The 71,824-nt window shown below is 48.1% G+C and overlaps 3 protein-coding genes, 1 long non-coding RNA gene and 1 pseudogene across 4 annotated transcripts; all 5 read left to right on the top strand.

Annotated features, from left to right (window-relative positions):
- The first annotated feature begins 16,379 nt into the window (after nt 1-16,379).
- On the top strand, nt 16,380-17,465 carry LOC136487978 (glycine-rich cell wall structural protein 2-like). Its single transcript, XM_066485054.1, has one exon. It carries the CDS (start codon nt 16,380-16,382, stop codon nt 17,151-17,153), a length of 774 nt encoding a protein of 257 aa, XP_066341151.1. The 3' UTR covers nt 17,154-17,465.
- A 26,817-nt stretch (nt 17,466-44,282) lies between these two features.
- LOC136487970 (glycine-rich cell wall structural protein 2-like) lies at nt 44,283-45,299 on the top strand. Its single transcript, XM_066485046.1, has one exon. It carries the CDS (start codon nt 44,283-44,285, stop codon nt 45,051-45,053), a length of 771 nt encoding a protein of 256 aa, XP_066341143.1. The 3' UTR covers nt 45,054-45,299.
- A 7,871-nt stretch (nt 45,300-53,170) lies between these two features.
- Nucleotides 53,171-53,735, top strand: LOC136487963 (uncharacterized). Its single transcript, XR_010767379.1, has 3 exons — nt 53,171-53,282; nt 53,369-53,582; nt 53,655-53,735. It is a non-coding gene; the product is annotated as an uncharacterized lncRNA (long non-coding RNA).
- A 3,193-nt stretch (nt 53,736-56,928) lies between these two features.
- Nucleotides 56,929-60,058, top strand: LOC136459316 (uncharacterized; annotated as a pseudogene).
- Nucleotides 60,059-64,358: 4,300 nt separating this feature from the next.
- Nucleotides 64,359-68,759, top strand: LOC136459304 (glycine-rich cell wall structural protein 2-like). The gene is made up of 2 exons (XM_066459180.1): nt 64,359-64,669; nt 68,435-68,759. Exons 1-2 carry the CDS (start codon nt 64,359-64,361, stop codon nt 68,757-68,759), a joined length of 636 nt encoding a protein of 211 aa, XP_066315277.1.
- The last annotated feature ends 3,065 nt before the right edge of the window (nt 68,760-71,824 follow it).

Genomic DNA, 71,824 nt, shown 5'->3' with positions numbered 1-71,824 from the left:
TTCCTTTAAATAATCTTCCCGCTCCCAAGTTGCATCCCGTTCACTATGATTACTCCAAACTACCTTGTATAACTTAACCACTCGTGTACGAGTCACTCTTTCTTGAGTATCCAGAACTTGCACGGGCTTTTCCTCATAAGAAAGATCAGATTTCAAGTTGACTTTTCTGGTTGCTATTCTTTCCTCAGGAATACGAAGACACTTCTTCAGCTGGGACACATGGAATACCGGAAATATAGCTCCCATCTCACGGGGTAGATCGAGTTTATAGGCTACTCTTCCACTTTTCTCGATAATGCGGTAGGGTCCAACATATCGAGGCTCAAGCTTCCTTTTAATTCCAAAACGCTTGACTCCTTTCATAGGGGATACCTTCAAATAAACATGATCACCTACTTCAAACTCAATAGGTTTCCTTCTCTTATCAGCGTAGCTCTTTTGTCTAGCCTGAGCGGCAGTCATATTCTTTTGTATAGTCCGGACTTGCTCTTCGGCTTCTTTTACAAAGTCAATACCATAGAATCTTCTTTCCCCGGGCTCCACCCAGTTCAAAGGAGTCCTACACTTTCGGCCATAAAGAGCTTCAAAAGGAGCCATTTTGATACTCTCTTGATAACTGTTGTTATAAGAGAATTCAGCGAGAGGTAACCAGTCTTCCCAAGAGCCTTTGCAAGAGATAAGACAAGCTCTAAGCATGTCTTCCAGAATTTGATTAACACGCTCAGTCTGTCCTGATGTTTGCGGATGATAGGCAGAACTGCGGATTAGATGAGTGCCAAGATTCTGATGTAAGCACTCCCAAAAGCGAGCCGTGAACTGAGGGCCTCTATCAGAAACAATGGATTTAGGTACACCATGGAGATGTACCACTTGTTGAAAATAAACCTCAGCATAGTTGTGCGGGTGATAGGTAGACTTGACCGGAATAAAGTGAGCAGATTTAGTTAGACGATCCACGATAACCCAAATGGAATCACAACCCTTTTTGGTAGTGGGTAGTCCAACAATAAAATCCATGCTAATTTCTTCCCACTTCCAGCCAGGAATAGATAGTGGCTGCAGTAGTCCGGGCCTGATGTGAATAGCCTTGACTCTGCAACAGTTATCACACCTTGCCACATAAGCTGCGATTTCTTTCTTCATCTTGGTCCACCAATAATACAGCTTGAGATCATGATACATTTTACTGCTACCAGGATGGATGGACAATTTAGAAGAATGGGCTTCAGCCATAATTTGATTTCTAAGTTCTTTGTCTTTAGGTACCACAAGCCTATCATTAAACCAAAGAATTCCCTTGTCATCGACCTTAAAGTGCTTGGCCTCTTTCTCTTTCATCTTCCGCTTAATGTGAAATACACCCACATCCGTCTTCTGGAGTTCAATAATTCGACTTCTAAGAGAGCAATCCACAGTGATATTGTGGAGTACTACAGGATGAAGGAGGTGTGCCAGATGAAAGTCTTCACTAACTAAGGAATTGCAATGGGCCTTTCTGCTTAAGGCATCAGCAACAACATTTGCCTTACTAGGATGGTAGTGCACTTGAAGGTTGTAGTCTTTGATCAATTCTAACCATCGTCGTTGACGCATATTCAACTCGGGTTGAGTAAAAATGTACTTGAGACTCTTATGGTCAGTATAGATGTTGCACACATTACCAAGCAGGTAATGTCTCCAGATCTTCAGGGCATGAACAACTGCGGCTAGCTCTAAGTCATGGGTAGGATAGTTGACTTCATGCTTTCGAAGCTGGCGCGAAGCATAAGCAATTACTCGGCCCTCCTGCATAAGAACACACCCCAAACCGGTGCCACATGCGTCACAGTAGACATCAAAAGGCTTCTCGATGTCAGGTTGTGCCAATACAGGAGCAGAGGTTAGTAAGGTCCGCAAAGTGTGGAAAGCCTCTTCACACTTTGGAGTCCACACAAACTTCTCATCCTTTTGCAGTAGTCGGGTCATGGGCTTGGCGATTTTCGAAAAATCCGGGATAAAGCGATGATAATAGCCAGCCAGACCCAGAAAGCTTCGGACTTCGGTGACCGTAGTAGGTGCCTTCCACTCAAGGACTTCTTGCACCTTAGTAGGGTCAACCGAAATTCCATCACCCGATAATACATGACCTAGAAAAGGTATCTTGTTCAACCAGAACTCGCACTTGCTGAACTTAGCATAAAGCTGGTTGTCACGTAACCGAGTTAAAACAATTCTCAGATGTTCAGCATGCTCTTCTTCATTCTGAGAATATACCAGGATATCATCAATGAACACGACGACAAACTTGTCCAATTCTGGCATGAATACAGAATTCATCAGGTACATAAAGTGTGCCGGAGCATTTGTCAACCCAAATGACATGACGAGGTATTCGAACAAGCCATAACGAGTAGAGAAAGCTGTCTTTGGTATATCTTCAGGACGAATTTTGATCTGATGGTAGCCAGACCTCAAATCGATCTTGGAGAATACCTTAGCTTTAGAGAGCTGATCAAACAGAATATCGATGCGAGGAAGAGGATATTTGTTCTTGATAGTCACAGCATTAAGGGGGCGATAATCCACACACATGCGTAGAGACTCGTCCTTCTTCTTCACAAATATAGCTGGACAACCCCAAGGAGAAGAACTAGGCCGAATCAATCCTTTCTTCAATAACTCATTCAACTGACTCTTCAGCTCAGCCAACTCATTGGGCGGCATTCGATAGGGCCTTCGAGAAATAGGAGCCGTACCCGGAATGAGTTCTATCTTGAATTCTACATCACGGTCCGGAGGTAATCCAGGCAAGTCATCAGGAAAGACATCTGGAAACTCACAGACAACCGGTAGATCCTTAATGGCTTTGGCTAGGGTAACATTGGCTGTATTGTGGATAGAGATATCACGAGGTAACTGCACTAGAAAACCTTTCTTATCCACAGGATCTCTCAACATTACCACACGGGTTGAGGTATCGATTAACACTCCATTCCCGCTCATCCACTTCATTCCTAGGATGACATCGATTCCTACCCCCGGTAGAACTACAAGATCCACAAGGAACTCTCGATCCCCGATCTCAATCTTTACATCTTTAACTACTTGGTTAGTCATGATATTATTCCCGGCAGCACTAATACAATAACCCCCCTTAACAATTGTAATCACATTCATCTGATGCTTAGATGCAAAAGTAGAACTCACAAAGGAATGCGAAGCACCAGAATCAAAGAGCACAACTGCAGGGTGATCATTAACAAGAAACTTACCAGCGGTGACCACTTCACCAGCAGGAATTTCCTCCACTGTAGTATAGTGAACACGCCCCTGACGGACGTTTCCTTGAGCATTCTTGGGAGGATGGGGACATCTGTTTGCCCAATGACCAGGTTGGTTACAGTTCCAGCACGGCCTGTTTGATGGTGGAACATTGGAGCTACTCTGCCTAGATGTATTCTTTGGCAAGGAAATGGTATACCCCTTGCGGAAACCGGTTTTAGCTTGGTTCTTCTTCTACGGTGGGCGGTACCGGACATTAGCATTGGGTGGACGGTACGGGGCCTTAGATACCATTGGAGCCTTGGACTGGGAAGCACCAGCCTCAAAGTTTCTTTTTCGGTTCTTGGAAGCAGCATAAATCTTGTCATTGTTCTCCTGGGTCAGAGTGTCACTGATAAATTCATTGAAGGTGACACACTTGCAGTTGCCCATTGACTTCATCAGTTTTGGGGAAAGTCCCCTCTTGAAGCTAGCTATTCTCTTGGCGTCAGTATCGACGAACTCAGGAGCATACCTTGCCAGGTTATTGAATGCCTGGAGGTACTCATTGAGACTCTTGTTGCCTTGGGTGAGCTTCATAAACTCAGTATGCTTGATGGCCATGAGACCAGGAGGGATAAAGTGTCCTCTAAAGGCTACCTGGAACTGGTTCCAGACGATCTCAACGTTAGCAGGGAAGGTGGTCCTGTGATGGGTCCACCAAATACCTGCAGGGCCTTGGAGTTGGTGTCCTGCATACGTAGCCTTCATGCCTTCAGTCAAATAGAGCAATCCAAATCTTTGCTCTATCGTGCTCAACCATTCATCCGCTTGTAAGGGTTCTTCTGCCTCACGAAAGATAGGAGGTTTTGTGTCCATGAAATCCTTAAAACTGCTATACTGGTTCGGCTCGGGTCCCTGGCGGACATGCCGATCCTCACGGTTAGCCATCTGGCGCATAGCCTCAGCTAGCATGCGCTGACTTTCCACAACAGTCTGCATTAGCTCAGCTGGTGTAGGCGGTGGTGGAGGAGGTGTTTGCTCCTCATCTCCAAGGTTACGACCGCGACGAAGATTGTAAGCCATCTGCAAAATGTATAGCCAATGAGCACTGACGATGTGGAAATTTTGTAGATGAAATGTATAATTATGCCAAACTGACTCCAATGGAGAAAATGAATTCGTACTATCAACAGAGGCACAATCATCCATCACAATCACACAACTCATCAAGTGCATCAATTGACACATTAATGCGATGAACTTAACCAACAACGAGATCCATAGACCGCAAAGGCGAAATTCATCAAAAGCTCACATACGTGGAGCATAATACGTTCGATAGGTTACATCCAAGCCATAGTGGTTTCAACTCACATCAAAGGTAACATAGGGTTCGATATTACATCCCAACGATTAATTTGCTACTCGTTCATGCATGAGGATCAACAAAAGACTAGATCTAGCGCATTAGCTAAGTAGTAAGCTAAACTACGCATCGTCCTCGGAGTCGGTGTCGAAGATTTCTCCTTCATCTTCATCACTAGGAGGCTCTAACTCCTCATCTTCCTCCTCATCAGGTGGAGCGTCCTCAGGTCCATTGACTTCCATGTCATCATCACCTTCAGCCATGATGACACCAGAACCCATCTCATTCTCATCATCAGGTGGTAGGATAGGGTGAAGTTGATTGTGTAGTAGGTGAACCTCCTCATGGAGATTGTCATTGTACTCTTCTGCAGCCGCCAACTGCTGCTCTAGCTCAACCTGCCTCGCTCTCAACACATTCTCCTCGTGCCAGGCTTCATTCCGTTGGTTCAGCATGTGAACCAACATACGCTCACAGTTGCGGTGAGCAACTGTCAACCTCTGAACCTCAAGGGTCTCTTGGTCCCTTTCTTGCGTGACTTGCTCCAAACGCCGCTGAACTGCAGTCCTTTCAGCAGTCACCTGAGCCAGCTCTGCCCTTAGCCTTTCCGCCTCAGTAGGCTCAGGACGGGGCTCACGAGGAGCTAAACGATGACAAGGCGCCCTACCTCCAGCGGACTTGCGAGCAGTGCGTTTCGTGCACGCCATCTATAGCAAAAAGTTACAACGTAAGGGGAGAATCATTTATGGGATACGAAAGTTTAATTAGCCGGGACAATCATATTTTAAAGGAGGGAGTAATGCAAGAAATGCCATGTATGCTTGAACATGATGCATGCACGATCCGTACGTCCTCACAAACCTAGAAAAATTTAAAGGCTAGCGAAATATACGGTGGCATACATACGTTCTCTCGTATACGGTAGCTAGTCGATCTACAACGATACGTTGTTAGTGTACCTGCAGAAAATTTCATTTCAGCCCAATAATTTCCCAAAATGCATAAAAGCAGGCAATAACTAAATACTTTCATACATACATCCCCTGATGCATATACTCTAGTATCACAGCTACCCGACAGAGATACCCACAATTAAGTACTCTCATAGATACATGATTGAACATGTAAATATGCGAGCAACCACAACTACTCTCCCCTAGACCGACGGTTGGACGGTCATGCTCTCACAACTCACACTTACCAGAGCGTAGAGGTATTTTGATCCATACATTACCACCCAAGCGGATGGCATCCATACAATAGCACGCCGTATGGACAACGAAACAGAAACAAGCAGGAACCCCCAAGTTAGTACTTTAATAAGCCACCTAAGAGTCCTTATTTGGGCATAAGGGATATGACCACTGGCAATACTTAGTATTTAATTTAGGATTTTTTTTTACAAATACTTTTGTTTTAAATACACAAATGACGTGTTTAGTGTCAAATCTTGCTCTGATGCCAGCTGTAACAGAACCGACCAAATCATAAGAACGTAAGTACAAAAACAATCACCGAAGCGATCAAATTCCTGTACTTAAGCTCCCATAATCCCGGTAGTCCGGAAATCACAAAGGATTTCAACCAACTCTCGACATACAAACCAAGATCGTAGTGATTCAACACAACACATCATCCGTTACAACATTTCATAAGTAGCATTCGGATTACATCCATCAGAGTTCAAATAAATATTACAAACTAAGTTTGAGTGTGCGGAAGCAACATAGTTTAGTACAAAACATCATAGTTTTCAAATACATTGCCAAGATCAGAGTCATGTCCCACAAAAGCATTATCAGGTACGAGAACTAGTAGAGACCGTGCCCAACGGTCTAGTCTTCATCCCCAGCAGGGAGAAGGTAGTACTTGCAGCAACCAAAGTAGAACTGGTCATCTGCAACAGGTGGGAAATAAACCCTGAGTACGAGAAGGTACTCAGCCAGACTTACCCGACAAAAAATCAGAAATAAAAGACACCAAGGATCATGCAAGGCTTTTCAGGTGGGCTAGCTTGACACAGTTGCATAAAAGAGCTTAAGATTATAGTAACCAATTTAAACTGATGATCAAGCTTATCATTAATTACCTGTCCACTAGATTAGCACCTGTACTAGAGCAATCACTTATTAGGAGCAAACAATATTAACCATAGCAGGTATAATAAGGCTGTCATCATCATATCATCATTTCCGAACCATTAAGTTATTAAGTGTATCTACATTGGAGATAAGCCCGTCAAGTTCTCACTAACCGGGAGAGACGGCAATTCGAATCGAATTACAACTCAGCTGAGGGGGTATTCCTAACCCTCACCCTAGCATACTTTGCAAGAGTAGCCGTGGGTCACCTTTGGGACATCTCAGGAACCAAATTCGCGGGTTCGATCAGCGCCAGCACTCTCAGGGATTACCCTTCTGCCAGGACGACCAGGACTTTTAAATCACCTGCCCTTGGACTCACGCCTACGGCTCCCTTCCGAGGCGCACTTTATACTTATCGACTCCCGGCCTGAGGTGAGCTACTCGGCTTCGTGGTCGGTCTCCAGACCCGGCCAACTAAGAGAGAGGCATGCGTTCAACATGAACAGGAAAGGCTCCAAGATCCAGTCCTTAATCGACATAGACGGAGTCACTGCAAACCGGCAAGCCTCTGCCCGGTCTTAATTTCAAATTAAGACTGGTTCTTTTCCACGATAGCAAATATAGCCAACCGTGCCACCGGTATCTTCCTATATCTCGCAGGTGACAGGAAATCACCTGACTTCTACCGTGTTTAAGCAGGGCTAAGCAATACACGAGCCTGAGCTACATAGGATTCAGGGTAACAATATCTGGACAAGGAATGGGTAACCAATGCAGCAAGTGTTTGCATCCAACACCTAAACTTAATGCAACAATATATGTAATAATAATACTGTAACTGCAGTTCGGAAAATAGGAGGCTTAATATGCTCCGGGGCTTGCCTTTCACAAAGTTGCAAGGACGGTGGTCAGGGCACTCAACGGCGACCTTGTCTGGCACTTCTCCTGAAGGCTGCTCCTCCTGAGTCTCCGGTGTCGGCTGCTGCTGCTCGTTCGGTTCCTCGAATTCCAGTAGGGTTACTCCTTCCGGTACACCTATTGCATGCCGATGCACAAGATAAATATCATGGATGCATAAGGAATAACATGATGCTCATGATGAATGAATCACAATGGGTGTTTATGAAAACATCACTGGACACTCGTTTACCGAGTAATTAGCTCTATTCAAATCACTTTAAGCATGTACCCAACTTAACTTAAATAACAAGAGCAACTTACCTAACTTGCATAACCTAAGATAAAGATGCTCATCTTCAGTTAAAGGCCTAACACCTAGGAACAGTACCATGAACTTAGAATAGTAAAGACATACTTAAAACAACCGTTAAAGCTTCATATGCAACAAGTAGTAACTTAATTCTATCATAACCGGAGTTCTATAACTCCAAATGACTTGCAAGAGGACATTCTGGAAAGCTTATGAAATTCTCTACAATTAGTTTGTAAACATCAAAGCATGATTCTGAAGTTGACCAATTCCAATTCCAGTAGACCTAGAATCTGTCCCGCAATGATAGGGTTGCTAACTTAATTATTTAACGATGGTGCAAAAGCCTAGTTTGACCAAACCAAGTGTACCAACTTGTTTTTCATACCTAAGAAACATCAGAAAGTATAGTGCCAACTTCTAAATAAATTATTTAATATCCTTTTCCAATTTATTTAGTTAATTAGGTGATTTAAGCAATATATAGTAAAACTATTCATAAAAATCTACAAAAATTACAGTAGCTATCTCATGCTGCACATAGACTACCATAAAAATTTCAAAGCCATTGGACCAACATAACTTGCTGTATCCAAAATAACAGATGACATGTCTATTTCTAGCATAATTAGGAAACCTTATTAAAAAGTGTCAAGCAACAGATTTCCCATTTTTCCTAGCATCCTTCTAGAATAAGAATAGCACCCATAAAATTTCACCTTCACTGGATCTATAGAAAAATTATGAAAATTCACACAAGATCCACCTATTAATAAAAGGAAATTCTATAACTTAAAAACTACACATGCACTAGCTCTGAAATTTTTACCAGAGCTTCTAATAAACCAAAATAGAGGACCCACAAAATTTCATAATTTTTGGACCACAGAAACTCAAGATAAAATTCAAACAAGTTTGCATGCTTCTAAAAACACATTTCAAACTCCTATTTAATTCATCCAAGTTTTCTAAAACATGTGCTCATATTATATTTTTATTAAATACTAGACATGACCAGGAACTTAACAAAATTAGAACCATAGCATTTGGATCTATATACTAGGAGCTACATATTTTTCAAGATGTACATAAATCTGTGAAACAAATAAACGAAATAAAATGGAAAACAACACTCAGCCCTACACGGGCCAGCCCAAGAACCGGCGGCCCGCGACTCACGCGCTGGCGCGGCCCAACGCGACGCGGCCCACGCTGGGCTCCCGCCTCAGCCGCGATGGCTGACAAGAAGGGCCCGCGCGTCAGCGAGGGAAACAGGGGAGGCGGCCTCGGCGACGGTGGAACTCAACGCCAGTGGCTTCTCCGGCGAAGGCAACAGTTTCTACGTGCTCGCCTCAACCTAGCGGACCTAGCTGCAGGCAGAGGAGAGGTGGAAAGGTCGCGCGGATAGCTGGCCGCGTGGAGCGCCAACTCCGGCGAGCTCCCGCCATGGCCGTGGTGGGGGAAAACGGCAATGCGCTCTTACCGAGGCTCAATCGACCCGGCGGAAAGGTGGAGGAGGTGGAGGAGGTCACGGCGAGGCTGCAGGCGGACGGGGCAACGCGTTTTCGCGGTGGTTTGCTTGTACGGCAGCGGCGATGCTTGGTCGGCAATGGCGGACGACAGAGCTCGCGCGTCGCTGCGTGCTGTGGGAGGAGAGGAAAAGCGAAATGGGGAGGCGAGTGCGTTCGGGCAGGCGCGAGTGGCTTCAAGGCACGGCTGCGACGCCAGGAGGCGCACGGCGCGTGGCTAACGCGACAGCAAGCCAGCGACGCGCGGCACACACGCGTCCGGCATTTTCTGAAAACGGTCGGTCACTGTAGCGCGCATTCAGTCGACTTGGATCGCCTGACAGCGTGAATTCAATGCCATACTACGGCTAATCCAGTGATGCTTTGCAGAAATGGTGTACATGAAAAATGTAGAGGTACCATCCAGCTACATTTTCCTTTCAAAGACCATTTCCTAATTCGCCAAGGATCAGCAGTTATATGAAGCCCAAGTTGGCCTGATCTCACTGAAATGCAACATGACTTAGGATATTTTTCTAAGTGTTGAAAACAGCATGTATTTCTGACTTGTGGGCCATGTTTGACCATGCTCTAGACCTTTTCATGAGTTGACCATAAAACAACTTTTGTTCCTTAATAAATTTACTACAACTTTGCTTTAGGTTGCTCCAACATGCATAGACTCTAAGTTACTCTTTTTAAACAGTCAAACAGTGAGACTCCTAGGGTCAATTCTAGTCAAACCTTCACTCAAGGGCAATTCTGTCATTTTGACCTACATGAACAATGTTCCAACAAGTAGACTAAATGTAGTTAAGGTGTATTAGACCATGATCAACCATTTTACAAAGTTGTTATTCCACTTCTACTGATCACATGTGATAAAGAAAGTAAAACAAGCAATTCATACATATGTTTCGATACAATGTTTCACATGTTGCATGACCTTGTTGTTATCCTATACTTGTCACATTACTACCATATTGCCATGTTCCCAAGTATGAGAGTTTCATGTAACATTCACATGTTGCACTACTACCATTCACAACAACCAAGCATGAAACATACATAGTTGAAAATGTTGCATATGCACGTTTCAATAACAATGACATGATGACATAGATAATGCACATGTTTATGAAATGACATGCAATTTAGTAGAAGCCAAACACCTAGGGTGTTACAGTTACCGACAAAGATCAACGTCAGAGGAACCAAGGGGGGTCGGCCGACCCCACCTGAAAGGTCGACCAATCTTATGGTCCCACAAATTGCCTCACCACGATACGATGATCCTCCACTGCCTCCCAGGATCAATCTCCACCATGCATGGAAGTTGGTTTGGAATGGAGAGTCAAGATGGAGCCATGCCATGGATTCATGGGCCCGCAGAGTGTCTGGAGACCCCTATAAAAGGACCTCCATACCTCCTCTAGAAGGACACCTACACACTAGAGCTCCATTCCTTCGTACACTTTGTAGTAGTGTCCATCTAGGTGGCTCTCACCTAGTTGTAGTAAAGAAAATAGGGAGAGAGGAGAGGAGAGAGCTGAGGAGGAACCGGGCTCTGTCGGATCCTCCTCGACTTTGTACCTCTACGGAGCTGACTCATCTTTGAGTAATATCTAGGTTCTTCTTCTGGTATTTCTAAGTTTTCTATTTAATTTAGTTCTTACTTTACTTTACTTAGGGATCTCTATTCGCATCAAGTGCTCTAGTCTTAAGATCTGGATTAGAGTCGTAATCGTTAGTGTAGACATGGTGTCTAGGCTAGTGTTTACCTGAGTTTGCGTCCAATTCCATGGATAGTTGTGGTAGACCCAGAGGTGACAACTCTGTCAAGCCTTTGTAATCCACCACGTTCGGATTTGTGTTTTCATAGAGCTTTTGGCAGCCTTCCCCTAACTACTCTTTCTCACCTCCTTCAAGGGTCTGAAAGGTACTGTTGCTCCAAAGTAAGTAAGTATAGTAAGCTTGATCTTTGGTTATCTAGTTTATCTTGGAAAAACCTTAGAAAACCTCTCTACCCACAAAAACATTTTATCTTCTCTATCCTTGGACATTCTTGATTCGTTGCTAGTTCACTTCACGTTCCCCATGGAAATCGATACCTTGGAATACTCTCAAGTGAAAGCTACAGCGGTATCCGTGTGCTTGTGGATTTCTCTATGTGCATTAATAAATACCAACACTCACTGGTTGATTTTCTGGGTGATTGTCTTCTTCACCATATCATGAGCGGTCTTTGTCTTCTATGGCGAACTTACTGGACCCAGTGAGCCTGATCAACTGATCTGATGAGAAATCTTCATTGTTTCTTCTTTGTTTGTACTCATATCTTGATCAAACTTTAACCTTGCATCCCTATGATCTATTATAACATGTCTAACACATCTTTAGCACATATGTTTGTCCTTGGCTTGTATTGTCATCTCAATGACTAAAATTAAAAGATATGATCATGGGCACATGATCCTTACATCGGTCATCTTTTTGCGCAAAAACAATCTAGAAACAATTCCAAATAAAAAATGGTGAGGCAAAGCTTAAAAAAATGTTTGGCTTGGTTTATGAAGAAAGAAGCTACTCAAAATCAAGGGCACCAGCCAAAAATGTTAAATGTTCAAAATCACCTCCACTCCAAGACATTGAGATCAACTGAATCTTCATCAATTAAAAGTTAACCATGCTGGTGTGCCATATTATTTTGTTAGGCTTGTTACTACATGGTCTTGGTCATATCCTTGCAACTATTCACATTCAGACTATAGTTGTATGTAACACAACCATATGCTATTCAGTATCATATTTTGTATTCAAATTGTCGAGCACCACAGTGATGATTGTTTTAAATAGTAATATAGTCAAAAGTGCCTTTTCTAGTGCTAAAGGAAGTGAGAAGGTCAACAAAGAAGGTTCTAAATATTTACATCCGAGGTGTCATCCCTTAGGTTTATCGCACATACAGACAAAGAAGACTACAACAAATACACTAGCAAGGATCAATGGAGCAACAACTGATTTTCATTCCAATGAATATTAAATATTATATCTCAAACAAGAAGGTACGAATTCTAAAACAAGTCATTTCTACATCACTTTTAATTTGATCAAGTATCATGCGTAATAAGAATTTTATCCCTAGAGATAATAATTATTACCCCTATAGAAAAAATGGCCGGTTTATTTTTCATCATAGCCCTAAGACAATGTTGGTCCCCATGAGTAATTTTTGCCACACAAGTTTTGCCGAAAAAATAGGGGAACAACCAAAATTGGTAGTGCTATGCAGTCTAGGAAAAACTAGGTAACTTGATTATCCTAAGCCAGAATATCTAGTTTTATGGAAGTGCCAAATGACATAATGGAATGCACCATTGTGTTGCCCTCATCGAGATGATAAAAAAAATATGGGGGAACACCTAAAATGAATTCCCGACGAGAGAGTTACGACCATCGGAAGATTCCTCACTAAGGACACCAATTAACCCAATTTCCCAAAAGCGAGTGGTCTAGTTCTTATTGGGTAGATTTTTTTTTGACTTGGCTTAATTGTAAATCTTGATGTATTTGGACTCTACCATAACAATATACCTCCCACCACATAATATAAAGGATCACAATTGATTGAGGTGTCCAATTGATCAAAAGGCACATATTGTTTTATCTTTTGCCTTTTGTTTTTGTATTTTCCCCTAATCTCTTTTAAATCCTAATTTGTTGTTCTTAATTTGTATCGATGATGTTTGAGGGTTCCTACCGAGCCCATTAATGCTTGGTCAACCCAAGCTGCACCTTGCCTCATTCATTGGTCTTTCATGGAATCCAACGAAACCGATCAAGACAATATGCTAAAACTGGATGGTCCTAGTGTTTTTATATAGGCACCGTGAAGTTTGCATTGGGAGTTGCATGTTGAGTGTTCGTGTAGCGGCGCTTTCCAGTGCTAGCGGTGATTATATCACAAAGACATGTTATTTTCTTTGGTTATTTGGTGGCGGTGAACAAGGATTGATATAGGGAGAGTCAAACAAGTTCAAACTTCAACAAATCAACACTCTGTTTGACCTTTGCTCTCAGCCGTCAAATGTTGGCCATTGCTTATGAGAAAGAAAATTTGACATTTTTGTTTTGTTCGAAGTTGGGATGAAACCAACACTATGAGAGAGAAAATAATAGATAGGGGATGAAACTTTGGGGCTGCTACTGAAGTTGGTTGCTAAAAGTAAGTACGATCTCCCATACTCAAGAAGTAGAGACCTTGATTTAGGGGCTATTGCTAAAGATGCATCTTAATGTATAATCCTATGTGACATGCTAGTGGGTTTTATTTGTTATATATGTCACAGAGGCTTGTGTGGTGGTGGGTCGTAGTAGGTCACTTACACATCAAGTCAATAAGCGAAGTGGCGCCCGCAGACACGTACTAGGAATGACAGAGGCGGTCAAAACCGGTCCCTAGTGGACGTTTTAGCCTTGCCTCTATCTCATGGTGCAACCACACGAGATTGATTTTTATAGGTGTGTTTAGCTTAGGTAGCCAACATCTACAAATCAATTTTCATAATAAAAAAAGCAAAAGAAAACTGAACCCTGGACCAACCCACTCCCTAAGCATTGCGGCCGTGTGTTGGAAGTCACGAGCTATGCTATTTTTTTGCTCATGTGTTTCATAGGATTCAAATCCGAAACTACCCTTTATAAACCTTTCTTACCATGCATCCCACCACTACATGCCTATGCTTATTGTTGATTGCAAGAAGAACATTTATTAACGTGAGCGAGAACCATTTCTAGAGGCGGAACCTTTTCCATCTACAGGCCCCGCCTTTAAAAAAAGAATCAAAATCAATTGAAAAATAGCTATGAGATCTTTGTAATGAATATTTAGATCCCTAAGTGATCTTAAATAAACAAGTTGTCAACTACAAGTTATAGATCATATCAGTAAATACAGTTTTGAAATTGGCCATGTCAATATCTAGGACTTTCAAAAAATTCAAAAAATTAAACTTCGAAAGCTAAGAACTTAAAACTATTATTTCAGTCTCCAAACTATCTAAAATTTAAAAGTTGCAGATGGCATCGAAACTTGCAACTTTGGCATAGACCATGTCTCTATGCATGGTCATTTTGAAAAATTATAAAAAGTGAATTGCAACATCAGAAGTTCAGAACATAAAACTAATATTTGGGCACTTAAACCTTTTGAAATAAATGGTTGTCAACTATAGAGTTACACATCGTGTAGAGTTCTGTAATTTTGATTTAAAGTTTATCTTTATTCGACTTTATATAAAAAAGCTATGAATTTATTTACCCATCAATTATTTATAAAGGCGGACTTCTTTCTTATAAAAATAATTCTATTTCTAGGGCTGCCTCTAAAAATCAGTGGCTATTGACTATTGAGCCTCTAATTATTTTGAGAAACGGATGCTTTTGTAAATAGCAGCGGAAATAAAAATATGGTGTCTCGTAAAATGTTTTTTTGTAGGAGTAGTGCTGGACTGCAGTGACTCCGTTCCGGCCGGCCCATCTCGGCCTTCGCCTCCGTCTCGGGCTGTGTCCAACGAGTATTCCAGCGTCGTGCCGCATCGATCTTAGGAAATATATATACAAGCACGATTAACGGAACCTGGGCAGGGACAACTGGATCCATGATTACACTCATTACTCCATCAGTTCACATCGAGCCAAATTATCTACGCAGCTTCCACACCTTCATGGGTCGCCTCGCCCGATCAATTGCATGCACCATTGAATAGATGCCCTATTATTCTAGTCCTCGAGCCAGAAACTTGCATGGTAGGAGTTTACTAGCATATATATGCATCGACGATCGATGGATCCCTTGGATCGAGATGTGTACTTGTTGGTAGGATCTGTCGCTTGCATCCTGTTCATGTTGACACTGTATAGGATGGGCAATCTTTTCGGGCCTTGTACGTCGGAGAATCGACTACGCAATCCTAGGTCAACTATATACTTTATGATGCTGCTCTAGTTTTGCCAGTTCATCTCTCGTTGTTTGTACGTCGGAGAATCGACTACGAAATCGCTTAAGTTTACTGCATCGCTGAAAGAAACTGCCTACAGTGCATGGTGTCAGATTCAGGCGCTGCAGGCGTTGAATCCGATGTCGCCGTAGGGTGGTGGCATCGCGACCATCGAAGCCGTGGAGCAAGTACGAGTCAAACACGCCGAGCCGCTTAACGGTTTTAAAATGAACTCTACTCGCTAGGTCACAGCACGATCAGTGAAGAAGTGTAAGGGGCTCGAGCTGTCATGCTGTGCTTGATCAAACTGCACCGACGAGAAGCAAGTAAGCAACTCATAATTAATCCAAGCAGTAAATGCCATCTTCTATTGTAGAATATCTGAATATGTCGCGTGATGTGATTCGTTTTTTTTCAGGTCCAAAATTGATGAAGAATTGTGAGTAGTGACTTGCAGCAAACGATTGAAGTTTCACAGGGTTCAGCTGGGTCCTGTCCTGTTAATTGCAGTTTCCGTTTCGTGAATCTGAAGTCCAACAGAGATAGATGGCGTAATGTCCCCTGGAGTGTGACTGTATCACTGTAGTCGATGGGAATCTCCAGCTCTCGTTATTAGGCTCTTAATTTTAACAGAAACCAAAGCAACTGCAAGCTAATTAATTCCAAAGACATCTACAGTGCCACATCACTCAACTGGCATCAGAATTAAATTAGTTTTTCAAGAAATCGCATCTCAGAGAACAAGATGCTAATGGTTTCTTTATCGTTGTGGTCAACAGTGCCATCCAGATTACAGAATTCTCTCCTGATCGGATCTCATCGCACATGCAGTAGACGGCTATCTCCCAGCCCAACGCGGAAACTCTGAAAGATCGCGTCCATGCACGACCCCCCACAGCTATAAATACCCATGCAACGCAGCGGGTCATCATCCACCTCGGCTCACTCACTGCACCGAGCTCACTGGCAATGGCTACCAGCACCAAGCTCGTGGCCCTTGGCTTTGCCGTCCTCCTGAGCATCGGGTTCTCCAATGCAGCGAGGGTAGTTAGGCTTGGTAGTCATGCAGAGGCCGGAGGTGGAGGTGGCGGTGGGGGAGGCGGCTCCGGGTCGACTGGGGGTGGCTATGGCGGTGGGTCTGGCGGCGGCGGAGGTTTTGGCATAGGCAAGGGTGCCGGGAACTGGTGGAATAATTTCGGCTCCAGTATAGCAGGCGGTGGAGGAGGAGGACAGGGCGGAGGTGGTGGCACCAATGGTGGATCCGGGTCCGGCGGTGGGTCCGGCTATGGTTCTGGCAGCAGTTCGACTGCAGCCTCTGGCCCCAGCAGTGGTAACTACGCCAACGCTGAGGGCAAGGGCGCCGGTGGAGGCATGGGCGGTGGTGCCAATGGCGGCTATGGTACTGGAGCCGGTGGAGGCGTTGGCAAGGGCCAGGGTGTGAGTGGCGTGGCATTGGCACCAGGGTCCGATGGCTACTACAATGGCGGTGCCGCTGATGCTACTGGTGGTGGCTCCGGTGCTGGCGGTGGACATGGCGGTGGCGCAGCAGGAGCTCCAAGCTACGGAACTGGAGGTGGCCTCGGCGGTGGCAAGGGTGAGGCAGGCAGCGACGGTTCCTGGGGTTCAGGTTATGCGGAGGGAATCGGTGCCGGCACGGGCGGCGGTGGCGGCGGCGGATCCCAAGGCGGCTCTGGTGGCGGTGGCGGCTCTGGGTCTGGATCCGGCAGCGGTGGAATCCACTGAGTTTTCCTTCTCGGAGCAAGCTACAGCAGCTGGAGCTATAGCCCAGCAATAGTGTCAGTCCATTTTGGTGTTGTTCGTGTAACTGAGTTTTCCTTGAGAGTTGGTGGTTTTCGCTTTCTTTGTTACAAGAATTTGTCAGGAATAATGGATTTCGTGAATGTAGTTTGAGTAGGTAGATCAGCATGCAACTGACTGACATGTAATGGCTATCTACGAGTATGCATGCATCGTCATCTTTTGCTGTGCCCCTTGTTGTAATCTGTTTCTCATCGATCGTTAGAGGTCGTTGCTGCCGTTTTTATCTTCCAAAACAAAAATATATTGGAACTCTTGCAGTCTCTTGCTACTGTTGAATGTTACATGAGTATTGACTAGCTATCATAGCATTTGTACAGTGTTGCCATCGGGTTTTATTTTCTAAATGAACGCCAGCATCTAAATAGTCCTAAGAGCATAGAATCTTTAATCAAATAGACTCAACTAATAATTAAGAATAACTTACAAAATAACTTGACAAGAGGGCTTTTGGAAATGAGAAATGATGTAACATGCATGTATGAGAAATTACTTATCAATAAATATAAAGAAGCAACAATTAAAGTATTGATCTCTCATGCTATTTCTTAGCTTGTTCTTCACAAATTCATGGCCGAAAATGTTGTTCCAACACTTGATGCGGTTGCAACTGGTAGCTTTAACGCTAATTGAAGCTTGTAGACCATGAATGTTTGACCAATTTGTTTCAACAAAGCAAGACTACACACATTAATTGTGAAGTTATCAAAGTTGATAAGATCAACACTTTTTGTCAGTGATTGAGAAGTCTTTGAAATAACAATCAGCAAGTTTTACCAAGTTCTACTTGTGGAAATAAGCAAGTATGAATCATTGGGATTGAATGAGGACATTTAAAGAAAAGCAAATAAGCGTTCACTTCATGAAACCTATTATTGCACTCTTTATTATGCCTATCCTTGAAACTAAAAAACATGTGAACTATCTCTTCAAAAAAACATGTGAACTATGAAATGATGATGATTTGTGACTTTGACATAGCACCTCTTTGATCTCCCAACTGACTTGGATATACCATATATAGAGAAACATTTACTATGTGCTTCAAACAAAGAGAAGTGGCATCAGCAAGAAATCTCTCGTATCCACCATCCTTGCGCTATAGTTCAAGTTGAGTCTTTGTCAAAGATATGAGTGAAACAACATTAAGAATATCTTGATCCCTCTTTTGCCAAGCACAATTGAAGTCATCCGTATTACCGAAATATGGTGACAAAGGTCAATATAATCTCCAATTTGATGGCGCAATTGTTGGATTGAACGATTCATATATAATATTAACATGTTGTATCATTTTGTAGTGATATTCTCGAGAGCTTTATTAAATCACGCCCTGATTGCCAACTACCTAAGCCATTCTGGAGCTTGGTCAAACCAAGAATGAAAAAGGTTCAGAACTGGACGCCATCTTTGCCACTAGATGGTCTAACTCATTGCATATGCATTTAGATCTAGCGGAGAGGTAACACCCTTGAAAATGTTTATGAAAATATGCTAACACACGTGCACAAGGTGAAATACTTGGTGGTTAGCACATTTGATTAAGGGTGGCGAAGTTGGTGAAGTGAAGGCACTGATTTTTAGCAGCTTTCGAAGTGACCAGACTCGGTGTTTGAGCGTCCGGTCAATTATAGAGGAGTTGGCGCGCTTGGGCTCGGTCTGGCCAACGCTGAATAGTGTTTGTGAACGGACGCGCAGGGCCTGCGACCGGTCATAGGTGACATACGCTGACGTCGGGCGTGAAACTTGGTGCGCAGAGGAGAAGGAAGGATTGGACGTTGCTATGCGTCCGGTCGATGTTGATCTGACGTGTCCGATCAAGAAAATTCGGCTCTGGATGCTTAATGGAAATGATCTGACGCTGGGAAGCCATAGGGAGCGGCGCGTTTGGCCAGTGCTTGGTGGCGCGGGCGCGCACGCGGGCTAGCACAGCATCGACGCGTCTGGTCGTCGTACCGGCGCGTCCGATCATCACTTAAGTGTTGCGCGCGTGGCTAACTAGCCATTGCGGATAAACGACACCGGTTGAATCTCATGGACGCGTGGCAGTAGATCAGCGACCGGACGCTAAAGGTGGTGCGTCCGGTCGTGTCGATCTCTGCCCAAACAGAGAGCCAACGGCTCTATTTCGAGGGGACGCCTATATAAGGTGTTTAGCCGGCTCTAGCTCACTCTCTTGGCCATTTGCATTGACATAACAACCTTGTGAGCTTAGCCAAAGCCCTCCCACTCATCTCCATCATAGATTCATCATCTTTGTGACATCAGGAGTGAATCTAAGTGCATTGCTTGAGTGATTACATCTAGAGGTACTTGGTGATTGTGTTTCGTTGTAGATTTCACTTGTTTCTCTTGGTGGTTGCCGCCACCTAGATGGCTTGGTGCAGCGAGGATCATCGAGCAGAGGAAGGTGATTGTCTCTGACTCCGATCGTTGTGATTGTGAGGGGTTCTTGACCTTTCCCCGATGGAGAGCCAAAAGGTACTCTAGTGGATTGCTCGTAGCTTGTGGATCCCCATCTTGTGTTGGTTGTGTGGCACCCGATTGCGGGTTAGGCGTATGATGCCTATTAGCGCGTGAACCTCCAAGTGGGTGAATCGCTACAATGAGGACGTAGCTTGCCGGCAAGCAAGTGAACCTCGGGGATAAATCATTGTGTCATCTTGTCCCGAGGATTTCATTGGTTCTCTTGTGATTGATTGATTGATCATTGCTTGTCATGTCGGTATGACCTCACTACCTCACCCTTGCATTTACTTTCCTAGTGTTGCTAAGCTCTTTAGTGTAATTAGTTTTGAGAGCTAGCTTGCATCGGGTCTAGTGGTTAGTGAGGCTCTTTAGTTAGTCTTTGAGAGTTCACTAACTTAGTGGTAGTGACCTAGCATTGTGTGCTTAGAGACTATAGTAACTAGAATTGTGGTAGGTTGCTTGCATTTTTAGTAGGCTAGCGCAAGAATTGCTTCGCCTCATATTTATCTAACCACTTTGCTTAGTGTTGTTGTAGAATTTTTTATAGGCTATTCACCCTCCTCTAGCCATTAGGACCTTTCACACGGTCACCCTTGAAAGGATCTATGGATGACTAGAAGGGGGTGAATAGCCTAATAAAATTTTCTACAAACTCAAAACACTAGGTGTCGGTGTTTCGGACTGGGGGTCCTCAACCAACTAGTAAATTTGTACTGCGTGTACCTAATCCCGGATGGTGATGCAAAGAGACACAAGGTTTATACTGGTTCGGGCAATCAGTGCCCTACATCCAGTCTGAGAGATCGATCTTGTATTCCTTGCACCGATGTGCTTGTAGTAGGGGGTTACAAGCTGGGTGAGAGAGGGAGCTAGTCCCAGGTCTCGGCGTGGAGCGGTACGGGTTGCTTGAGATGTTGCTCTCAGGGCGCGGGAGAGTGTGCGTGAATTGAGTGAGTGTGTTTGCGCGAGTCTAGGTCTAATCGCATGTGTCCCCCCTTGAAATAGCCCTGGTCCCTCCTTTTTATAGTTGAAGGGGGATGAGGGTAATACATTCGCTAGCTACACGGCGTCGTGCGGACGGAGGCGGCGTGTCCGAGCCCTGTAGCCTATTCCTATGGTGGTGTGGCCGACGGTGTGGTCCGTCCTTGAAGTACTGGGGCGATGCGCCGGTCACATCCGATCCTGTGCGTCATGGAAGCTCCAGTGCTATCTCGAAGCGGGCACGGTAGTCGGCGTGTTGGTCATCGTGTGTTAACTGCGCGGGAAGCCGAGGCTCAGTTGGTGCCAAGGCCGAGCCATCGTGGGAGGCTCAGCAGATGTGAATCCCGGAGTTGCCGAGACCCTAAAGTGGATTGCCGAGGCTTGGGGGGAGTAGTTGGTGACATACACTGATTCCGAGGCTATGGTGTCTCGGACTTGACCCCCCATGCTGCGTTGTCTCTAGGGCGGGGGTTAGGTGACATAGTGTAGTGCAGGCGCTGATCGTGGGCACAGCACCAGAGCACAGTGGCTGGTAATCCCCGCCGTGCCTGGTCCAGGATGGTATGGCATAGACGTGACTTCCCGTCTTGTCGACCGCTCTGCAGTGTTGAGCCATCGTCCGGCTGATATTGCGGGAGTGGTTGGCACATTAATGGGACACGACGCGCTGTCGGGGAGATTGGCTGAGGCGGAAGCGACGGGTCATTGCCGAGCCGGCTTCGAGCGAGACGAGGGATCGACATCTTGTCCAAGGCTCCTCGCGCGGGGCCTCGCGCGAGGCAGAGATTTGTCCGGCCACCGAGGCCTCCCGTACGAGGCCAGGAGCGAGGTGGAGAGCCGGTGGGTTCAGACAAGGCCGGGGTTTAACAAACGGCTTATCCTTTGGCTTTGTTTTTGATGGTGTTTAAGTGATTTCTTTCGTTATACGCTCGGGGTACCCCGTTCTATTGTACCCGACAGTAGCCCCCGAGCCTCAGGGAGAGTGTGAGTGCTCTTCTTGAGGTTTTGACGAGGCTTGACTTGCGGTAGCTTCTGGCGGAATAGCATTTCATACTTCGAGGTTTCGGTGGGTGCGCGCGAGCGCACCCGCCGGGTGTAGCCCCCGAGGCCCTAGAGGAGTGAGTTCATTCCTCCAGGGTCTTTTTCTCACTTTGACCGAGGGATGTTATCGTATTTGCCGAGCCCACAAGTGTGAGTTCGGGTCGCGGGGTCTCGGCAAGATCGCAGGAAGGACCCCCATGCCTCTTCACAGAGCGAGAGGGCGATCAGGAGTCCTCCTGACTTTCTATGCGACCCTCGCGCCTCCTTTTCGCTCGGAAGGAGGGGTGGAATATGCCAAGCTACCCTCAATGGGCGTGAGCGGTGGCATTTCCGGTGAGCTGTTATCGGGTGGGTTCGAGTGGAGGCCCGTGCCCTGTTCGCTAGGGGTCGGCTAGTGGTCTAGAGACGCACTCCAAGAGTACCAGAGGGTTTCTCTAGTGGGTGCCGAGGCTGTTCGCTAGGCCCTAGTGGCTCGGTGCCTCCCTACGGTGGGATCCCATTCGAAGACCTCCCTGCCGGTCTCGGACACGACTTAGGGCGTCCCAAGCATTTTGCTCGCTCGGGCCTTGGCCCCGTATGGGCTCGCCCATAGTCGTCCCTGACTCTGTTGCCCTAGGGCGGCTGTCAAAACCCTTAGGGGCCCAGCCTTTGAACCCCTAGACCGTAACGGGCTCGATGCCCTTAGTCGCGTTTTCTTGAATTTTCAAGTGCGGGCTTGGGTCGCTTGTCTTTGTCTTGGGTGCAGGAGGAGCCCCCGAGCCTCCACACGGAGCGAGAGGGCAGTCAGGGGTCCCCCCGACTTTTTTCGTTCGACCCTCGCACATCCTTTTCGTTCGGACGGAGGGGTTTTTTGCCGAGCCCACTCATGTGCGAGCCGGGGTCGCTTGGTCTCGGCAAAATTGTAGGGAGAGCCCCCGAGCCTCTGCAAGGAGCAAGAGGGCGATCAGGAGTTCCTCTGGCTTTTTGTACGCCCCTCGCACGTGAGGGTTTGTTTGCCGAGCCCCCCTCGGGTGCGAGCCTAGGTCGTGGGGTCTCGTCATATCTGCAGGAAGAGCTCCCTAGCCTCTGCACAGAGCGAGAGGGCCGTCAGGAGTTCTCCTGACTTTTTGAATCGACCCTCGCACGTCCTTTTCATTCGGAAGGAGGGGGTGTTTTGCCGAGCCCCCTCGAACACGAGCCTGGGTCGCTGGGTCTCGGCAAGGTTGCAGGAGGAGCCCCCTAGCCTCTACACGGAGCAAGAGGGCCGTCAGGGGTTCCCCTGGCTTTTCGTACGACCCTCGTGCTTCCTTTTCGTTCAGAAGGAGGGGTGGAATATGCCAAGCTACCCTCGATGGGCGCGAGCGGTGGCATTTCTGGTGAGCTGTTATCGGGTGAGTCCGAGTGGAGGCCTGTGCCCCGTTCGCTAGGGGTCGGCTAGTGGTCTAGAGACGCACTCCAAGAGTACCAGAGGGTTTCTCTAGTGGGTGCCGAGGCCATTCGCTGGGCCCCGGTGGCTCGGTGCCTCCCTACGGTGGGATCCCATTCGGAGACCTCCCTACCGGTCTCAGACACGACTTAGGGCGTCCCAAGCGTTTCGCTTGCTTGGGCCTCGGCATCATGTGGGCTCGCTCACGGTCGTCCCTGACTCTGTTGCCCTGGGGCGGCTATCGAAACCCTTAGGTGCCTAGCCTCCAAACCCCTGGACCGTAATGGGCTCGGTGCCTAGTTCCTTCATCTGAAAGGAATAGGGTGGGGGAATGTCTCCCCCATCGGCTCGACAATGGCTGGCGCGCCTTTTGAGGTGAATTTCTTAGGAGACGGAACGACGCCTGCTGCTGCAGCGGTCGGGCACGACGTGGTGTCAGCGGATGGGACATAACTGTTCCCACGATTAATGAGGAAAAAGTGGGCACGTGGGCGGTAAAATCGGATCGGGATTAACCACGCCGGATCTGAGGGAAACTTCCCCGATTTCGTCGCCCGTCCGTTTCAGCTTCATCCTACATAAATACGCAACGAGCCTCGCCCCTCCCCTCCTTACCTTGCCCGCAATAGCTTTGCCGTCTTTTAGCCATCGCTAGAGCAGAGAGCCCTAGGAGGAAGAAGGGAGAGAGGCGAGGCGGAGAGAGAGAGAGAGAGACTCACCGCCGTAGTCGAACCCTCCATCGCACTCATGGCCAGCGACATTGTTGTCATCGAGGCAGATCCTTGGGGCCAACCGACATCACCATGGAGATGCTTCAGTCGCTCGTCGATGGTGGGCTCCTTCATCCGGTTACCGACCCCAACAGGCCAGAGTGGATCGCTCCACCGGGTGAGCCGGAGCCGAGGCCTCGCGATGGTTACATCGTGAGCTTCGTGTCTTTTCACGAGCGTAGCCTCGGCCTTTCGGCGGACTGGTTCATGCGGGCGCTCCTGCACTACTACGGCGTGGAGCTCCACAACTTCAACCCCAATTCCATCGCGCAGGCGGCCATCTTCATCACTGTTTGCGAGGGGTATCTGGGGATTGCTCTCCATTGGGAGTTGTGGCTCCACCTCTTCCGGGCGGGGCATACCACCAAGCCGATGGGTACGTCGGGCACGAGGAAGGCGGTGAGGGCTAGCGGCTGCACTCTCCAAGTGTGCCAGGACTGTCAGCACCTCTACATCCCGGCCCAGCTTTCGTCATCCAATCGCCGATGGTACACGAGCTAGTTTTATCTTCGCAACGACGACGGTGGACTTCCCCCTACACCAGGCGGATCGTGGGGAGCTGCCCAGAGAGGTGGAAGTATGGCGTCCCGAGGGAGGTTCAACCCAAGCTACAGCCGCTCCTGGAGGGGCAGGAGAGGCTGCGGGGCCGTGGCCTTACTACAGTCATGGTCGTGGCCGCCTTCCACCACCGGAGGGTGCTGCCGCTGATGGCTCGGCGGCGGCGCCTGTTCGAGATGAGGCTGGATGAGCCAAACGAGGGCATCCGGATGTCTTCCTCTGCCCTTTCCGACGAGGAAATTCTTCACTGGGTGGGGGAGACAGTGGAGGCGAAGCTGAGGGGCAGTAACCTGACCCCCTTCGCGATGCGCCCGTCGTGGGGTTCCTCTCGCTGGTTAGTCGCGTGCCATTGCAACCCCCGAGGCGTCCCCGTTTCTCATTGTTTCTTGTTCCCTTATCCATGTTCGCCATTCCTGTAGGGGATGTGGGACGTGTGAGCCTCCCCGCCGCCCGTTCCTGAGGACACAAGGCAGCGGGCGGCTAACCGGGCGCACGCCGAGGCGCAAAAAAGGCAGAAGGACGCCAAGGTGGCAAAGCACACGAAGAAGATCCTTGCGCGCAAGGAACTGGATAAGCGCCGTCGGCAGCAAAGGAAGGACAGTCTCCCATTGGAGGAGTCCCCGTCGCCGTCGCTATCGACGGATGCCTCAGATGGAGGTGATGAGGGCGAGATAGGGCGGGGTCCCTTGGACGATCTCCTTGACGTTGAGGAGACAGTGCCCGAGGCATCGACAAGCAGCCCGGCGCTCCCAGGAGGAGGAGGAGCCGTCCCGGGGTCGGTGATTGCCCGCCTCGGGGCCGAGGCCGACACGCCCGAGGAGCGGGCGTTGGGCAAGCATGCCGTCAGCCCAATGGGCTCGGCGGCAGCGGTGGAGCGGGTGGCGGCGGGTGTGACGCAACTGCCCCCGTAGAGAACCGAGGGGGCAACGGGGCCTGTCGAGGACCAACCGGCGCCGATGAACACGGAGGCCGTGCCTCTACCGCCACCACCGCCTTTGCAGATGAGGGTCGCCGTGCCGAAGCGGTTGCAGCCCCGCTCGAGGTAGGCATATTTTTGGTGGAGCCGCAGCGCTTTCCGTTCGTTCTTTTGTCTCGTGCTGACCCTGTAAATGTTTTGTCCCTAGCCGGAAGCGACCTGCGGAGGTGCCTACCTTGGCGCCCCTCAAAGCGCTCAAGGTGAACCCCGGCTCCACCGCCCACTGGGTGGTGGAGGCGCAAGCTGCCCTACAACGTGGTGCGGCATCGGCGAGGGCCGACCCGAAGGAGCCGGCCACCCAAGGAGGGGCTACCGAGGTGGCCCTGACATAGGCGGGGAAGGGAGCGCCTCCGCCCCACGATGGCGAGGCCCATGGGTTCGATGGGGCTGAGGTTCCCTTGGCTGCCGAGGCCACCGAGATCGAGGTCCTTGGGGTTTCACAGGCCGAGGCAACGGAGGCCAGGGCGCCTAGGACCACCAAGGCCACAGCGGTGGTGGCCGGAGCTCCTGCGACCACCGAGGCCACGATAGCGGAGGCCGGAGCCCCTGGGATTATCGAGGCCACGATGGCAGAGGCCGGAGCTCCCGGGACTACCGAGGCCACGATGGCGGAGGCCGGAGCCCCTAGGACTACCAAGGTTGACGTGATTGCAGCGAGGCTATCGGCCCAAGAAGTGGAGATGAAGGCGGTGGAGGCTTCGGTGGCACCCTTGGGCCAAGGCCCGTCGTCATCATGGGAGGGCACCCGGAAGGCAGAGGTCCATCCGATCTCCTTCGATGATACCTCCCGGGCGTAGGAGGTGGTTGACGTCGAGGTGGCTAGCGCCGTGGAGCAGCCGGTTCCGACCCTAGGCGAGGGAAGCTCGGCCCTCGTGCGGGTACGACCCGAGTCCCATGGGTGGGATCACCTAGGTGTCCTGTGGCAGAGCCGGGATGACCCTAAGGGGGAGCCTCTGTTCGCCCTTGAGGACGTGGCCGAGGGCGGGCGCTGGGACACCTTTGAGCAATACTGCTAGCTGGCGGAGCGGTCACTATGGACGGCGCTGTCCGTGGTGGCCGATGATCTACCCGGAGTCGCCCAGGTTCGCGCTTTCTTTCCTCATGCGGTGTTGTCTTTTTCCGAGTTTTCTTGTAGTGAATGACCCCTGTTCTGCTTACCCAAGAGCTCGAGACCCGGTCCCTCAGGAAGTCGGTCTTTGTTCGGCGGGAGAGGGACGTCTGGGACCAGCTCCAGCTACAGAAGGGCCTGCTTGCCGGTGCCAATGAACTTCTGATGGCGTGGAGCGCAGAGGTAGAGGACCTCCGCCTTTGTTGTGCCGATGCAAAGGTCGAGGCGGCCACAACCTAGGAGCAGGTCACCCCTCTAGCGGCGTGGGTTAAGGAGTTGGAGGAGGAGCTGACCCGCGTGGCCGGTGAGCGGGACGCCTTTAGGTCTCAGGATGGAGAGGCCATGGCCTCGGGCAAGGTCCTTGCTAGGCAGCTAGGGGCGGAGCAGAGTGCGCACCAGCTGACAAAAGGTGCCTTGGATGAGGCCTTTACGGTGGCCGAGGCCTCGCGAACCGAGGCTATGGTCTGGAGGGGAAAGGCCGAGGGTGAGTCCTATTCCCCTCATTTTATTCGCTTTTTCTTATGTTCACTCCCTAACTCCCTAGTGTAACGCAGAGCTGGGGAGAGAAGCTTCCAGCGTGACCGAGGCTTCTCGGGTCGAGGCCCAGCGCCTGAAGGAGAAGGCCGAGGCATCTCATGTCGAGGCCCAGCGTTGGAAGGAGAAAGCTAAGGCTTCTCAGGTCGAGGCCTGACGCTGGGGGCAGAAGGCCGAGGGTGAGTCCCGTAGACTTCCACCTCTATTCTGGCTTGTATTCCTTTGCGCTCATCCTCATTCCATTGCGTTTGGCGTAGAGATGGAGAAGGAGGTTACCTAGGCAGCTGAGGCCTCCGCCGCAGTGTAGGCGGTGCTTGAAACCGAGATCGGGGAGCACAATGCGCTGAAGAGCGCCGCCCGTACCGCCTGCGAGGCCCTGAAAGTCGAGGGGGTCCAGTCAGGAAGCTCTCTCGGGAGCCGCCTAATTGCGTTGAGTGGTCAAGTGGGCGAGCGACTCCGAGGGGCGCTACATACGGGCGTCAAGCGCGTGCTGGCCGTTATCGCTTCGCACTACATTAGCGTTGACCTCCAGGCCATTAGCGATGGCTATGTCCTGCCCGATGATGATGAGGAGGCCGACGAGGCGGTCGCGAAGCTGATAGAAGCGGCGGAGGGCCCCGGCACGGCGCTGGCCAAGCTGTTCGAAGAGGAGGTGGTCCCTCCCCCGCCGTCTACCGATGCTGGAGGCCCTGAGCCCTGACCTGGGCCCAAGAGGCCATGTAAATAGAATAGGGATTAACTTTGTATCATAACGCTTGTGGCCGTCGAGGCCTCTTTTTAACGTACTCGTGTTTCTTAATCGTTTTTCTTGTATTTCCGAGCCTCTGCCCTCTGTTGTGTCTGATCAGATTTCTTTTGCAAAAAACCTCCTTGGAGCCTAAGCCACCCCTTGGGCGAAAGGTGGTGAGGGAGTGCCGTAGCCTGGGGGCGTAGGCCGTCTCGCGACTCTACCGGCCTTCTGTCCTTGGAACAGACTTTTCAGTCCTTGGGTTTTTACAACCGATTCGTCAGAGCGTGCTAGAGAGTTTAGCGTAGGAATTTTTTCAAAAAATGACTTAAAAAAATGGTGCGTGGGACTTAGGGGGGAGTCCCCCATCTAGCCCCCGAGGGAGGCTCGGTTCCGCAGAGGCAGAGCTGAGTCTCCCTTATAGTATTATCGTATTGCCGAGGCTCGCGATGGGCTCAGGGGGGTTTCTCAAAAAATTAGAACAACTAAAGAACGCTTCTCATTTGTATTCCGAGAAACAATATATACAATGCTTGGAAATTTAAGGGTAAAAGCGACGTAGCTGTTCTATGTTCCAAGCGTTGGTGAAGATTTCACCCCTCTTGTTGGCTAGCTTGTAGGTCCCAGGCTTCAGCACTTGGGCAACGATGTACGGTCCCTCCCATGGTGGGGTCAGCTTGTGGTGGCCCTTGTTGTTCTGTGTCAGCCTCAACACCAGGTCGCCTACCTTCAAGTCTCGGCTTTGAATGCGCCAGGCTTGATAGCGCCGTAGGGCTTGCTGGTATTTGGCCGAGTGCAGCAGCACGACATCTCAGGCTTCCTCCAGTTGGTCAAGGGCATCCTCGCGGGTGGTGCGGTTGCTTTGCTCGTTGTAGGCCTATAGCCTCGGGGAACCACATTCCAAGTCGGTGGGGAGGATGGCCTCGACTCCATAGACCAGGAAGAAAGGTGTGAACCCCATGGCTTGGCTTGGAGTGTTCCTCAGGCTCCAGATGACCGATGGGAGTTCGACAACCATTTCTTGCCAAACTTCTTCAACCGGTTGTAAATTCTTGGCTTGAGGCCTTGTAGGATCATGCCATTGGCACGTTCTACTTGGCCATTGGTCCTTGGGTGTCCTACGGCTGACCAGGCCACACGGATGTGGTGGTCATCGCAAAACGTCAAGAATTTTTTGTCGATGAACTGTGTCCTGTTGTCGGTGATGATGGTGTTAGGGACCCTGAACCTGTAGATAATGTTAGTGAAGAATAGCACTGCTTGCTCGGATTTGATTTGATTGATCAGACGAGCCTCGATCCATTTGGAGAATTTATCGATTGCTACCAGTAGATGGGTGTAGCCCCTGAGGGCCCTATGTAGAGGCCCGACCATGTCCAGCCCCCACACGGCAAACAGCCACGTAATGGGGATGGTTTGGAGGGCCAGGGCCGGGAGGTGCGTCTGCCGCGCATAGTACTGGCATCCCTCGCAGGAGCGTACTAACTTGGTGGCGTCGGCAACCGCCGTCGGCCAGTAGAACCCTTGGCGGAAGGCGTTTTCGATGAGCGTCCGAGGCGCCGCATGGTGCCCGCAGGCCCCTGCGTGCAAGTCCCAAAGTAGGGCTTGGCCTGCCTCGGTGGTGATGCATCATTGGAGGACACCAGAGAGACTTCGCCTGTACAATTCGCCATTGCAGAGGACGTAAGTTTTGGCTTGCCACGCAAGCCGTTGGGCTTTGGTCCTGTCACTAGGAAGCTCTCCCTGAGCGAGTCAATCAAGGAACGGGACTCGCCAGTCCATGTCCTGGTCGGTCTGGGGAGGCTCTGCGTCAACTTCCATGACCATGGGCTCGGCCGAAGGAGTCTCGGCGGCAAAGGGGGCGTCGAGCCCTGCCGTGGGTTCGACCGGTGGGCCTTCCTCTGCTGCCGAGATGTAGCTAATGGAAGGTTTGTGGAGGTCCCTGGCAAAGACGTTTGGGGGGACCGGAGCCCGTGCCGAGGTCATCTTTGCCAGTTCGTCGGTAGCCTCGTTGTACTTCCGCGCGATGTGGTTGAGTTCGAGACCATTGAACTTGTCTTCTAGGCGACGTACCAACTTGCAGTATGCCTCCATTTTGGGGTCGAGGCAGTTCAACTCCTTCATGACTTGATCGACGATGAGCTACGAGTCGCCCCGGACGTCGAGACGCCGTACCCCAAGTTCGATGGCGACTTGCAAGCCATTGACGAGGGCCTCGTACTCGGCCGCGTTGTTGGAGGCGGCGAAGTGGAGCCGCACCATGTAGCGCATGTGTACTCCGAGGGGCAAGATGAAGAGCAGACCCGCGCCTGCCCCGGTCTTCGTCAGAGACCCATCGAAGTACATGGTCCAGCACTCTGTCTGAATTTGAGCAGGTGGCAGTTGGGTGTTGGTCCACTCAGCCACAAAATCGACCAAGACCTAAGACTTAATTGCTTTCCGAGGCGCAAAAGTCAAGGCTTCCCCCATAAGCTCGATGGCCCACTTGGCTATCCTGCCTGAGGCCTCCCGGTTATGGACTATCTCTCCCAAGGGGAAAGACGATACCACGGTCACTGGGTGGGACTCGAAGTAGTGACGCAGCTTGCGCCGGGCCAGGACTATGGCGTAGACCAGCTTCTGGATGTGGGGGTAGCGCGTTTTGGTCTCGGAGAGCACTTCACTGATGAAGTAAATAGGTCGTTGGATGGGTAGAGCGTGCCCTTCTTCCTGCCTCTCTACTACTACGGCAGCATTGACCACTTGGGTCGTTGCGGCGACATAGAGTAAGAGGGCCTCGTCCCTGGCCGGTGGTATCAGGATGAGAGGATTGGTGAGCAGTGCTTTGAGCCTATCGAGGGCTTCTTCGGCCTTGGGGGTCCAAGAAAAGCGTTCGGATTTTCTCAAGAGGCGGTACAGAGGCAAGCCTTTTTCACCGAGGCACGGGATGAAGCGGCTCAGGGCCGCAAGGCATCCCATGACCCTCTACACTCCCTTGAGGTCTCAGATTGGTCCCATGCTGGTTACGGCCGATACTTTCTCCGGGTTGGCCTCGATGCCACGTTCTGAGACTATGAACCCTAAGAGCATGCCTCAGGGAACCCCGAACACACACTTCTCGGGGTTGAGCTTGATGCCCTTCTCTCTAAGGCATTTGAAGGCTATCTCTAGGTCATCGACGTGATCCCTGGCCTTTCTGGACTTGACCACGATGTTGTCCACGTAGGCCTCGACGGTTCGCCCAATGTGCTCACCAAAGACCTGGGTCATGCACCGCTGGTATGTGGCTCCTGCGTTTCTGAGGCCGAAAGGCATAGTCACGTAGCAGTACATGCCGAACGGTGTGATAAAAGAAGTCGCGAGCTGGTCGGACTCTTTTATCTTGATTTGATGGTAACCGGAGTACGCATCAAGGAAAGACAGAGTCTCGCATCCCGCAGTGGAGTCAATGATTTGATTGATTCGGGGTAATGGGAAGGGGACTTTTGGACAGGCTTTATTCAAACCGGTGTAATCTACACACATCCTCCACTTCTCATTTTTCTTCTTGACCAACACAGGGTTAGCTAACCACTCTGGATGGGATACCTCCTTGATGAATCCGGCCGCCAAGAGCTTCTGCAACTCCTCACCAATGGTCCTGCATTTTTCCTCATCGAATCGGCGTAGGCGCTGCTTCACCGGCCTAGAGCCGGCCCGGATGTCCAAGGCGTGCTCGGCGACCTCCCTCGGTATGCCCGGCATGTCTGAGGGACTCCACGCGAACATATCGGCATTAGCGCAGAGAAAGTCGATGAGCACGGCTTCCTATTTGATGTCGAGAGTGGCGCTGATCCTCAGCGCCCGGTCGTCGGGGCATGCAGGGTCGACTGGGACGAGTTTGACGGCCTCCGCGGGCTGAAAAGTCCCAGCTCGACGCTTGGGCTCGGGTAGGTGGCTGCCGAGTCGGTCAAGGTCGACGATGAGGGTCTCGGCCTCCACGAGAGCCTCGGTGTACTCGATGCACTCGACATCACAGTCGTATGCATGTTCGTATGTCGACTCAATCGTGATGATGCCATTGGGACCCAGCATCTTGAGCTTGAGGTAGGTGTAGTTGGGGACCGCCATGAACTTGGCGTAGCACGGCCGCCCCAGGACGGCATGGTAGGTTCCTTTGAACCCAACCACCTCGAAGGTAAGGACCTCCTTGCGGTAGTTGGAGGGGGTGCCGAAGCAAACAGGAAGGTCGATGCGCTCGAGGGGTCGCGTGCGCTTCCCCGGCACGATGCCATGGAAAGGCGCGGCGTCACCTCAGAGCCGTGACCGGTCGATCTCCAGGAGCTCTAGAGTGTTGGCGTAGAGGATGTTGAGGCCGCTGCCTCCGTCCATCAACACCTTGGTGAGTCAGGTGTTGCCGATGATCAGGTCGACAACAAGTGGGTACTGCCCGGGATTTGGGACATGGTCGGGGTGGTCATCCCGATCAAAGGTGATTGCTTCTTGAGACCAGTCGAGGTATCGGGGAGTGGCCACCTTAACCGAGAAGACCTCTCGGTGTTCCCTCTTTCGCTGGCGCACCATAAGGCACGCCGAGGGTCCACCAAAGATCATGAAGGCGTTGTGCACCTTGGGTAACCCTTCGTCCTTGTTGTCGTCCCGGTCGCCGGCGCCCTTCTTCTTAGCATCGTCGTCGGGGAGCCCGAGCTTGGCGTAATAATGCTGGAGCATGGTGCAATCCTCGAGGGCGTGCCTCACTGGGCCCTGGTGATAAGGGCAGGGCTTCTTTAGCATGTCGTCAAAGAGCCCGGAGCCCCTGGGGCCTCGGGGATTCTTGCGCTCCACGGCCACGACTAGATCAGCCTCGAGCATCTCCTGCTTCCCCTGGCAACCCTTTTTCTTTTTCCTGGGGAGGCGGGGAGCCGAGGCCTCGGTGGCCTCATCCCTCCGCTTCCCCTTGGCATCGTTGTCGAGGAAGATGGCTCCAACAGCCTCTTTGCCTGAGGCGAAGTTGGTGGCGATGTCGAGGAGTGCGGTAGCTGAGCGCGGCATGTTTCGGCCTAACTCTCGGACCAAGTCTCGGCAGGTGGTGCCAGAGAGGAAAGCCTAGACGATTTCTGAGTCACCGACGCTGGGCAACTCGGTGGAGAAGCGCCGGATGAAGTCTCAGAGAGACCCGTCCAGTTTCTGGCGATAGCTCTTAAGGTCCCAGGAGTTTCCAGGGCGCACGTATGTGCCCTGGAAGTTCCCGATGAAGACCCTAACCAAGTCACGCCAGTCGTGTATCTGTGAGGGAGGAAGGTGTTCGAGCCAGGCTCGTGCTGAGTCTGACAAGAGCAAGGGGAGGTTGCGGATGATGAGCAGGTCATCATCCGCGCTGCCTAGCTGACAAGCCAGGCAGTAATCGGCAAGCTAGAGCTTGGGGTTGGTCTCGCCGCTATACTTCGTGAGGTTGGCTGGTTGGCGAAATCGGGCTAGAAACTGAGCGCTGCGGATGGCCCTGCTAAAGACTCGGGGGCCGGGTGGTTCAGGAGAGGGACTATGGTCCTCCTCACTATCGTAGCGGCCGCCCCGATGCGGATGGTAGCCCCGGGCAGGCCCCTCACTGTCGTGGCGCCATCGTCGGCCGACCACCTTGTGGTCGCCCTGCGCCTCACGTCGGTTGTCGAGGCGGTCGTGGACCGAGGGGACCCTATTGATTGTCGGCGCCCGAGCGGGCTCGGGATGAACCGAGGCCTCCCTATCCTACCGATGCGGTGCTGAGGGGAGGTCCGAGGCGGCTCCACGCTGCTGGGAGGCAGAACTTTCGGCCTGCTGCACCACGGCAGTCTCGAGGAGATCCCGAAGCTCACCGCGAACCCGTCGCCCTTCCGTGGTAGAGGGCTCGGGCATCATGCACACTAGCATCGCCGTAGCCGCGACATTCTGGCTAGCGTGATTGAAGATTGGGGGACGATCGTCCCCTTCGTCGTCGTTGATGCGGTGGTGCACGTCGCGAGCCCACCGCCGGGCTCCTCCGCCGTCACCACGACCCTGCTGCTCCTGCTCGAGAGTGTTTCGGAGCTGTTGCAGAAGGAGTCGATCTTGCTCGACCTTGGCCTGAAGCTCATGGAGCTGCTCTAGGTCCGGGCATCGAAGTTGTCCGAGGGCAAGGTTCTCGTTCTGTGCTATCGGTGGGACAATGCGTGAGGGCGTGGCATCGCCCGTTCCCTGATGAAGCGGAGTACGATTGCCTGCCCCCTCATCCTCATCGCCCGTGCTTGGCATCCCAAGTCCGACGTGGAAGCACTCACGAGTGGGATCGTAATTACCTTCATCGTCAGAGTCGGAGTAGCCAAAGCAATAGTCACTCGCAGCCAGGAAGCGGTGCATGGCTTCAGGGTCGCAAAGCCAAGAGAAATCCGCTCCGGCCCACGCCTTGTCCTCCTCTGAGGAGTCGGCGTGGGAGTGAGTCGAAGTCGCGGTACCGAAGTCGAGGGCGAAGCGTTGGTGGTGTCCTGAGGGCTCCGCGTGAATGGAAGCATAGGCATAAGCATAGGAGGCGGCAACATGTCTCAACCCGAAGGGGTACGGAGATGGTGCCATCGCCGGATTCTGCTTTGCCGGAGCCGACTCCTCAGGAGGTGGCGGAGCAGAGTTCGGTGATGGGGCGTTGCCGCACGCCACCGGCGTCTCTCCCTTGTCCAGGCTCAGGCCAGACAGGTCCCCATCCAGGGACCTTGTGCCAACAGCTGGGCATGGGATACCGGTGGAGAGCGGCATGTTGTCCTAGGTTCGCGTGGTGTCGGCGTGGCCCCGCTCGCGTCGTGCATGGCGAGCACGACGAGAGCGGCCACCCGGGCATCGCCTGCGCCTGGGCTATGAGTGCGTGACGTCGTCGTCGGCAGGCGGGGCTCGGGGTGTGAGGAGTACCATGTCATACTCGTGCCCTAGAGACATGAACTCTAGGCTCCCAAACCAGACCGCCGTGCCGAGACGCAGTGGTCGTACGGGGTCTGCCATCCGGAACTTGTTGGGATGACGAAGCTGACACGCAGAGGCCCCTACCTGGCACGCCAACTATCGGTGTTTTGGACCGGGGGGTCATCAACCAACTAGTAAATTTGTACTGCGTGTACCCAATCCCGGATGGTGATGCAAAGAGACACAAGATTTATACTGGTTCGGGCAATCGGTGCCCTACGTCGAGTCTGAGAGATCGATCGTGTATTCCTTGCACCGAAGTGCTTGTAGTAGGGGGTTACAAGCTGGGTGAGAGAGGGAGCTAGTCCCAGGTCTCGGCGTGGAGCGGTGCGGGTTGCTTGAGACGTTGCTCTCAGGCCGCGGGAGAGTGTGCGTGAATTGAGTGAGTGTGTTTGTGTGAGTCTAGGTCTAATCGCCCGTGTCCCCCCTCAAAACAGCCCTGGTCCCTCCCTTTTATAGTTGAAGGGGGGATGAGGGTAATACATTCGCTAGCTACACGGCGTCGTGCGGACGGAGGTGGCGTGTCCGAACCCTGTAGCCTGTTCCTGTGGCGGCGTGGCCGACGGTGTGGTCCATCCTTGAAGTACTGGGGCGACATGCCGGTCACATCCGATCCTGTGCGTCATGGAAGCTCCAGTGCTATCTCGAAGCGGGCACGGCAGTCGGCGTGTTGGTCATCGTGTGTTGACTGTGTGGGAAGCCGAGGCTCAGTTGGTGCCAAGGCTGAGCCATCGTGGGAGGCTCGGCAGACGTGAATCCCAGAGTTGCCGAGACCCTGAAGTGGATTGCCGAGGCTTGGGGGGAGTAGTTGGTGACATACACTGATTCCGAGGCTATGGTGTCCCGGACTTGACCCCCCATGCCGCGTTGTCTCTGGGGCGGGGGTTAGGTGGCATAGTGTAGTGCAGGCGCTGATCGTGGGCACAACACCAGAGCATAGTGGCCGGTAATCCCCGCCGTGACTTCCTGTCTTGTCGACCGCTCCGCAGTGTTGAGCCGTCATCCGGCTGATATTGCGGGAGTGGTTGGCGCATTAATGGGACACGACGCGCTGTCGGGGAGACTGGCCGAGGCGGAAGCGACGGGTCGTTGCCGAGCCGGCTTCGAGCGAGACGGGGGATCGACATCTCGTCCGAGGCTCCTCGCGTGGGGCCTCGGGTGAGACGGAGAATCAGTTCCCTATCAAGGCTCCCACGCGAGGCCTCGCACGAGGCGGAGATTTGTCTGGCCGCCGAGGCCTCCCGTACGAGGCCAGGAGCGAGGCGGAGAGCCGGTGGGTTCGGATGAGGCCGGGGTTTAACAAACGGCTTATCCTTTGGCTTTGTTTTTGATGGTGTTTAAGTGATTTCTTTCGTTATACGCTCGGGGTACCCCGTTCTATGGTACCCGACACTAGGCAAAGATTGTTAGTGAAGGAGGCAACGCTAATAGACACTACTTGCCTAGCCTAGTCCATACAAAGCAAGCCCACTACACAAGTCTAGTTGCAAGTTATTAAGCACTCAAACAAGCAAGTAACTAGAACTACCACCTAACAACTAGAGAGCTAACAAAGAGAACAACTAAACTACAATGCTCACTAGAGTAAACTACAACAACACAAGCACAAGATATAAAAAGCAAATGCAAGTGTTGATAGAGCGAACAAATGAGTCGGGCAAGTGACACAAAGATTTTTCCTGAGGCAACCTACGTCCCCATTGAGGTGGATCCTTAATCCACCTACTAAAGAAGATGATAGCTAACCATGATGTATCTACTAACTAGTATACCGACTAAACCAAAGTAGGTGTAAGTGGTATCTAATAAGATAGGGTGGCACATAGAAGTTCCACTCTAGGATGATAAAGTGAAAGTGTAACTAAGTGGATGGACAACAAGTGCAGGAGCACAAGAATCCTAAGTTACTTCTACTCAAGCACAACTCTAGCTAGGGACTATAGTGATACAAATATACCAAGAACAGGGATTCACATGCATTTCGGAGTGCATCTGGTTAACCAATCTAGATCATTTATAATAACAAAATGCCACAAAGCCCTATGATTTAATAACTAGCCTACTATGGTGGAATACAGAGGATGGACAGGGCTATCACCACCTGCCACCTACCACTAACTATTCGGAGGCCTAGCCATAAACACAAGCAAAGCTATAGCCTAAGCACCATGCTTAATCTATAGACTCACTACTCTGATTTGGATCTCGATGAAATAAGATCAGAGCACTATAACCAAGCGGTGAAACCCGTGTAGGATGTGACCACACTAAACAAGGTAGTTATTAGTAATACTAAAGTATAACTAGACAACAAGACGGTGTGGGTGGGGGGGGGGGTTGGAGCTGCTGCTGTTCATGCCGGAGCACGTGCCGGATCCGCCACCACAAGCTGGAGCCGCGGCCATGCGCCATCGTCAAAGCAACCGAGCCCCTACATGCCCCACGCGTGTGCCACCGCCAGAGTGGGCGAGCCCCTACACGTGCACCGCCGCCAGAGGGGCGAGCACCCGCCAGCGTGCCGCCGAGAAGGGGCCTAGACGCCCATGCGTCGCCCGAAGGGGACCTGGCCCCAAAGCGTTGCAAGGAGGGGGCCCTGGCCTGAGCGCACACAACGGGGTGCTTGCCGCCCATGCATGCTGCGAGAAGGGAGGAGAAATAGAGAGAAGTTGCCGTAGCTGAGTGTGTGATTGGGGAGGTAGAGAGTTGAGACCTGTTCGCTCAGCTTATATACTTGATTGATATCGGGCTGAGATGGGCCACAAAGATGGATAATGAGATCGGCCCATTAAAGAGGCAGACCTCTTAATCAATTTACAAAGACATGCACTTTTCTACTATCTCCTTATAAAGAAAACGACCGCCTCTGCCAATCAAATTTAGGAGATAGACAATTTTCTACCGTCTTTGTAAACAAAACGGCTGTCTCTAAAAACCCTTAGGTATTTCAGGAAACAGGCATATTGTGTTATCGTCTCCATTAATAAAATTAGCCTGTCTAAAATCCTTTTTGTGGTAGTGATATAAATAAGGGGGATGCCTCCCCTAATGTGACATCCCGTGTACACCAAAATCCACAACTTATATGCAGGGTTGGGTGATGGAGGATTTTTTTTTTTTTTTTTTTTTTTTTTTTGCGAGCTGGAGGGGTTTAGAAGGCTGCTTCCCCATCCCGCCCAAAGCCTGTTTACAACCTAGCTAGTGATCAGAAGAGCATCGCTACATAGCAAAATCAGTCCTTGGTCGAGCGAGACAAATTTGTAATTAAGTTGGTGACACTACTAAAAATGATTTTAGGAGATAAGGGACGTGGGTGGAATAGGGTGCCGCGTTCGTTAATCTTGGCACACGCTCGGGGAGGAACACCCGCCTCTGTTAATCTTTAAAGGAAGCCGTCGTTTTAAGGACACCACCTCTGTTAATGCTCCATTAACGGCGCGCGGAAGCAAAAGATCATAGACTCAGCGCATCTGGTGCGGGTCTTTCCCTGGTAACAGCGAAGTATGCAGTGCATGCTTTCTCGATACGTATCCCAATTGTTACTCAAAGGGTGCACTATACGATGGTTGACCCGTTGACCGGATCGCAGCGTTTTGGTGAAACCATGAAAAGGGGCCGGGGTTTCTCGGTATACGGAGTCAATTACATCCAGCCGCGGCACCGCACAGCTCGTAAGCTTTAAGCATGCAAGGTGGCTTGCACGAGCGTCTTCGGAAATTCCAGTAAGTATGCATTTCATCGCCTGCAGATCACTGCGAACCCAAGCAATTGACTGACTTCAATACCAAACTTGGTTAACTTGACAGACAGACATGTGTGTGAGAATTCTACGAGCGCTCCAGCTTGTAGAATTCAAAGGTCCATTTCAGGAAAACAAAACCATAAGAAAAAAGGAAAATGTTGAACGTTAAAGCGCAAGCAAGCAAGAGTCTCTAGGCAAGTTTAGCCTGTAGCTCAAAACGAATATAGTCCAAAGATCCTGAGGAATCAAGTGAACACAAAGTGATAGGTGGGCATTAAGGTGCTTGGAAGATACTACTGTTGATGCCAGCAGGGGTCTGGATCACACACAGCAAGGGCTAGCACGCCCGCGGTCGATACACACGACCTTCAGTGCAGCAAGGAACCGGTCTATAGAGACCGCAAGAAATGTGCCATCTTTTGACATTTGATATTGGTCATAATAACTAGAAAATAAGTCATAGATTGTCATTTGTGACACTAAGTTGACGAAAAATGAAATGTCAAAAGAGCACGTGGAGGTTGTCCTAGGACCAGCAAGGCCATCTAGAACGCCGCCAAATCTCGCCGGGAGACATGATGGACAACAAGGTAGAGACAAAAGGGGGTACAATGTTGTAGTAGATGTGTTTTTTACGATTGGAAGATGGGATCCACAATCGGCCGTGGTCCTCTCATATATAGAGAGAGGGATGGTCTTATTCCAATAGGAAATAAGTCCAAAAGGCGTTCTCTAAGTTTCCCATGTCCAAAATAGGTCCAAAACCGATTTGAAAACCAAACCAACTCGGAACAACCGTCAAAGTTAGCTTAGCTGACTCCCAAGTCAGCTAAGCCAATTTCCACAGGCCTGAGCGCTGTGGCTCAGCCCGCAACAGGGGGTAGTCGGCTACGCCGACTTGGGCTAGGCAAGACGGCTAGGCCAACTTGGCGAGTCGGTCAAGCCGACTCTGGCTGGCCAGGCACGGTTTCCTTCTTTTTTGCTCAATCCTTTCGTTGTTTGTCGCGCCAATCAATTTCCAATACTTCCATGTCCCCGTTCGCTTCGCTGAAAAAACAAGCCAAAACATTGTTCCGGCTAGAAAAACAAGCTAAAAAGTACGGATTATAAGACAAGCGAACAGGGCCCATGAGGCTAGGAACTTATTGGAGATGCCCATACTTATATGAGATACAGTTTGGTCTAGATCATGTCAATATCCGAGGTGGTCCGAAAATTCGATTTGAATTTCAAAACATGGGAAATTAGAGTAAAATTATGATACTCTAAATAATTTCAAATAGAAAACTTATCCATTATAAAGTTATAGAGCTTGTTGAGATCTACAACTTTGATTCAAAGTTTGAATTTATCCAACTTCAAATGTAAAAGTTATGTTTTTTTAGTGACAACTAATTTTAGTGGGGGCATCTTAAACCTCTTTATCTTTTAATCAATTTATAGAAGCGGCAAATTTAAGAAGTCCAACTTTGTTAATAGCCATTTGAAGAAGTGTACACTTTAAAAGTCTGGCCTCTAAAATTGATTAACAAAGCCATCATTTTTAAGAGGCGGCTTTGGAGATTCCAACATGCATTATATTTGAATAACAGTCCGGTCTGTGAGAACATTAATTAGAGGAATCACACCACACTTTGTGTATGATGGATTGTCCATCTTGCAATATGTTGATGATACAATCCTTTTATTGACCTTGATTTGGAGCATGCTAAGAGTATGAAATTGTTCTCAATGTTTCTAAAAATTATTTTCCACAAAAGTGAGATATTCTGCTATGGTGACGCAAATCATTATGATCGGGAATATACTCAACTTTTTTTGTTGTGAAATGGGATCATATCTGTTCTGGTACTTAGGCCAGTGTCAGTGGATAGTTTCACGGTGTTGTTTCTAAGAGTGCCATGTCATATAGAATGAAATGAAACTTGGATGAAATACCCTTCCTCAATGCAAAGTTTCATTCTAGAGTTTCATAGACATTTAATTCTATGACTCATAAAGAGTTGGTAATCGTGTCAAGAGAGTTTTATCTAGATGAAACTCATGTCTTCTCTCTCTTCTTAAATACACTGCCATGTCATCAAAAATACCTATGCGACAACCTATTTAATGCAAATGAAACTCTCACTGAGACTGGCCTTAGGCATCCCAATGCACCACCACAAACTCTGCAATGCAGATTGGATGTAATTGAGGAAACATTTAGACATAAACTAAGTACTTGGAAGGCAAACATATGTCCTACGGGGGCTGACTTTTTTTTTACTAAAGTTAGTCCAAAGTAGCCTACCTATGTTTATGATGATGTACTTTTTTGAAATCCGAAAAGGTGTTCTAAAGAAATTTGATTTCTATCGATCAAGCTTCTTTTGGCAAGGCAATATAATAATGAGAAACAGAAATACTTCCATGCCAAGTGGGATATTCTTTGTCACCGCAGAGATCAACGTGGTCTAGGTATAACAGATATCTTGATTAAAAATAAACATCTTCTCAGTAAATGGTTATTTGAACTACTTAATTAAGAAGGAACCTGATAGATCTTATAGAGAAATAAATATTTGAGTTCAAAATATTTATCATAGGTTCATATTAAACCTGGTAATTCTCATTTTTGGAAAGGTCTTTTAAAGGTTAGGGAAGACTCTCTGGGCGTGGAACCTTCAAAATAGGAGATGTTTAACAAACTAGATTCTGGGAGGATAATGGGTGGGCTCTAAGGCCCTGTTTGGTTGAGCTGTGGCTGTGGGAAAAAGCTGCTGTGGGCTGTGAGCTGTGGAAAAGCTGCTGTGGGCTGTGAGCTGTAGAAAAGCTGAAAGCTGTTTGGTTAAACAAGTATAAAATATACCTTTTATCTTTATCTCTCTTGAAACAACTATGGAAGAGCTTTTTATTCCACCAATTTCGAAAAGCAGAAAGCCAAAAGCTAAAAGCAGGGTCAAACCAGCTTTCAAAAATGAACTACGGAAAAGCAGCTGCTTCTGAAAAAGCACCCTCCAAAAGCAGCCCCTTTGATTGACTTTTTGGCTTTTGGGGCCAAAAGCCAAAGCCAAAAGCCCAACCAAACAGGGCCTAAGTCCCTTGATGAACAATTTACTTGCATGTATAACATAGTCAATGGCCCCATGTTATAGTAGCACATGTTATGGACCAGGTGTCACTGAATATATCTTTTTGAAGAGCTTTACTTAGTGGGGATAAATTGACCGTTCGGCCGATAAATTTTTTTTTTGACCATTTGGCATAATCTAGTAGCTAAAATTGCTAATATTTAGCTTCGCAATATGAAGGACTTCTTTTCCAAGGATCTATTTAGACATGGTATTTTTTTAGTACGATCTATGTACCATTATCTGGTTCCCCTTTCATGAATACAATAATTTGGAAGCTGAAACTCCCCTTGAAGATAAAGATCTTCCTCTGGTATCTTTAAAGGTGGGTGACTTTTAGTAAAGGATAACTTAGATAAAAGAAATTAGCATGGGAGTCAAAAATGTTGTTTCTATGATTGCAATGAAACAATAAAACATGCTAAGACTATCTGGCCTATAATCCGCATAGCTATTGGATTAACCCCTCCTAGGTCCATATCTCATATGTTTGGGAATTGGTTGACTGGTTTCAGGAATAGAGAACGAAAACTGATCGTTGTGGGTGTCCCTGCTTTTTTGGGGCTATTTGGTGTACACGGAATGTTTTTTTGGTTTTTAAAAGGAAACGATTTATTTATTTTATTCCATGCTACCTTCATGGGAATATACTGGTTGCGGTTTAGGACCCTTTTGCAGTGTGAGGATGCAAAGGTGACCATCCAATTTGAGCAATAAAAGACTTTGCTTATAAACTCATTTTTGCATATGGTCATTTAATGGTCTCTAGAAAACCTCAAAAATAAAAAAATTTATGATTTCAAGGAACTGAAACCACGACCTAGCTATCATTCAACAATAGTATACCTCTCAGCCACTACACCACACACTCATTTATCACTATATATAATATGCTATCTTTTTATATCAATATTTTATAATCTTATATTGAATATTTTTGCTAATAAATGAACTGAAATGAAAATATTTTTAACTAGAAAGTTTTAAATCTTATCACGCACTACAAGTTTGGCATATGATGTATCTCCATCCGAGATTGTTTAAAAAATAAAAAATTTGAATATCGAAATATGTGAATTTGAAATAAATATTTGAGACTCTAAATGACTTCAAATGAAAAACTTATCAACATCAAACATGTAGCCCAGGTCGTCCACTACAACTTTGGTATTAACTATGTGAACATTCAAAGTCATTTAGGAATTCTAAATTTTAAATTTGAAAATGTAAACTTAACATATATTTGGGACTCTAAACAACTTCAAATAAAAAAAATTGAACTACAAAGTTGTAGACTGAATTGGGAACTGTAACTTTCACATAGACCATGTTAACATCCGAGATTGTTTGATAATTGTAAATTTCAAATTTCAAAATATATGAATTTACAACAATATTCTGGGACCTAAACAGTTTCAGTTCAAAAACTTTTCAACTACAAAGATATAGATCGTGTTGAGAGCTGCAATTTTGATATAGAGTTTGTCTTCACCCGATTTCTTATGAAAAAGTTATAAATTATTTTTTGATGCAATTATTTATGGAGACGGATATCTAAGACGCTCGCCTACATAAATCGAATTGAGGAGATGGACGCTTAGAACAACCACCTTCGAAAATCATCGATTAATGGAGCTTGTTCATCTTAAGATATCACCCTCCGAAAATCAATTTACAGAGACGAACATCCTAAGACAACTGCCTTCCTTAATCGCCTTATTAGGACATTCGCCTCTGTAGATGATTTTTGGAGATGGGGATCTTCCTAGAGCCCTTTTGACAATTTACGGAGGTGATCGCCAGGTTTGCCCATCTCCAAATTAATTTGACCCTGTCTTCTAAAATCAGTTTTCTAGTAGTGAACTTGGTTGTGTGCATCACAGAAGCCAGAAACATTTTCTATTTTCTATAAAAATGAATGCTATGAATATTTGATAATTTGTATTGAGTTTATATAGAGTGCGTGATGGTTTGAATCTCAAATAATCCTAGAGATAGAGATTGGAACTAATCCCATCCTACAGAACAACCCGATTCTTTCAGATCCATGCCATATACCAAGAATGAAGCCGGCCAGCCGCAACTGCAAACATCTTCTTGCCAATATAATTCGGTCAAATACTATTATTCGTTGGGATTATTCTGACAGGGTTTTATTGACACGTTCATTTTATTTGGAAATTTTAGACGTAAAACTAGTTGCCAGGTTTATAAGTAACACAGAGTTCCGCGAGTCATCAGTTGATCACTGCGAACCCAAGCCATTGACTTGCTTTAATCTCTGCGAACCCAAGCAGTTGATCACTGCGAGTCATCAGTTGCCAGGTTTATTGACTTGCTTTAACCTTCAGTACCATCTTGGACATATATGTGTGTGAGACATCGTAGAAAAGTTCTACGAGCTTCGCAACTTGTATGATTCAAAGCTCCATTTCAGAAAAAAAACTTGAAACTATAAGCAATAAGGAAAAGGTTGAAGGTTAAAGCGCAAGCAAGCAGCAAGTCGCTAGGCAAGTTAAGCCTGTGGCAAAAAACAAATTAGTCCAAGAGATCACTAGGAATCAAGTTAACACATGGTGGGCATGCATCAAGGTGACAGTAAGATATTGCAACCATGCACTACCGCAGGGACTATAAATAACCATGGAACCTCCTATTAGCTTTCATCATCTCATATTTCCTCTCCTCCGTAGCTACTAGCTAGCCTCGCTAGCCATGGCTACTTGTAAGCTCTTAGCTGTTAGCATCACTGTCCTGCTAAGCATTGGATTAACCAATGCTATTAGGGTGGTAAACCATGCCACAGCTGATGCCCAAGGCAGCGGCGGGGGTGGGGGTGGGGGAACCGGAAATGCTTATGGCTCTGGCTATGGGTCTGGGTCTGGCTATGCCTCCAGTGGTTCCTATGACAGCAATACATATGATAGCGGAGCTGGTGAGGGCTCTGGCTATGGCTCTCCAGGTCCAGCCCCACCAATCAGTTCTGGCTATGGCTCTCCAGGTCCAGCCCCAATCAGTGGCGATGGCCCCACCGGCGTTGCTGATGGGGGCCCATTCGGTAGCTTCACATCTGCTAGCGCAGCTGGTGAGGGCACTGGCAGTGGTGGATGGGAAGGTTATGACCCATCCGCGTCGGGGTATGGAGCAGGAGGTGCGTCTGGCTCAGGCCATGGCGACTCTGGTGGCCTTTATGGTAATGGGGCTTCCAATGCAAATGGAAGTGGTGGTGGCGGTGGTTCTGGAGGAAGTTTCGGCAATGGTGTGGGGAGTGGTCATGGATCAGGAAGTGGGGAAGGCTCCGGTTATAACGACGGACCATATGGTAACAGCAATGCAAACAGCCGTGGCAGCGGAGGTGGAAGCGGTGGTGGCCGCGACGGTGGGTTTGGCCATGGTTCTGGTGGTGGTTCAGGTAGCAGTAATGGCTCTCCATATGGTCCATGGCAGTGGGACAACAGCTATGGTGGTAACAACGGACATCCTTAAAATGTCATTTATTTAGAACAATGTCAGCCTCCAAGGAGACACACATATATATATAGTCGCTCCATCATGATTGAGCTAATGTTTTCTTCAAATAAACCGTGTCTTTTTTGTTAGTTATACAACTTTAGTTATGGGTTGTACTAATTAACAATCTGGCCACGTTATGATGCATGCTTGCGGCTGATGTGTCAAAGCGTGCATGTTTTGGTTGTAATTTATTAATCGTACAATATGAATTCTTTGCTTTCATCAAGAAGTAATGGATTTGGTTTCTTGATAAATGCGCATCATTTCTTCTTATGTTCATGGTTTGCCTGATACGTGGAAAGCTCGTTGTTAGCACCTAAATGTCCAGGATTTTTTTTTTGTATTTTAATTGGAAATTACGTGCAGTCTAATGGAGAATATATTGAGGTTTTTAATGTCTCTCCTAACATTCCATCTACGGTGATTTTTGTCTCAGCCAAAACTAGTGCAAACAACATAACTATCCAGTTTGTCTCTTATCCATTTCTTTCATTGTTGTATTTACATTTGCTGACGTCGAATTGGGTCACACACCAGTAAGAGCTAGCATGCATGAGGTCACACAAGACATTGATTGCAGTAAGAACGCAGCGAATTGACAAAACTGACCGACGAGCCGGTTAGCCCGATATTGAGCCCGATATTGAGCCCGTTCTTTGCTTGGTAGACTCTGAAGTCCTGAACACCTACTGAAAAGACCCGTCGGGGAGGAGTACGTGGAGATTGTCCCAGAGTTGACAAGGCCACCTAGAACACCACAAAATCTCGTGGGGAGACGTGACGAACAACAAGGCAAAGAGAGAGTTAGGGCAAAGGGGGTTGTGTTTTTTATGATTAAAAGTTGGAATACTCAATCTATCATTGATCCTTTCGTTTATATCACTACCGGAGACTGTGTAGTTACCGAGTGCCCCGACAATTACCGAGTGTCAAAAGTCGGGGCACTCGGAAAACAGTACTTACCGAGTGCCAACACTCGGAAAACATAAACACCCGGTAGTCGACCGCTTTACCGAGTCAGCACACTCGGTAACTTCAGACACTCGGTAAAACTACAAGTTTACCGAAGGGGCGCACTCGGTAAAAACAGCCACTCGGTATTGAGGTGCCACGTCACCTTGGATAGCAACCGTGCGCCAAACGGCGTCACGGCATGACATGTTTACCGAGTGTTATGAGCATACACTCGGCAAACATCACGGTAACAACAGCTCCGCCCATCAAGCGCTCATAGCAAATAAAAAAGGCCGAAAATGTTTACCGAGTGTCACACTCGGTAGAAGTATTTGCACTCGGTAATAATAAAGTTTTACCGAGTGTAAGTGCACAACACTCGGTAAACACTATCTTTTACCGAGTGTATTGGCACAACACTCGGTAAAATTCAACCAAATTTCTTGTTTTTCCCTTCATTCTTTTTCCTCTATCCACATATGATATTTAGTACTCCATTCCAAAATATGGTGTTTATTTCGATTTATTTACTATATTTCACAAAATTTTCATTCTTTATGAAAATTAGGTACATATCGTGTAAATTTAATTGTAATAATTAAAATCGAACTCGATAAATCCCGAGATTGGAAGAATTAACATTGAAGCATACATCTATGTTATAGAAAAATTTTCATAACGTTTCGGAAGTATTTTTACATTCGTCGCTGCCGAACCGGTACATCTCCCAAAGAGACGCTAAACATTCACAATGACGAGTAGGATTTCTATTAAGAGTGAAATTCAACATTATGATTTGAACTTGGAATTTTTTAGATAGTAAATAGATGACATGAAATAGTTCATGTGAAAGTTTGGTGAATTTTAGGATTAAATTGGCATTTTTTCTTTTTTGTTTTGCATGAAATAATGAATACTTTTACCGAGTGTGACCTCAAACACTCGGTAAAGGTTAGCCACGGCCCACCTGTCTGCCACAGTGGGCTGCCATGCTTCTGTTTACCGAGTGCCGTAGATCTGGGCACTCGGTAAACATGTACCAGGCCCACATGTCATTGGGCTGCGGTGCTTCTGTTTACCGAGTGTCGTAGATCTGGACACTCGGTAAACATGTACCAGGCCCACATGTCATTGGGCTACGGTGCTTCTGTTTACCGAGTGCCGTAGATCTAGGCACTCGGTAAACATGTACCAGTCCCACATGTCATTGGGCTGCGGTGCTTGAGTTTACCGAGTGCCGTACATCTAGGCACTCGGTAAACAGAAGCATTCAACACTTAGCCGTTTCTCCCTCAAATCGTGCACAAACACACACACACACACCGCACACGCCCGCGCATCCCCGCCGCACCGCCGCCGTCCCCCGCGCCGGTGCCTCCCCACCGTCCCCCGCACTTGCGCCCGCGCCTCCCCGCGCCCGCGCGCTCCACGCCGTCGCCGGCGCCTCCCCACCGCCGCGGCTGCCTCCTCCCCTCCACGCCGTCGCCAGCGCCTCCCCGCTGTCGCCGGCGCCTCCCCGCCGCCGGGGCCGCCTCCTCCCCTCCACCACCGCCGCCACTGGGCGGTCCCCCACAGCCGCCGCCACCAAGGGAGGGCGGTCACCCGCCGCCACCGCGGGACTGCCACCGCCGCGGCCGCCTCCTCCCCTCCACCACCACCGCCACCGGGCGGTCCTCCACCACCGCCGCCACCGGTAAATGCCCTAAGCCACCGGAACTTCATGCATACACTCTTTCATGAGTTTGGTTGTGACAATACATGAAGTTTCATGTAGCATCATTGTTTGTTCAGCTCAAATATTAAAATGAGTTGATGACTTTCATGTTTAGAGTTGATGACTTTAGTTGTGAAAGATGAGAAAATGACTAGACGTGAGTAAGGATGAGCGTTCTCTATATTGTTAGCCCTATGTTTCTATAAAGATTTAGATTCTTGTGGTATGGCTCGTGGATTGTATATGGATGGTTGTGGTTTGGAAATTTTAGCAAGCACAATTTCTTTATGTTATATGTTATACTTATGTTTTAATTTTACAATATCACATCTAAGTCAAGATAAGAAAATAAAGTAGTCTCTCATACTGAAATTTCTAACAAAACAATGGCCATATATATTGTTGTTTTCCTTGATTCAAACTTTATGCCTTTTTGCTTTAATTAAAAAGAGTTTTATTTTGGTAGTGAGCTTGTTGAAATTATTGGTAAATGACGAATGTGAGAACAACGTATAGTTAGGATTGCAGTATTTTAGTCATCCTCATGTTGCTGCATATGTATATGTGTTGTGATAATAATTTTCATAAGCATACATGTTTATATATTGGTTGCCTTTCTGTCCAAAATATATGGAAATTATCCAATCTTTTGTTAATTTTTTTCCACATGATCCAGTCCAAGTTTCTCATGCTATCAACAAGTATGTACCTATCTCATCAACATGTATTCCACTTGCTAAATATATCACTCTTGTTGTCCAAAATCTTTGAACAATCTATTCATTAGTAACTAGGGCTTGTCATCGGTGATTTGTTTGTGGTAGTGTCATGCCATGTGACCTATAGTGCTGCGACAGAACCTAGCGCCCCTTTGTGTGCTAGCCACATGGTTGTGCTGCTAGGCGCGCGCTGGTGCTCGGGTATATGGTTGAGACACGCTACAAAACCTGCTGATGCTCTACCTCAATCTTCGATAAATCTTGCTAGTGATGTTTGTGGGTACAAAAAAATTGGTTCCATGTATTCCTCCATCTACAAGTGACATAGCGGCCTTTCAACCTTAGGTAAAATCTCATCATCCAATCTAGCAAACATCTTCTATGTGAATCGACCAAGAACATGAATGTCTCTTTATCATCTCATATGGTTTTTCTCTAGCACTACTACTCTATTGCTCTAAACTGCAATATCGTCTATATGTTAGGATGGATGACCGTCAGTGGATGTACACGGGCTATCAGAAGAGGGGTCAATACACAAATGAATGGATTGAGAAGGCCAATGATTTCATGACGAAGGCATTTGCAAACGGACGGTGACATGCCTGGTGTCCCTGTAGGAAGTGTAAGAACAAGGCAATGAAAACATATGAGGAGATGACTAAAGATCTTGTCAACAATGGATTTGTAGAGAACTATACCCGGTGGACCATGCATGGTGAACGCCATCGTGCGAGAGAAGAGGTTGTGAGACAACGGATCAAGGAGTTTGATTCTGAAGCCGGGGTGGTAGAAATGTTAAATGACCATGACATGGCTTTCGATGAAGGAAGTGCAGAGCAGGAGCCAGAGCAAACTGCAAAGGCATTTTACGCCATGTTGGATGTGGCACAACAACCCCTTCATGGGCGCACCAATGTTTCTAAACTGGATGCCATTGCACGTCTAATGGCTGTGAAGTCCCAGTTTAGCTAGAGTAGAGAATCCTTCGATCAACTGTTGACAGTAGTTGGCACCCTACTTCCGGATGATCACGTTCTGCCAAAGAACACGTATGAGTCAAATAAAATCCTTCGTGCACTCAAGATGTCGTACGAGTAGATACATGCTTGTCCGAACGGATGCATCTTATTCAGGGGAGAACATGCTGACAATAAGTACTGTCCGAAGTGTAAGGCATCTAGGTACATTGAGTTAGAATCTAGTGATGGTCGGAAGACGCAAACAAAAGTCGGCGCAAAGATCCTGAGGTACCTTCCTTTCATACCGAGGATCCAACGACTTTTCATGAGCGAGGAATCCGCAAAACAGATGATGTGGCACAAAACTGGACGCCGATACACTGACAAGATGATACATCCGTCCGATGGTGAATCATGGAAAAGCTTCGATCGGAAGCATACCGACAAAGCTGACGAGGCTCGTAATGTACGCATTGCACTGGCAACTGATGGGTTCAATCCTTATGGAATGGGTTCTTCACCATACACATGTTGGCCCGTATTCGTCATCCCTCTCAACCTCCCACCTGGCGTCGCCTTTCAACGGCAAAATATTTTCTTGTCACTTATAATTCTAGGACACCCGGGGGCTAATATGAGTGTGTACATGGAGCCTTTGATAGACGATTTGGTCCGTGCATGGGACGAAGGGGTAGTGACATACGACCGATTCACAAAGACAAACTTCAGAATGCATATTTGGTACCATTATTCCATGCATGACTTCCTGGCTTATGGGTTATTTTGTGGCTGGTGTGTTCACACGAAGATGCCATGCCCGATATGCAAGTCAGCTGTGGAGTTCTTTCGGTTGGAGAAGGGGGGCAAGTTTTCTTCGTTTGACAAACATCGACAATTCCTCCCTCTTGACCACCCATTCAGGAGAGACAAGAAGAACTTTCGAAAAGGTGTCACAGTGGAAGACTCTGCACCGGAAATGATGACAGGTGCCTAGGTTCTTGAGATGTTAGATGGTCTTGTGGTCGACAATGAAAAGGGGGGGCTTCGTGGGATACAGAAAAGAGCATGCATGGACACACAAGTCATGCTTGTGGAAGCTTCCTTACTTTAAGGACCTCCTTCTTCCACATAACATTGATGTAATGCACACTGAAAAGAATTTCGCCGAGGCGGTCCTTCACACAATCATGGACTGGGAAAAGTCAAAGGACAATGTCAAGGCTAGATTGGATCAAGCAACGCTGTGCGATAGACCAAAGCTAAACATGTTGCCTCCCTTACGTGGGAAGTCATGGAAGAAGCCTAAGGCCGACTTCGTCCTAACGAGGGCCCAAAAGAAAGAAGTTCTTCAATGGTTCCAATCATTGATGTTCCCTGACGGGTATGCAGCGAATTGGAGGAGGGGTGTGAACTTAAGTACCATGCGAATCACAGGGCTCAAGAGTCATGATTACCACATATGGATTGAGCGCCTTCTTCCGGTGATGGTTCGTGGCTATTTCCCTGATCACATCTGGCGAGTGATGGCAGAGTTGAGCATGTTCTTCCGCAAGCTATGTGCTAAGGAGATATCTCGGACCGAGATTGAAGAAATGGAAAGAATGGCCCCGGTGTTGCTCTGCAAGTTGGAGAAGATCTTTCCCCCTGGCTTCTTCAATCCGATGCAACATTTGCTCTTGCACCTACCATATGAGGCAAAAATGGGGGGCCCTGTGCATGCCCGTTGGTGCTATCCAATTGAGCGATGCCTAAAGGTTCTTAGAACAAAATGCAAAAATAAATGCAAAATTGAAGCTTCCTGTGCAGAGGCATCCATTGTGGAGGAGGTGTCATACTTCACAACAAGATACTATGCCGACAACCTTCCTAACGTGCATAATCCACCCCCTCGTTACAATGCTGCCGACAATCAGTCGACCCTCAGCCTTTTTCGAGGGCAACTCGGAAGTGCAAGTGAACCTACCTTGAAGATGTTGAGCCTAGAAGAGTGGCACTCTATCCAGCTGTATGTGTTGCGGAACCTTGAAGAGGTTGGCCCGTACATTGCGTAAGTTTTACACAAACTTGTTTCTTTTCTTGTCAATATTTCGCATGCACCCATCCAACCCTCTTGTTAACGGCCGTTACAGCAAATTTGTTCTCCTCTACCATCGTCCATCACGGAGGGAACCCACCGAAGCGGAAGTTGAAACCCTTCTAAGACATGGTGCGGGAGAACGAAATCCCACTTTTATTTGTTGGTTCAAGGAGGAGGTACTATTCAATTTCATTTGTTGTTTGTACTTAACTCTCAACTCGACAAATATATAACAAATCATCCTACTTGAACTAGCAGGCCAAAACTGACGTGTCTATGAGTGCCGAGTTGAGGCAAGTTGCCAATGGATTTGAATTTAGGGTCAAGTCATTCTCTGTGTACGATGTCAATGGATATCGCTTTCACACAACTCGGCACGAGCAGAGTCGGCCGAATCGAAGAACCACAAATACCAGTGTTTTCACGCCAGGCACAGATGGGTTGGACTACTATGGAATAATTGAAGAAATATACAAACTCAAGTTTCCTGGTTGTGTACCTCTTCGTCCTATCATATTCAAATGCCATTGGTTTGATCCCAAAGAAGTGATAAAGACCCCTGAGCTTGGGTTAGTCGAAGTTCTAAAGTCATCCGTCTTGCTAGGAGACGATGTGTACATTGTGGCCCAACAGGCCACGCAAGTTTATTATCTCTCATACCCGTGCCAAACCAAAGACCGTCTTAAGGCGTATGATGTTGTGTACAAGGTATCGCCGCATGGTAAAGTACCCGTCCCAAACGATGATGATTATAACATCGATGCAAACACATATGACGGAGAGTTCTTTCAAGAAGAAGGATTAGAAGGGAGTTTTGAGATTGTCTTAGATGTAGATCTCGCAATGGAAGTAGACAATGATACGGTCATTGTTGACGGGGATGATGGAGAGGAGGTTCACAACGCGAAGGACTTGTTATTACTTGAGCAACACCATTCAGGCAGTGTCACTAGTGATGAGACTTTGAGAGACGATCATAATTACGTCGACAATAGCGATGATGAGATTTTTAGCCCACCTATCGATGATCTTGATGATTATTTCTAGTACATGTAAGATCTGTAGTACTTATGGCAATTTTATACATGTATGATACATTTACTTATTTTGCATCTCTTTTATACATGTATGATACATTTACTTATTTTGCATCTCTTTTATACATGTATGATACATTTACTTATTTTGCATCTCTTTTATACATGTATGATACATTTACTTTTGTATATGCGTACTGATAGTTTATTCCTTTTGTTGCAGGTGATTGATGGTGGGCGGTGGAATTAGGAAGATTAGGTCGGTTATGACCTTACTGGCTGGTGGCGAGGGGTCCAGCCAGGGTGGAGGAGGAGGGCGTGCACAGACTAAGGGTGGAGGGCGTGCCCAGGGAGGAGGAGGACGACGACGACGAGGGCGTGCCCAGGGAGGTGGAGCCCAGGGTGGAGGTGGAGCCTAGGGTGGAGGAGGAGCCCAGGGTGGAGGAGGAGGACGGCGACGACGAGGGCGTCGAGAGCCGACACCTCCTCCATAGGACGACGACGACGAGTTCGTAGCGGCCACGGAGGAGGATGAGGAGGAGGAGGAGACCAGGGAGGAGATAGCGGAGGCGGTGGAGGAGGCACGGAGGGAGGATGAGGCTGAGCAGGCTGAGCGCGAGGAGGATGCCGACTTGCTGGCAGAGGAAAATGGGGTGCCTACGGTTTGGCTGCGAGGGTCGTCGCGCCTCCCAGACTTACCCATACAGAGACGGCCAGTGATTCGACCCTCCGGAACTAAGTAAGTAATTTTTGCATGTTAACACTACTTCACAGGTTTTTAAGTTATAACAGAAACTAATATTCAATCTCAATAACTTTGTGCAGGGATTGGGAAATGGTGATCCCAGGGAGTCACTCTCGCCGAGTAAACGGGATCCTGGGTCTTCTATGCAGGGCAAACTACCCCGGGATGGTGAGGATCGATGGTGTTGTGCAGCCCGCCATGAAGTGGTCCCACTGGCACGCCGCCAGCGATCAGACTGATCGAGCTGGCAGGTGTTATAACAGCAAGGCCGACCGGGTGATGAAAGAGCTGTGGGTACGTGTTCATCGCACTATGCTGATAATAACATCACATTAATTGTATATTACTGACTGTATTTGCTTGTAGGATTACTACACCTTGGCGGAGGGAGTACGTAGGGAGGACGCGGATGACGTGGTGAACAGAGTCTGTGTTCACCGAGTGTAGGACCTCTTCTATGAGACAAAGCTCCTGTATAGAAGAATTTACCATGCCCGCAGAGGACACAGAGTCACCAGAGCGCAGGCAGTGCACCTGCCCCTGACTAAGGAGCAATACTTGATAGTAAACATGAGATTACATCGTCTGCGATTAATTGCACTGAAATTGATTTATGATTTGTCATGTGCTCGTGTACGTGCAGGTGCCTCCTGCTTGGTGTGCGGGGATGGACAACTGCTGGGAGGCCATTGTGGACAAGTGGTTGAGTGAGGAGTACGAGCAATATCACGCCATACGCTCACGTTGCCGTGCGATGATGCAGGGTTCCTCGCACAAACAAGGCCCCACTACCCTCAAGGAATATGCAGCCAGATATGTACGCGGATTTCATTTCGTTGTTGCTATGCTAACTTCTGAATGCATAATATCTTATTGTTGTGCTTCTTCCTGCAGACGCGGTTCCACCCCGGCCAGGAGTGCGCCTCGTTCAAGGCATATGCCTTGGCACACAAGGGCAAGGCAAAGGACCCCGACCTCGTCTACAACCCGGAGGACCCGCCCGAGGCATACAGCAACCCGAGCGTGCACAGGCGCCTCAGCGAGTACACGGCGATGGCGAGAGAGATCCATGGGTCAGAATTTGATCCGAGCACCGCTGACCTCGAGGGTGACATCGTCATGAGGTTGGGACCAGGTAAGCCACACGGGCGGTACTATATGGGCAACAGCACCATAGACACGGCCAACACTCAGACACTCGCCTAGATTAGAGCCCGGAGCACGAGTTCGAGTCCGGCCATACGCCCACGCTCACAGCCCCAGGTGGTAGCACTCCAGGTTAGTTCTGTTGCATTCGTTGTCCATTCATTTTCTACTCGTTCTTTATTTGCATTCTAACTATGTGATAAATAATTATAGGCCCAGATTGAAGCCCTGCAGGAGTCATAGCAGGCCTCACAGAGCCAGCTTCAGGCCCTCGAGCTGTCGCACCAGGCCGAGTTGGCACAGGAGAGGGCGCGAGTGCAGGCCCAGCTTGAGGCCTTCCAGCAGGCGCACAAGGAATGGTACGAGTACATGGCCCGTTTTTTCTCAGAGCATGGGCCAGCCTCCACCGCCTCCGTCGCCGCCGATGATACCGTTGGTGCCTCCACCTCCGCGCGACGGCACTCCTATGAGTCACTTAGATGCACTCTTCACTTTCATGTCATATAGAGCTACCTTCGACTTATACCTTAGTTTGACCTACCATAGCTTAGACCTTAGAATTTGCTTTGATCTAGATAACTCACATGTGCAATCTCATTCTAGGGACCTTCTACAGCTGGATCGAACAACGATATGCAGGGTGATCAAGACCTGGACTTGACTCCATTTCTCCGCAGGCCTCCGACCATGTGACAGGCCATCCGACCTTGTTTGATAGGTTTGTATGTTGAACTGTGGACTTGGTTGAACTTTGTGGACTTTGGACATATGTTGATGGTGTTTGTGGACTTTGCATGGTGCTTGTCGACATATGTTGGTTATTGTGAGTGGATGTGACATTTGTGGACATATATGTGATATATATTGCCTATCTGTCATGTTATTATAATTTCCTGTGATTTTGTTGCTTATTGTGACTGGATATGCACTGAAACAAACAAAAAAAAATTCTGTGGACATATTTTACCGAGTGTAGCACTCGGTAAAACAGAGATTCTGTCAGTTTTACCGAACAGAACCAAATTGGTTCTGATTCTATGAATTTTGCCGAGTGTGCCATTTTTTACCGAGTGCCGCGTCCCCACTCGGAAATATTTGACTACTTTTTACCGAGTGGGAACACTCGGTAAACATTATTCCTGAAGTTTATTTGCGGAATTGTTTTAATCACGAAAATGGTTATTCTTTTATCGAGTGTTAGGAGCTACACTCGGTAAACATTATTCAAAAAATTTATTTGCGGAATTGTTTTAATCACGAAATGCTAATTTATTTACCGAGTGCTGCTAGTGACACTCGGTAAACGTCGCCGTTAACGGTCAGTTTGGAGGCTGACGACCATTAAGTCATAATTGTTTACCGAGTGTCGTTGTAGCACTCGGTAACGCTCTGGTCCGAGTGCGCCGATATTAGACACTCGGTAAAATAACTTCACCGAGTCGTTGTTTGCCGAGTCCACTTTACCGAGTGTGGCACTCGGTAAAGAGTTTGCCGAGTGTGTAGCACTATTTGCCGAGTATTACTCACACTCGGTAAATACACAGTATCCCGTAGTGTATAGAGGGAGTGGTCTTATCCCAATAGAAAACTAGTCCCAAATGAAATCTCCAGTTTTCAACGTGCAAAATAGATCCAAAACCGATTTGAAAATATATTGGTTTGGACAAGGATAGGAAAACCAGCCATCACGGTTCCCAAGCCGGCCTGGCAGATTTTCTCAGGCCAGGCACAGTGGCCGGCTGAGCACTAACATGAAACTGGCCTGTTTTGGGAGTAAAACCGGCCTGGCTGCTGGTTCAAGTACGGCTGGCGCCATCTCCTTCCTTTTTTTTTGCTTTGTTCTTTGAATTTTGTTGCACCAAATATTTTCCAACATGTTCTTGATATTAGAAATTTGATGGTGTAACCCAATTTCCATGCCGACACATTTTTTGGTGTCAACATATGCCCCCTGTTTTAGGTGAAATATTTACATGAACCTAAAAACATAAAAGCACATAGCAGCGATGTCCAACACATCGCTATCTAGCATCTAAGGGCCATGTCTACATCGGCCATATTTGTTCTAAGGGCGATACATGTATCGGCCATTATTTGTTGAGCATTCTAGGTGCTTCTTGCTAAACACTTGGAAAATATTTTTTCAAGAGTAAAGTCCACTGGCGATCCTTTAACTTGCACAGCTATGTCAAGCCGGTCCCCAAACTCGCAAAAAGGGCGTTTCAGTGCCTAAACGTTGTTTGAGTTTCACTGTAGTCCAATCGGGCGCCTAGCCACGCGTCATTTTTGCAAGGAAGCCCTCGGCTGACATAGTACTTCTCATTTCTCCCCCATTTCATCCATGACTGTTCGTGTACCTCGGCGCTGGAGGTAATTCCATGGCTCGGGACAACGGAGGTGATCGGCGGCGTTAGTTGGTGGTCGAAGGCTAGAGAAGCGGTGCACGGGTCGAAGCCAGCCACGCTGGAGGTGTCCGCATCGGCTTGTTGGGAGGATGCCACTGCGATTGCGAGGGAAAGCGGAAGGACTACCGCCGTACGGTGAGTTCATCATTGCAACCAACATATAGGGTTATGGATATTCATCTGCATTTTAGTGTTTTTAGACGAAAGAATCGATTTTGTTCGGTGGATTGTCAATTTGGTGCAATTTGTTAGGGTTTTCCATCGATTGGTGTAGTCTACTGATTTCTGGTAATAATGTAGGTCCTGAACATAGCGATTCATTCACGATTGAGTTACACCATGGGGGTTTCTTTGTTGGGTTTGGTAATCTTCGATCTTATGTTGATGAGAAAGTTAACTGGTTCGACTAGATTGAGTCTGATACATGGTCCGTAGTATGGTTTAAGGATTTCTTTGAGGAACTTGGTTATGAGAGTGGCAAACATCAAGTTCTATTGGTTGCTACCAGGGTTAGATTTTAGTGATGGTGTTAGAGTACCCATTAGTGTTAGGGTTAATTAGAGATAAGGGTCGCTTACTTAAGGGTCAAGTAAGCCTTACTTGGGAGTCAAGTAAACCTCTCTATATAAGGAGAGAAGATGTATCAATCTAATCAAGCAAGAATTAAGAAGGAAATCCCTTCCCTCTTGCTCGGCCATGGGCAAGGCCCCCGGCCGGCCTCCAGCCTCCCTCGCGTGAACAGTACCCGCGGGTACTGTAGCGCCGCGGGTACTGTATCTCCGCCGCCTCTCCCCCTCAATCCTAGCAACCACATAACAATTTGGTATCAGAGCCCTTGCCGATCATGGCCTCCTCCGCTGCTCCCACGTCCGCATCCTCGGGAGCGCCCCTGACGTTGGAATCTTTGGCCGCCGACGTGGCTGCAATTGCCCGCGGCATGGCTGCAATTGCCCGCGGCATGGCGACCATGCAGGCGACCCTGGCCGCCCTCATCCCACCACCTCCCCCTCCACAACAGCCGGCACCACCACCACCTCCATAGCCGTCGCAGCCGCAGGCGATCTCCCCCTACGGCATGCCCTAGACCAGCGGGACGGGGGTGCCCCTCCACTTGCTGCGGTGGCTAGCCTCGCCGTCTCCCATCCCATCGTGGGCGATGGCCTCGATGACTCCGCCCATCTACACGATGGCCACGACCCCTACACCGTCGGCGGCCGCGGTCGCGGCGCCCTCCGGGGCGCACCAGCCGCCCCCGACCAGCGGCGTCCTCTACGGCGGGGTGGACGACCCCCTGTTCCACTGCGGCAGCCTACTGCCGACGCTCTCCGCCGTGTCGCCCTCGCTAGACAGCACCGGCGTGGCGCCCTCGGCCGCCGCATAGGACCCGTCGCCGCCCAAGTTCTACAAGTTGGAGTTTCCGATGTCAGGTTCCGATGAGCCAGCGCCGGATTCCTTCGCGGGGAAGATGCTTACCCGCCAGGTGTCGGCTACGGTGCGGCTGCAGGCTGCTACGCGCGGCCTCCTAGCACGTCGGCGGGTGCAGGAGATGTGCGATCTGCAGTTGATTCAGCCCTGCACCCCTTCGCGGCTCCTCCACCTCGTTCTTCATCGAAAGCCCTCCGCTCTTCTCTGTGTGGTGCCGACCAGCAGCTGTCTGGCGGGGAGAAGGCGTGGGGTCACCAGCGAGAGCGCACCGCGTAGCGCCGTCGCATTCTGCCACTAGCCGTCACGAGGGCACCTCCACTGGTCGCTGTTGCGACCACTTCCAGGTGGCCATACACATGCACCCCTTTCGTCTACATGGTGTCCATGGGATCCAGGAGGCTGTACACATGCAGGTTTGGTGTGCAGATGGTGTCGGCGTGCGGATGGTGTCCACCTTATGTTTAGGAGTCAAAAAAAATAAATAAAGAGTCCCAGTCCATTTCAGGTTGAGAATAATAAAATAAGCCAATATGTAAAAGGCTTGTTTTTTAGGTGTTAGAAGTCGAGTCAGCGTTATAAGTTCGTTAGGTTGCAGCTCGAGGACGAGCTACATGTCCAGGTGGGGTGTAGTGTTAGAGTACCCATTAGTGTTAGGATTAATTAGAGATAAGTGTCGCTTACTTAAGGGTCAAGTAAGCCTTGCTTGGAAGTCAAGTAAACCTCTCTATATAAGGAGAGAAGATGTATCAATCTAATCAAGCAAGAATTAAGAAGGAAATCACTTCCCTCTTGCTCGGCCGTGGACAAGGCCCCCGGCCAGCCTCCAGCCTCCCTCGCGTGAACAGTACCTATGGGTACTGTAGCTCCGCCGCCTCTCCTATCAATCCTAGCAACCACATAACAGATGGGCTCAGGGTGACTGAATCAGATAGAGATACTAATGCAATGGTCAGTGTAGTTCACAAGGTCAAAATTTTGGTTGTCTATGTTGATCATGAAGACAATATGAACAATGTGGACTGGGATGATATTGTTACCAATCCTGTTAATGAGCTACCAAAGGTATTGAGTCCACACAAAGTTGTGTATGTTGACAAGAACCCAGCAGAGAAGTTACCTGTGATCTATACTGATTTGAACAAAGGCAGAGTAGACCAAACTAGATCAAGCAAAGAACCTGATGATGCCAGTGGGTACAACAAGATTTTTTTGACAGTGGCTCTGAAATCAGTGATGGGGATGAAGATCTTTTCGAGGATGCTATTGATGTGATTGTGCCAGAGGTTAAAGGGAAGAAGAAGAAGGCCCAGGGTAGCCCAGCTGAAGGCTATTGAGATCAGAGTACCTACTGCAGTAGATGATGATGCAGACATAGAGGATGATGGCCTGGATCTTCCTGAGTCTGATGGTGAAGGAGAAGTGAGAATGAGATTCAATTCTTGGAATCAAGAGGACATGAATAACCCAGCTTTCTCCGTTGGGCTTGTCTTTCCTTCAGTTGAGAGTGTCAGACAAGCAATTATAGAGTACTCTGTTAGGAACAGAGTGGAAATCAAGCTTCCTAGGAATGATAAGAAAAGAGTAAGGGCTCATTGTGCAGATGGTTGCCCCTAGAATCTATATGCATCTTGGGATAGCAGAGTGAACTCTTGTGTGGTGAAGACATATTATGGAAGCCATAACTACCAGAAAGAGTGGGTTTTGAGGAGGTGCACCTCTAGACGCATGGCTTGCACTCAGCCATGCCGCTCTGCTCCAACAGCTTTGAGGCATACGCGCTCTGACCGAGCGTGAGTTCCTCCTTCCCCTGTCTTACCTTGATGCCGAGGTAGTAGGAGAGTGCGCCGAGATCGCTCATTCAAAAACGAGCCGCCATCTTGTGCTTGAAGCTGTTGATGTCCTCCATGTGCGCGCTGGTGATGATCAAGTCATCCACATACATGCCGACGACAAGCTCCTCCTTCCCCCATCACCGCGTGTAGAGCACGTGTTCGGTTGCGCACCGCTGGAACCCAAGCTTACCCAGCGTGGCGTCAAGCTTGGCGTTCCATGCTCGTGGGGCCTACCGCAGCACGTAGAGCGCCTTGCGCAGTCAGAGCACCCTGTGCTCCTCTCCCTTGATGGCGAAATCTGGACGTTGCCTGACGAAGACCGTCTCCACCAGCTCGCCGTTGAGGAAGGCCGATTTAACATCCAAGTGATGGACGCGCTAGTCCTTTGCTGCTGCCAAGGCTAGTAGCAAACGGACAGACTCCATGCGTGCTACTAGCGCAAAGACTTCCTCGAAGTCTATGCCCTCATGCTGAACAAAGCCTCAGGTGATGAGGCGCGCCTTGTGCTTGACAATGGCGCCTAGCTCGTCCCGCTTGACCTTGTACACCCACTTCAGGCTAATTGGATGGCATCCTAGAGGTGGATCGACGAGCTTCCATGTCTTGTTTTCCTTGATTGCCTTCATCTCCTCCAGCATTGCCCGTCGCCAGTTTCCGTCGCACTTGGCCAACATGAACGTGGGTGGTTCCTTTGCACTGACGAGCAGCAGCTCTTGGTCATTGAGCAGCCGACCAGCTAGTCTTGAGGGCCCTGTGCCACCGACGATGTTATCCAGCCTGTGGAATCGCACCTCCTCACCTTCGTGGAAGGCATCCATGAACTCAGTGATGTTACTTGGAGGAGAGGTGAACTCAATCGGTATCAATGGAGTTCGTTGTTCCGCCTGAGTGCTCGACACAGCACCTGGAGTGCTTGGCACCCCAGTTGTAGTGCTCGTCACTACTCCTAGATAGCTCGTCACCACTCCTGGAGTGGTCTACACCCCTCCCGGAGTGCTCGACACACGTCTTGCAGTGGTCGGCACCACTGCAAGATCCCTTAGCTCCGCCACGGGAGTGCTCGGCACCCGTCCTAGAGTGGTCGCCACCACTGTAGAACCTCCTGAAACCACTTCTGGCATGTTCGGCATCCCTCTAGGAGTGCTCGGCAATCCTCCCGAAGTGCTCGGCACTGCCCCAGGAGTGCTCGGCTCTACTGCTAGAGTGCTCGGCACCCCTCCTAGAGTACTCGGCACCTCTTCCCCAGCATCTCCACCATCGTGGATGACCAGGTGCTTGACGATGAAGGTGCTGGTGAAGCCATCAGCTTCCCCTGTGCTTGGACTATTCCAGTCCCAAGCCGCCTTCTCGTCGAACACGACGTCATGCGAGACAAGCACCTTGTCTCCGCGTGGGTCGTAGAGCTAGTACGCCTTGGTACCCTTCGCATAGCCTAGGAACACCATCGGTGTGCTCCTGTCCTCCAGCTTGGTGAGGATCGACTTTGTCTTCCTGATGTGGCCGACACAACTGAATGTCAGGAGGAAAGACACGCTCGGCTTGCACCCATACCAAGCTTCAAACAACGTCTTGCCCGTTAGGGCCTTGGTCGGTGCGTGGTTGAGGATGAACACCGCCGTGGTCGCCGCCTCACCCCAGAACCTTGCTGACATGTCTTTGGCCTTCATCATGGATCGAGCCATGCCGACTATCGTCTGGCTCTGCCTCTCCACCACGCCATTCTGTTGTGGCAAGTATGGCGCGGTGTGGTGTCGCACCACACCCTGATCCACGCAGTATGCAGCGAACTCCACTGAAGTGAATTCACCACTGCGATCAGTCCTCAGTATGTGGAGCTTCTTGCCGCTCTTGGTCTCCGCGCGCATCTTGAACTTCTTGATCGCCGCCACCGCTTCATCCTTGATCATCAGGAGTTGCAGCCAAATGTAGCGACTGTAATCATCCATGAGCAGGAGGAAGTACCACCGACCACCGTTTGTAGCTAGCGTGATCGGCCCGTAGAGGTCGCCATGGACGAGCTCGAGAGCGTTCTTCGCATGATACTTGGCTGCCTTTGGGAACGGTAGCCTCCTCTACTTCTTGGCTAGGCAGCTGTCACACAGCTCTCCTCCGTGCTTGATGTGGGGTAGCCCTCGAACCATCTTCTCTAGCCGACCAAGCGCGTCGAAGCTGAGATGTCCGAACCGGGCATGCCACAGCCATGGTTCCTCGGTGTGCCATGCCATCAGACACACCGGTTGCTCTACCTTTAGGTCGAGCAGGTACAACTAGTTCTGGGACCTCTTCACCTTGGCAAGAAGTCACTGCTCCTAGTCCATGATCCTAAGGACTCTGTCCTTGATCAGTACCTCGCTACCACTCTCATCCAGCTGACCAATGTTGATGATGCTTGAACGCAGCTGCGAGATGTAATATACATCTGTTAGCATGTGGTGCTCCCCATTCTAGCACCTAAAGATGATGGTGATGCGCCCTTGGATTGCCACCCTAGAGCCATCACCAAACTTCATCATACTAGTAACATCGCCGTCAAGCTCGGAGAAGGCTGCCTTGGAACCCGTCATGTAGTTACTGGCACCAGAGTCCAGATACCACCGCTACTCCTGGTCGGTGCCCACACGTTCGAGGTGGACTTGGGCACGTGGTTTGTCAAGGTTGATAGCCTTTAGGGCCTTGCTAGGTCCTTCCGTCATTGTCGCCTCTACCTTCTCCTCGACCTCAACGTCGTGTAGTGCACAGAACATTGCCATTAGGATAGTGGCCTCATCATCATCATCAGCTTACGCCAGATGAGCCTCGGCTTTCTTCTCCTGCTTGTGATTTGGGCACTCCTAGGCCCAATGGCCTGTCTTCCCGCAGTGTTGGCGGGTGTTGGGGTTGACCTGCTTCTTCTTCTCCGAAGAAGCCTTGTCACGGCAATTGCCATCGCCACCGTGGCTGGAGGAGGCTACCTTCCCGAAGTTCCTCCGAGCAGCCCACTCCTCTTCTGCCAGCAGTAGTTTGCCGCTATTCTTCATTACTATTGCCTGCTCTAGGCGCTCGTCCACCGCTCATAGATGGCCTATTACATCCTCAATGGTGAGGGTGGACAAGTCCAACATTATCTCTATGGAGAGAGCGATCTGGATGTACTTTGCTAGCATAGAGTGGAGGTACTTGGAGACCACCTTCTCTTCGTCAATGGTGACACCGTGGCTATTCAGCTTGCTGATGAGTGTCTACAGGTGGAGGGAGAAATCCTCCACCGTTTCACCATCCTTGAACTTGAGGTTGGCGTACTCCTGCTTTAGAAGCTAGGCCATCGCCTTCTTTGCGCGGTCGAAACCGATATGCATCGCCGCAATGGCCTCCCACGCCTCCTTAGCAGAGCTCTTCACCCCCAATGGCTCCCTGTACTCTGTCGGTACAACAACGAGGATAGCCTCCAATGCTGGCATGTCATCTTCCTCATGTCAGTGCCCTTGTCAACAATATTCTAGAGTCGTCGGGCGCTGAGCTTGACTTTCATGGTCACCGACCGCTCTCCATAGTTGGTGCGATTCAGCGTCGACCAACTGGTGCCGCTGACCTCCTGCACCATGCGAACAACGACCTCCTGTCGTGGTTGGGTAGCCACAGCAGTGCCACTGCTGTCGCCCATCTCTGAACCATTCATCATCGCCAGCGGTTAGTCAGACAACGGCGCTTGTACGGCTTCGATACCACTTGTCAGCCCACAAGATCACTGGCTTAGGTGAGTCGACCACTCACCAGTCTTGCCGAGCACCCGCTAGTGGTGCCGAGCACTCACTATTTATGCCAACCATGAACAAGCGTTGTCCGACCACACAAACTATGGCTAGAGATAGAAGAAGAGGGAGAACAGAGCATACACACACAACCCCAGCATTGGCTGGAGCCTATATAGGAGATGGCAAAACTGAACTCTCTTTATTGAGTTGCAGTGGCAAACTATATATACAACTCTATCCATCTAGTGCTAGTACAGCTGCCCTGCTGCAATAGTGACTAGATAACACAGCGGGACTGACTTCTGCACCTATCCCTGTATGTGGCTATAGTCCGGCAGGTGAGCCGTTTGGTGCCTGCCTCTATAGCGGCTACAGTACCACAGTAGGGAGCCTTTTTGGCGCCGCCTTCCCTTGTTGTGTGTTCACACAAGGAAGCAGTAGATTATCTAACATAAATAACCTTGCAACCTCCTATTAGCATTCATCTCATATTTACTCTTCCCTGTAGCGACTAGCTTGCCTTAGCTTGCCATGGCTACATGTAAGTTCTTAGTTGTTGGCCTCACTATCCTGCTATGCATTGGATTAACTAATGTTGTTAGGGCGGTAAACCACATCGCCATAGCTAATGGGCAAGGCAGTGGTGGGGGTGGGGGTGGGGGAATAGGAACTACCTATGGCTCTGGCTATGGCTCTAGCTATGGCACTATCTCTTCTTTCACCAGTTCCTATGATAGAGATACATCTGTTGCTGGCAATGGCAGTTGGGAAGGTTATGACCAATCCGCATTGGGGTATGACCGAGGGGGTGCATCTGGCTTAGGCCATGTTGACTCAGGTGGGTTTTTGTGGCAGAACCACCCAAATTATGCTGGCCCATGTGTACCCGTCATTATCCTAAAGACTTCTGACTGTTGTACACGAAAGCCAGATAATCTGGTAGTTTGTCGGGTGTCCTCGGGGAACCCCGAATTATCCACATTTTACAACTCATACAGGATCAACAATGTACTTACCACAACATTACAACATTGATACAAAAATTTCATAAATCAGAGTTGCGAAAGATTTACAACATTAGGTTATAAAACATGTTTAAGTAAAACTTAACTTTAAATCCAAAATATGAATAGGACAGCGGAAGCAAATTAGAAGATGCACCTAAGGTAGAAGAGACATCTAGATCATGTTGAGCCCACCGACATGACCTTGATTAGCAGCACAAGTCAGAACCTGCAACAGGGGTTTAACAAACCCTAAGTACATAAGAGTACTCAACAAGACTTACCCGACTAAAAGAAAAGACTCCAAGGGTACGTAGGCTTAAAGGGATAGTCTGAAGCAAGATTAACTTTTTGTAGAAAATCTTACTACAAGTGGATCCTTACTTTCAACTTTTAGTCTCAAACTTAAGTTATTTTTAGTATCCTGGTTTTCACCTGATCTAAATCAACCACTTCTTAAAGCATCCCACCTCATTTCATCTCATATCCATAAGTAACCATGCTCCATTGATTTACTACGATGCAGAGTAGTGATCAAGTTTCTCACTATCCGAGAGAGATGATGATTCGAATCGATGTACATACAGCTAGAGTAAACCTTAACTAGCATGATATATGCAGGTCTCAGACCTACATATATCAACCATTCCCTCGGATCCTCCAAAACATGAACGGGTTCGCGCCACCTGAGAGCACAGTACTCCACCGCCCTGCTCCATCCTAGGACGGTTAACTCATAGGGTGGGCACACTGCTACTCCCACCTTCTCTCCACTCCCAGTGTGCGGTTGTCCTCTTTGCATAATGGAATAGCCGAGGTACTCAGGCTTACCGAGGGCATGCAGTTAAGTACTTTCAATCTTGATCATCAAGTCTATAATCAGAACGATCCTTAATCTACACAGGTGGAGCACTACATCAAGACTCCATTCTTGATGCAGGCTAACACCTGCCCAGTCTCATATTAACCATGTCTCATGTTCCATTAATTTATTTTTGAGAAAAGAAAATATTGGTTCGAATGATGAACTCATCATTCGACTTCTAGAAGCTAAGCAAGGCTAAGCATCTCTAGCCTATAACTATCCAAAGGGTACCAAGGAAAGTATTGAAATATCAAGGTAGGCATGCAGAAATTGATACTTCAACCAATTCCTATATCACTTAATACACATGTTATAGGACTCAAATTATAAAAGTATTTGTAAATACAAGGAACGATTTAGATGCTTCGGGGCTTGCCTACATTGCAGAGAAGGTTAGATTCCACAGAGGATCACATGAGTAAGACTTGGCACCAACACCACTAGTGGATGAATCTTCTCCGAAGCTAGGTCCACGAGAACGTTCTCACTCTCGTTTACTACAAGTAATAATGATGTATGCTTTAACATGATGAAATGCAATAAACATGATGCATGATGTAAGGCACACAAGTGCTTAGATGAACTCAAACAAAGCTAACATACTTGAGTACAACTTTCCTTCACTAAGAGCTAGGGATTACATTTATCAAAAGTCATTTAATGATTAATCCTAGTCATTTTGGTAATTATTAACAAATAATAAAGGCATTTAAATTAAGTGAATAACTAAAAAGATCAAAATAGTACCAAACTTTTTTTGTAGCTAGGTATTAGCGCATGACATTTACACAAAAAGTTTCATGATTAAAGGATTATTATTTTGGCCTACAAAAATCTTACATCTAGCATTTTTCCATTAAAATATGGAATTTTAAGCATATAACAATTATTAATTTTCATCACTTCATATTTTTACTAGGTAGATCATAGCATGAAGAGACTACACAAAAATTTTCACAATTTTATGACACTCCTAAAAATACTTATGAATTTAACAAGAAACTGCACATTTATTCAATTTTTAGAAATTCAAAAAGACAAAAATTCCTTTTCTTACTCACCCTCAGCCAGCCACTGCGGCTGATAGGCTGGGGCCCTGGGTCAGCAGGCACAGTGCGCCTGCATTGACCATGGCGCACATGGACCATTGACCGTTGGGTTCTCGCCGATGGCGACCTCGCCGGCGACGAGACCTACACCTACGTGTTCCCCTCGACCTTAGGCACACACCTAGGCTACCGGTCGAACGAGTTAGAGCTCCGCACGAGCTCGCCCATGGCCATGGCGGCACGACAGCGTAGAGCGCGGTGGCACGATAGCGTAGAGCACGGCGGCACGGCGCTGTGGTAGCGACCTAACTAGGGCTCGGGTTAGCACTAGGAGCTCGCCGCGATCACGCTCGGGTACTTGGTTGAGACGGGGACGTGGTGGAGAGGGGTGACCAGTGGTGATGGCACGTGTGGCGGTGCGAACTGGCGGCGGTGGTGCATTCTGGTGCGTCCTGAGGAAGATCAAAGAATCAAGCAAGCCGATGACGAACAAGGGATCATGGCGAACATAGCGCAATGGAAAAGAGAGAGGAATATGCATCGGAGCGAGCTGGCCATGGCGAGCGGCTCACGGCGGCCATGGCGGACCGCTGCGATAGGAACGACGTGTGCAGCCGATTCCGGCGATGAGGAATGGTGCGACTGGGCCAGACAGAGGCGCAAGGAGGAGGTGGCTCTGGTGGAGGAAGGAATTTGTGGAGGAGGAGCAGCAGCGATTGAATTTCTCCAACTGACCGGAGATGGCCGGCAGGTGGGCAGAAGAAGACTGCGACCGGCGCTGGCATTTTAAAGGGCGAGCATGACGTCTCCAGGCACTGCCAGCACCTTCATGAGTGGGCCACGTAGGTGTCCGCGCGTCCAAACACGAAGAGGCGGCGCGAAGTTGGCCAAACGGCGCATGGCGGTGAGGGAGGCAAGCGAACTGCTGCCGGGTTAGTGTAGCGACAACAGCCCCTCTTCTCCTCTCTTGTTCTCTTGATTTCATGCAGAAACTTGTCAAACTCCAATAACCAAAGTTGTTCATCTATGTCAAATCTTCATCTTTGCTTCAAGGACCAACATCAAAAGATCAACAAATTGAGAGATTTTGAATTTTGAACAGAGAGACTTGAAACTGAAAACTGAATTCGGTTTAAGGTTTTGGAAAACAGATTTAATTAACTAAGTTTGGGTAATTAATTAGTGATCAACCAGTTAGCAAACAACCCAAACAATGACACAACATCAAAGTACAAACTTCATACCAATTTATAGATTCAAATTTGCATAATTTTTATTTATGAAAATTGATTTAATAAGTCTCCAAACATTGAACTTTATAACTAAAATTCAGGGACTTAGTAAAAAATGGCCAAGTATCAGAAATAGTTATTGAATTCAATCTTTGAGCTCAAATTCAAACATATTTGACTTGAAAACATGCCCCAACTTTGATTTCATTTTAAAGCACATACTTTCTACTACAAAATTTATATTGAAAAATTTTAATTGTTTAAGGAAATTTCTAACCATAAAATCACAAAGAACCTTAATTAATGTTTTTCATAACATTTCATGCAAGCACATCTCAACACATATGCAACCTATGAATGCTATAATTAAAATATGCAATGCATTTATGTCTTAATACTTCATGATTATGCATGATGACGAATATGATCAAGGTTTTAATTGCTTTTTAACATCTAGGATGTTACAGTTTTATGGCAATGGGGCTTCCAATGCAAATGGAGGTGGTGGTGGCAGTGGCTCTGGAGGAAGTTTCGGCAATGGTGAGGTGAGTGGTGCCGGCTCAGGAAGTGGGCAAGGTTCAAGTTTTTACGGCGGTCCAGATGGTTCAAGAAACGCAAACAACAGTGGTGGCGGAGGTGGAAGCGGTGGTGGCCATGATGGTGGATTTGGCTGTGGTTCCGGTGGTGGATCAGGTACCAGTAATAGCTCTCAATGGGACAACGATTATTATGACACTCCGCAGGAGAAGAGTTATGGTGGTAATAACGGAACACATCCTTAAAATGCCGTTTATTTGGAATAATTGTTCCATCTTGTTTGAGATAATGTTCCATCTTGTTTGAGATAATGTTTTCTTCGAATAAATCGAGTGCCTTTTTGTTAGTTATACAACTTAGTTATGGGCTGTACTAATTAACAATGTGGCCACGTTATGATGCATGCTTGCTGCTGTTGTGTCACAGCATGCATAATTTTCTTGTAATTTGTTAATTGCACAATATGAATGCTTTGCTTTGATCAAGAAGTAATGGATTTGGTTCCTTGGATATAATAACAGTGTTCATCATTTTTTTTAATTTTCATGGTTCGCCTGATCCTGGCATATGTGGAAAGCTAGCTCATTGTTCACACCCCTAAATGTCCATGGTTTTTTAACTTAATTGAAAATCGCGTAGAAGCTAATCGAGAATATTGAGTTTTATAATCTCTCTTGTAAACATTCCATCCACGGTGATTTTGTCTTAATTAGCCAAAACTAGTGCAACAACATAACTATCCACTTTGTCTAGAAGAAATAAATACATATCAGAATTTTTCCATGGCGGATGTAAGGAACATGAGAGGTGGACTAAGAGAGCACGGCAGAATTAGATCACTAAAAACATTTTAACATAAAAAGCTCCACCTGATTTCCACTAGAAAAAACACAACCACTAAATATAATTGTGTGAACTTAGTTTTTCCAGTGTTCTCTACTTACCAAATCCACCAAGAGTTTTGGAACCAAGAGCCAAACATATCAAGTAGTCTAAACTAATTTAGAAAAGGTAAAGGCACACAAAACAAGTATAGGCAGAAACATAAATGCAATAAGGAAAGAGCTCAAGTCAAGAGGGTTGACGATAACATGACGCCCCGGAATTGTCCATTGAGGACATAATCAGCTCCTCCCTAGGCATTGGCTGGATCGGGCCGACTGTTAGGACATAGGAAGTGGCTACTGGAGGGGGGTGTTGAAGCCAATTACCATTAAAAGCACAACACGAGTGAAACTTTGGTTAGTAACAAATGAGGCCCTAATAATTCTACCTCTAACTAGTGTTTTGCGGCTTAGGGTCACAAATCCTAGTAGTTCTACTCTAGGAAAGTAAAGAACTCAAATTAAAGCAAGGAGAGATCAAGCGATACCACACAAGAAACACACGATGATTTCCCATGGTATTGGTGACTTGCCTGTCACCTCTAGTCCACGTTGAGGTGAACTCAAGGTTCACCCTTCCCCTACCAATACTCAACCCCTCAAATTTGTCTCACCACTTGAGAGCTTCAGTCTCGAGCTGGCTAGAACATTATAACTATTCACACCCTAATTCCACAAGAGATGTTATTTGCCTCTCCGACGGAGATGATCTTAATAGCCCCCACACAAATCCTCCTCCTGAGCACTACACAGTCTCCTCTTGTGTGCTTGACAAAGTCTCGCAAGTTCCTAAGTCGTCTAGATGGCAGCAACCACTAAGAATAACAACAAATCACATATGCAGTATGATCTCCTAGTGTCACTCAATAAAATCTTTCAATGTAATGCACTAGCATCTTGATCTCTCACTCAAAAGATGAAATTCAAATCAAGATTAGTGGAGAGACTTAGTGCTCAAGTTTGTGTTTAAGGTGTACCAAGGGTCCAATATAGCTTACATGTATGGGCAAGGCATGTATATGTAGCCCAACCACTCAATTAGTCATTATGCTCTTACTGGGCAAAATAATGTATACACTAGATAGCTCCGGTGAGGATCAGAGTCCACAACCGGGTAATTCCACCAACCATAACTAATACTATGCATTGTTGTTAAAACTCCGGTGATCTCTCCCGTGTGGCACTGGGGAGTTCAGGTGTGTGTTAAGCTCAACTGCGCACAAAAACACCTACTTTGTTGGACCACTTTGGTGCAAAACTCTGATGCTTCACCAGAGACTTCTGGTGCACACTGATAGCTTAGGGTTTGCTTCGGTGCACAGAGTCAAAAGTCTTGTGACTACTGGTGTCATAGGTTTTTGCCTCGATAATGTAGATCACAGTTTTGTGAGTAGGGGATCAAAGGGGTAACACAAGGGGCACGGACGTATATTGGTTCAGGTAAAGTGTACTGTCAACGCAAAAACAGTGATGACCGGCGTTCGACACACCTGAGCAAGCCGAGAGAAACTACGTAGAGCAGGTCTCGAGATCTCCTCGACTTTGAACACCTGGACCAAGTGGTCATAACCGAGGGCGTGCCAGTCAATTTGACCCTGCAATTGACAAGGAGGAGAAAAAATGATCAGTAATTTAAGGCGAAACATGCTAGGTGTTGGTCCAAACAGTTCCATATTTGCGGCTAAATAGCCGATAAAATAAAGGCTATCGACCAAAGAGTCGACATCCAGCATGCTTATGATAAGATAATAAAAAATATATGTTATCGGCAATTATTAAGTATTAATCATGTAAATCTAATAGTTAACAATCATGAAAGCATGTAGAAACACAAATGGATGATTTTATAAGTAAAGACATTTGCATTGATTGACATCATACCAGCTTCATTAACCAAGACAAGAATAAGTACAATACGGAAACCAGTATACATGTAGGCTATCGGCTAAATAACTGATACCGGTAGTTTTGTTGTGTAACATACAAACACTCGGTCATCTGATATGAACAAACCTACGGACTTATCAAATCTAACTCATCACAATCAACAGTGAGGTTCGACTGGATCGATGACAGCTATAATGATAATGACAAATTAAACTCTCAAAGTAAGCAAGTCTATTCATACTCCAACAAAATCGTGAAAGCATATTACACGCAGTGAGAGCTCAAACTGTCGGCTGAATAGCCGAAGCATATGAAAATAGACTCATAATACGTAAACAATTAACTATTTTAATATAAGCAAATCTATGAACTCATCAAATCTAGCCTATCATCATTAACAGTGGGGTTCGACCGGATCGATAGCAGCCGTGATAATGATACCAGATTAAACTCTTAAAGCAAACGGATCTACTCATACTTCAATAGCATCATGGATATGCATTATGAACATGAAAGCACAGGCGATCGGCTAAAGAGCC

The sequence above is a fragment of the Miscanthus floridulus genome, chromosome 1 (assembly GCF_019320115.1).
Source record: "Miscanthus floridulus cultivar M001 chromosome 1, ASM1932011v1, whole genome shotgun sequence".
NCBI classification, from domain to species: domain Eukaryota; kingdom Viridiplantae; phylum Streptophyta; class Magnoliopsida; order Poales; family Poaceae; genus Miscanthus; species Miscanthus floridulus.
This window is presented reverse-complemented; position numbering and strand designations above follow the sequence as displayed.

Excerpts from the sequence above, each read along its gene's own strand:
- LOC136487978 (XM_066485054.1), top strand. The coding sequence starts at position 16,380 with ATGGCTACCAGCACCAAGCTCGTGGCCCTTGGCTTTGCCGTCCTCCTG.
- LOC136487970 (XM_066485046.1), top strand. The coding sequence starts at position 44,283 with ATGGCTACTTGTAAGCTCTTAGCTGTTAGCATCACTGTCCTGCTAAGC.
- LOC136459304 (XM_066459180.1), top strand. The coding sequence starts at position 64,359 with ATGGCTACATGTAAGTTCTTAGTTGTTGGCCTCACTATCCTGCTATGC. Across the intron at positions 64,670-68,434 it reads GGCCATGTTGACTCAGGTGG|GATGTTACAGTTTTATGGCA; the intron begins GTTTTTGTGGCA and ends TTTAACATCTAG.